The sequence below is a fragment of the Theropithecus gelada genome, chromosome 1, assembly GCF_003255815.1.
Source record: "Theropithecus gelada isolate Dixy chromosome 1, Tgel_1.0, whole genome shotgun sequence".
Taxonomy (NCBI): domain Eukaryota; kingdom Metazoa; phylum Chordata; class Mammalia; order Primates; family Cercopithecidae; genus Theropithecus; species Theropithecus gelada.
Genome location: NC_037668.1, coordinates 121,552,525 through 121,624,613, shown reverse-complemented (window position 1 = coordinate 121,624,613; position 72,089 = coordinate 121,552,525). Strand labels below are relative to the sequence as shown.

General features: G+C 38.6%; 1 protein-coding gene and 1 long non-coding RNA gene across 2 annotated transcripts; one reads left to right on the top strand and one right to left on the bottom strand.

Annotated features, from left to right (window-relative positions):
* Window positions 1-26,161: 26,161 nt before the first annotated feature.
* Window positions 26,162-43,147, bottom strand: DR1 (down-regulator of transcription 1). Its single transcript, XM_025353561.1, has 4 exons — window positions 42,906-43,147; window positions 42,226-42,775; window positions 35,028-35,191; window positions 26,162-28,272 (listed from the first exon to the last, which is right to left on the bottom strand). Exons 2-4 carry the CDS (start codon window positions 42,443-42,445, stop codon window positions 28,126-28,128), a joined length of 531 nt encoding a protein of 176 aa, XP_025209346.1. The 5' UTR covers window positions 42,446-42,775; window positions 42,906-43,147; the 3' UTR covers window positions 26,162-28,125.
* Window positions 43,148-55,078: 11,931 nt separating this feature from the next.
* Window positions 55,079-56,989, top strand: LOC112604449. Its single transcript, XR_003115233.1, has 2 exons — window positions 55,079-55,162; window positions 55,857-56,989. It is a non-coding gene; the product is annotated as an uncharacterized LOC112604449 (long non-coding RNA).
* The last annotated feature ends 15,100 nt before the right edge of the window (window positions 56,990-72,089 follow it).

Genomic DNA, 72,089 nt, shown 5'->3' with positions numbered 1-72,089 from the left:
TGTTGTCTATGCAGTTCCCTTACAAAGTCCCTGACCTTGAAGTAAGTAAAGAATCCCACTTTTGGACAGACCCAGGAACGTCAAGGTATTTTGAGAACCTTTAGAAGAAAGATATTCCCCTAAGTTTTTGTACAGGTATTAGAGTGTTTGGTTTGGCTCCTATGATTTTTTTTTTTTTTTTTTTTTTTTTGGTGTAGATGGGGTTTCACCATGTTGCCCAGGCTGATCTCTAGCTTCTGAGCTCCAGCAATTCACCCACCTCGGTCTCCCAAAGTGCTGGGATTACAGGCATGAATCATCACACTCAGCTCTGGCTTCTAAGCTTTTAAAAAGTCTAATCTGAGATTTTTTATGAAAATGTTCCAACAAACCAACTTAAAAGAGCCTATGTGATAAATCACTATTCTTACTGTACTTTATGCAAATAATCAGGCCAGGTAAAAGACTAAAACGTAATTTTACAAATAAATTGGACTTTCTATGACTTACGTCTGTTACAAGTGGGGAACTAAAGAAAGAAAAACTATGTTTCAGAAGAAAATTGTCATGTACCTGTTATTAAATTCCTAACCTTGTCCATTGTTTTGGGGTTTTTATTATTTTCCTTGCAGGAAATCCTGAATCCTGAATTCTTTCCTGGCTATAAGTCTCCAAACTAATGTTTCTAAATTTTTCTTCCATTTTTCTGACTTGGACTCACTAAAATTGAAACTCTCTTTCTCCTGAAGTTCTAGGAGCTGAAGTTCATGTATAAACAACCTTGTGACATACAAACTATAAACCATAAAAATCTGTCAGATTGCCACTGCCTGCCTGCTCCAACTAAAGATGTTTCAAACCCAAATCTCAACAGACTGCCCTCACAAAAAATACATTTTCCTTTTCATTTTAGATACTAACTTTAAAAGTAGACCTGTGACTTTGCTCTTTTTAGTGTACAAAAAATGAATCTAAGTATTTTAGAACTTTTATATCCACCATAGAATTACAGATCAGCTAGCTGTTTACCAAACCCACTTCCTCTTCTTCATGGATAAAAAGCATCCCTTGAAATTAGGTGTGGCTGTGTAGAATGAATTCAGGGCAATAGAATGTGAGTGAAAGTGATTTATGCTACTTCCTGTTCTGGCCCATAAAAACTACCCATGAACGATCTGCATGTTGCTCTCTCTCTCTCTTTCCCCTTCTACCAGCTAGATGTTGATTGACTACATTAAGCAAAGACAGTTTCCTCCAACCACTGCCTTCTAATCTCCCATTAACACCCATCTCCCTGATAGCCATTACATTTTTACATGAGTAAGAAATTTCTACTTAAGCCATTGAGATTTGATGGTTTATCTGCTTCAGTAGCTAATAGACCCTTAACTAAAATAACCATCATCCATTTAAAAAATACATAAACAAGCCCTTCTGAAACAAAGTAATTTTAGATTATTCCTTTTTCTCCAAGTTATATTCCCATCCCACTTCTCCCATAGTACATTATCGAAATATATTTTATGCTTGAATCTTTAATTGGCTACTGTATTGTACTTCTCTGCAACAAACATAAATTTATAACCTGACATTATGAAACCTATTTGTTTCTTCTGTTCATAAAGCTCTAAATGTTGGAAACATACTTTATATAGATTTATTATTACAATTATTAGTAAAGGGTACAAAACTGGAGCCTCAGGCCAGTTCACATAAGAGAGAATTCAGGCCAAGTGTGGTGGCTCACGCCTATAATCCCAGCACTTTGGGAGGCTGAGGCAGGCGGATCACCTGAGGTCAGGAGTTTGAGACCAGCCTGGCCAACATGGCAAAACCCTGTCTCTACTAAATTCACAAAAATTAGCCAGGCGTGGCGGGCGCCTGTAATCCCAGCTACTTGGGAGGCTGAGGCAGGAGAATCGCTTGAACTCAGGAGGCAGAGGTGGCAGTCACCCGAGATCGCACCACTGTACTGCAGCCTAGGCGAAAGAGCAACACTCCATCTCAAAGAAAAACAAAAGAGAGAGAGAGAGAGAGAGAGAGAAGGATTCATTATGCCACCAGTCCCCTGAACACCGTGTCAAAGACAGTCATCTTAGACACAACCCAGAGAAACACTGAGTCCACCCAGGACACCTACCCAAACAGCCAGGACCACACAAGAACAAGGTAAGAAGCTAGTTGGACTTCAGCAACTTGGTTTGGACAGCAGTACCTGCCTGCCCAGCATGACGTGGGACAAATTCATCCCAGTCCCTAAGCCATTCCAAAAACATGCAGTTTTTTCCAAGGTGGTAATGGGAGCCATGATTTATAGCCACTTGGTCAGAAGTATTGGTAACACCCCACTACTTGCAATTTGTGCCTGAAGTGGTAGAAGTCTTGTGGGACTGAGCCCTTAACCTGTGGAATCTGACACTATCTCCAGGTAGATAGTATCAGAATTGGATTGCATTAAAGGACATCCAGCTGGTGTCAGCTGCAGACTTGACTGGATGTGGGGAAATACCCCATACATCTGGTCACAAATGTGTTCTCTGTTAAGTGTGTCAGTAGAGAGAAAAAGCAGTTTGGTTTTTCCTCTTACAATGTATACTCTGAGAGTCTCAGGTATCACACAGTCCACCTGTGAGGTAGGCTACATGTCTATTTGGGGTAGTTGAGGGGCTCTGCTCCACATTGTGAAGACAAGTTGCATAAGCATGTTAGTCTATTTGGGCTACTATAACAAAATACCTGAGACTGGGTAATTTAGAAATAATAGGAAGGTATTTCTCACAGGTCTGGAGGCTGGAAAGTCCAAGATCAAGGCACCAGCAGATTTTGTGTCTCTTCTTCATAGATGGTATCTCTTAACGCACTGTCACATGGCAGAAGGGGTGGAACAGCTCGCTGCACCTGTTTTATAAAGTCACTAATCCTATTCATGAGGGCTCCACCCTCATGGCTTAATCACTCCTAAAAGCCTCCACATCTTGTTTTTTTTTTTTTCTTCAAGGCTAGTCAACTGCAGTAGTGAGAAGGGGGAAAGAGTAGAACAAGGAGTTCCATCTGTAACTGACTGTGAACAATCGAGATAACTGACTACCTTCGGATGAGCCAGCCTCCACTTCTTAAATATTATCTAATTGGCAATTAAGTTTCAACAATAAATTTTGGGGGGCACATTCAGACCATAGGAATAAGCAACAAATAAATCTTTATTGTTTCAAACTACTGAGAATTTAGGGCTGTTACTACAGCAAAATCTAGGTCATCCTCACTTAAGGTAGATATGGTTATCTAAAGTGCGGTGCTGCCATAACAAGAACATAAAACATTTAAGAGAGACAGCACGTAGCAAGAAAATTGTTTTCAGAGTTTCAGAGAGCAATCCATGTGATGCAGTAGTGAAACATTTAATAAAATTGTTATCTACAATAACTTGGAAGCTAGGTCATGTACTTAATAAATTTGTAGCTTAGTGGGAAGGCTGGAAAACAGAATGTTGTGTGTTATTTGCTATTGGCTGCATTTGGCAAGCTATTACAAGAAAAAGAGCTGAGAAAAAGAATTGACCATTTTGTAAGCAACGAAGGGAATCAAGAGTACACCACTTTGAGGACCTACTTGTAGAGTTGAAAGAGGCAACTACTTCTCAATCTCAAATAGTTAAAGACAAATTTGAGAAATGTTTGGAATGACAAAAGGTAACTAAAATTTAGCCTGGAGGCAATGTATCAATTTAAGACAGTGGTTGTTCTACCAAATTTTTTTTTTTTTTTTTTTTTTTTTGAGACGGAGTCTCACGCTGTCGCCCAGGCTGGAGTGCAGTGGCACGATCTCGGCTCACTGCAAGCTCCGCCTCCTGGGTTCACGCCATTCTCCTGCCTCAGCCTCCTAAGTAGCTGGGACTACAGGCGCCCGCCACCGCGCCCGGCTAATTTTTTGTATTTTTAGTAGAGACAGAGTTTCACTGTGGTCTCGATCTCCTGACCTTGTGATCCGCCCGCCTCGGCCTCCCAAAGTGCTGGGATTACAGGCGTGAGCCACCGCGCCCGGCCTGTTCTACCAATTTTTTAAAAATTCTGAGTGGATTAATAGGTCCCAGATGAAAGTCCCAACCAACTAAGGCTACTTGAAACATGTTACTTCACAAATTTCTCACTATCAGCATGGGCGTATTAACTTTTACCCAAAGCCCACATTGCAGCAGGACTTTACCACTTTACCAGACCGAGGCTTAGATCACATAGCAGAAAATGTTATTTCGATGCCAGGTCTCTGTGTGCAGCAGGGCTGGTATATGAAGAGCAGCAGCAAGTGATCTAGAATGAATGCTTTGGAAGAAGCTGATTGAACAAATGGTACACACTGATCCTCTATGGAAGGGACTTTCAGAAAGAAGGTGGGACAGCACCTGTTTAAAAACAGACCCATAGATGGCCCTCCCAATTCATTTTTTGGGTCATTATACCCAAAGATTATCCAGGTTATAGAGACTATGGAATCTAACTGGCAGTGTGGATGACACACCTTACAGAGGATTCAGTGCCACTCTGAAAATAGTAAAGGTGTCTATTGTTTACGGTATGATGATGAAAAATTATCAGTGGCCTACAAGATAATTTTATTAAGGTGAATGATTGAATTTTGTATGTATTATTTTTAGAATCATGGTTATGCATTAGAGACTAGTGTGATGATCTTTCCATTTACTCCAAATTGTTTTTTATCTCTTCTACTCAATCTTGGTAGCTCTCGGTGTAGTTCTAAAGAACTGGAGCCAAAGTATTTCCCTGTAACTAACACAAGACCCTGATTGTCTCACTTCTTATCCTTCTCTAAGCACATTCACATTCTATATTCTGTATTACATGTGAATAGAAAATATCCCAGAATCACAGGACTCTTGATTACTTTGCTAGCTGGTAAGAGTACTGCTAGTTTACAAATCAAAGCCACTACCTTTTATGGTTTCTGAGAAGGACTCAAATAAAATTACAGTAGAATGATAGAGTAACTTATATTGTTTTTGATAGTAGATAAACTGGATTATTTCTCCATTTTTAATCTGTTTGATGGCCGATCTGACGTGATTTTGTTTTACATTGTTTGTATTAGTAGCTTATTTCCTCATACTTAAGAAAATATTGTTTTTTTTAACTTTGTTAAAAAAAATTATAATTTACAAACAGGGAAGTTTGCTCTTTTGGTGTACAATTCTGAATTTTGATAAACACACAGAGATATATAACTGTAACAACACTCAAGATACAGAACAGTTCTCTCATTCCCCCCAATTCCTTTGTCCTGCCCCCTTCTTTTCCTGGGCTTTTCTGCCTCTTTCCTGTGCTTACCCATTTACCTATTGAAGGACATTTGTGTTATTTCCAGTTTCTCACAATTATGAATAAAGCCACTATAAATACATAAAATAGACTTCATGACTATCACAATGTCTAAGAAAGAATGTTAAATATACTCTTAAATTGGAAAGGAGATGACAATAAGGTGTTAAGAAGTAAAATAAGCTGCAAGGAAAAGAAAACAAAGTGTAACTGATTAAACTGTTGTAACTCATAAGCCAGCCTAGTAGTGAAAATGTTATAATCCTACTAAATTTCTTTGTTTTCTGCATTTATAAGCAAGACCTTAACTTTTAACTTCAGAATACTGACCCTATTTCTTTGGAGTCTGTTTCCCAGATGGCCATTCCCAGCTTTTCCCTTGAATAAACTCTTGGTGTTTTCGTTGTTGTTCTGAGACAGGGTCTTCCTCTGTCACCCAGGCTAGAGTGCAGTGGTGCAATCACGATTCATTGCAGACTTGACCTCTCAGGCTCAAGTGATCTTCCCACCTCAGCCTCCCGAGTAGTTGGGACTACAGGTGCATGCCACCATGCCTAGCTATTTTTTTTTTTTTTTTTTAGAGATGGGGTCTTGCTATGTTGTCCAGGTTGGTGAATAAACTATTTAAAACTGGATTTTAAAATTTTTATTATTTTTTTTTAGGGACAAGGTCTCACTCTGTTGCCCAGATGAGAGTGCAGTGGTATGATCACAGTTCACTATAGCCTCACCTTCCTGGGCTCAAGTGATCCTCCCACCCAACCTCCCAAGCAGGTAGGAGTACAGGCATGTGCTACTATACCTGGCTAAATTTTTAAATTTTTTGTAGAGATGGGGTCTTTCTATGTTGCCTAAAACAGGATTTTTGATTCTTTTGATTATTTCAGGCTGACACAGGACAGCTCCTCCAGTTCCATACTTCATATCCCTTACAAAACAGTAAACACAGCAGGGAGGAAACGGAAGAAAGTGACTCTCTATCAGGGAAGAAGACCTCTCCCTGAAGCGTCAGCATCTTCCCTCTGTGACTCATCATGCCCAACCCATATGGATCACTGGAAAAGAAGAAGGGGGATGCCATGACTGACTTAGATCTATCAAGAATCATGCCATAGGGTACATTGCTACAACAAAAGCTGGGTTTTGATAACCAAAGAGAAAGGAAGAATGGCTATTGGGTAGGCAACTAACATTTGCTAGAATTTCTAAATGTGTTTCCTGAAGATTATTAATGAAAAAAAAAGTATCAGCCCCTTTATCTACCATTTTACACTGATTCTTTCAACTAATATTTATAACATCTCCTATATGTTGGGTACTGTGATAGTAGCAGGAGCCTCAAAGATCATCAAGACATAGTTCCTGTCCTCAAGGTCAAATTAAGAGAAACATTCATCAATAATGCAGAACAGTATAGCAAATGCTGTTAGATAGCATGTGCATGGTATAGTGGGGCAACAGAATAGACTGCAGCATCTTGAAAGGTAATCCTTGAATTGAGTTTTAGAGGAGAAGCAATTAAACAGAGAAAATGTAGGGATGAGTAATGACGTTCTAGATAGAGAAAAGAGCAGGTAAAAAGATACTGATGATTGGAGACTACTACTACGCATTTGTGCAATTACAAACATTTTAATGTGGCTAGAGAACTGTGGGGAGCAGGAGGGCAGGTCAGATTGGTGAGGTGGGTGGGAGCTAGACGGAGAAGGGCTGTCTGTGCTGAAGTAAGAAACTGATACTTGATACCAAAATCCATGAGGAGCTATTAAAGTATTTCAATCCAAGGGATTAACAAATTAGATTGTTTTACAGAGTATTCTGGCTGTAGGTGGATGGTTCTGATTGTGTGACTGGGTAGATGGTGAAGGGCAAATAATAGTAGAGAAATGAGAATTGGGAAAAGTTATTGCATTCAGGTGTATATTTTGAAGTTTAAAATACCTGGCCCAAATGGGTCTCTCTCTCTCTTTCTCTCTCTCTTTTCCCTGAATAACTTCTAATATACACTCAACCTGTCACTTTTTTGTGGACTTTTAGGCCTCTATTTTTTTGCATTATTTCCATTTTTAAAAAGAGATGCCCTTGGATTAAGAAAGAGATATATCAAAATGTTATGGGGAACTGTGTGGTGAGATTACAGATGAGTTTTTAAAAAAATCTTTCTGTATTTCCCGAAGTGACCATTCTATACACACTTAAGAACCCCAAATTCCTCAACTGTAACTGCCCAAGATGTTTTTCATTCCAGAGTCAACTTTTTTTTTTTCTCCTAGACATGACATCTTCTTGGGTAATTTTAAGTAACCTCCAAGTTTCTTGTCACTTAAATTTTAAAATTTTACCGTTCAATATTTTTCTTGTGGTCATACTTTCAATTTATCAATATACTTATCACAATCTTATAATCATTTGCTTATCAGTCTTTCTCACTGGATTATGAGGACCTCGCAGAAATAAATCTGGTCTTAATTCATCTTGGTAGACCCAGTACCTAGTGGACAGATAATTAATAAACATTTACTGAATTGAGGTGTATAATTTGCATCTGTGTGTCCCTAGTTTCCAGCACAGTGCCAATGCCTAATAAACATTAATGAAGCTGTATTTCAACTTTCAGAATTCTACCAGTGTTCTACCAAAATCATAGAGTGATTGGTTGGCAAAAACAAACAAACAAATTCCATTTTCACAAACCACAGTATTCTTTTTGTCATACAATATACTATATATAGTGTGTGTAATTCACTTACACACACACCTATGTGTATGTGCACATACACACTTTACTCCTCTGTCAAATAGGCTCAAAGATATTTCTACTTTTGTACCTTTGAAAGACTGCCTTGTCAGGTACCTTTTCTAATTTTTTAAAATAATTTTTTAAAAGTCTCATTGCTTTAGCTAGTACTTCCACAACAATGCTGAAAAGGTGTAGTGAGAGGGAACATCCTTGCCTTCTTCCTGATCTCAGTGGGAAAGGATCAGGTTTCTTACCACTAGGCATGTTAGCTGTAGGTTTTTTGAAATGTTCTTTACCAAGTTGAGGAAGTTCCCTCCAGCTTTGCTAATTTATTCGTAAAAATATTAAGGCTGAAAGTTACCGAAGATCTTATTTATTGTGTGAAATATTTAAAAGCATTAGAGACAAATTTCTTTGTCTCTATATTTCTTTCATAAACTATATTTATAATGCTATGTTCCAGATATTGTGATGCGTTCAGCATCATCTCTGCCTACCCTTTTACTGTATTGCAGGGCCTAGGCAACATAGAAATTTCCTTAGACTCCCTTGCCAGCAGGGTTCCTGTTTTTATTTTGGTTTGTTTTTAATGTTTGCAGGTATATAGTAGGTGTATATATTTATGGGGTACATGAGATATTTTAATACAGGCATACAATATGTAATAATCACATCAGAGTAAATGGGTATCCATCATCTCAAGCATTTATCTTTTGTATCACAAACAATACAATTACACTCTTGTTTTTAAACGTACAATTATTGTTGACTGCAGTCACCCTGTTGGGCTATCAAATACTAGATCTTATTCATTCTATCTAACTATATTTTTGTATCCATTAACCACACCCACTTCCCCACTCCCTCTCCCACTACCCTCTCCAGTCTTTGGCAGTCATTATTCTACTCTCAATCTATGTGAGTTCAATTGTTTTAATTTTTAGCTCCCACAAATAAGTGAGAATATGTAAACTCTGTCTTTCTCCAACTGGCTTATTTCACTTGACATAATGACCACCAATTCCAACCATGTTGCTACAAATGACAGGATGTCATTCTTTTTTGTGGCTGAATACTACTCTATTTTGTATATATACCATATTCTTTATCCATTCATCTGCTGGTGGGCACTTTGGTTGCTTCCAAATCTTGGCTACTGTGAACAGTCCTGCAATAAACATGAGAGTGCCGAAATGTCTTTGATATACTGACTTCCTTTCTTTTGGGTATATACATAGCAATGGGATTGCTGGATCCTATGGAAGTTCCACTTTTAGTTTTTTGAAGAATCTCCAAACTGTTCTTCAAAATGGTTTTACTAATTTACACTCTCACCAACATTGTACAAGGGGTCCCTTTTCTCCACATCCTCTCCAGCACTTGTTATTGCCTGACTTTTGGAAAAAGGCCATTTTAACTGGTGAGATGACGTCTTATTATAGTTTTGATTTGCATTTCTTTGATGATCAATGATGTCAAGCACCTTTTCATATGCCTGTTTGCTATTTGTATGTCTTTTGAGAAATGTCTACTCAAATCTTTTGCCCATTTTTAAATTAGATTATTAGATTTTTTCCTATATGGATTTTGTCCATCCCGTTGACATGATGTATCACATTGATTGATCTGCATATGTTGAAATATCTTTGCATCCCTGGGATAAATCCCACTTGCTTATGATGCATGATCTTTTTAGTGTTTTGTTGAACTCAGTTTGCTTGTATTTCGTTGAGGATTTTTGCATCAATGTTCATCAGAGATATTCGCCTGTAGTTTCCTTTTTTTGAAGTGTCTTTGTCTGGTTTTGGTAACGGTAATATTGGCCTTTAGAATGAATTTGGATGTATTCCCTCCTCTATTTTTCAGAATGGCTTGAGTAGGATTGGTATTAGTTCTTCAAATGTTTGGCAGAATTCGGCAGTGAAGCCATTGGGTCCCATGTTTTTCTTTGCTGGGAAACTTTTAATTACAGCTGTGGTTTCATTACTTGTTATTGGTCTGTCCAGGTTTTGACTTTCTTTATGGTTCAATCTTGGTAGGTTATATATGTCTAGGAGTTTATCCATTTCTTCTAGGTTTTCCAAGTTATTGGCATATAGTTGGTCATAGTGGCCACTATTGTTTAATTTCCATGTGTTTGTATAACCATTTCCAAAATTTCTCTTGTTATTGATTTCTAGTTTTATTCCATTGTGATCAGAGAAGATGCTTGATATTATTTCAATATTTTTGAATTTCTTGGGACTTGTTTTGTGACCTAACATATGATGTGTCTTAAGAATGATCCATCTTCTGAGGAGAAGAATGTATTTTGCAGGCACTGGATGAAATGTTCTGTAAAATCTATTAGGTCCATAAGGTCTATAGTGCAGGTTAAGTCCAATAATTCTTTGTTGACTTTCTGTCAGATGATCCATCCAGTCCTGAAAGCGGGGGTGTTGACATGTCCAGGTATCATTTTATTGGGGTCTATCTCTCCTTTAGCTCTAATAATATTTGCTTTATATACCTAGCTGCTCCAGTGTTGGGTGCATATATAATTGTCATATCCTCTTGCTGAATCAACCCTTTTTTCATTATATAATGACCTCTTTGTCTCCTTTTATAGTTTTTGTCTGGAAATCTATTGTGTCTCATGGATGTATAGCTACTCCTGTGCTTTTTGGCTTCCATTTGCATGAAAAATCTTTCCCCATCCCTTTATTTTCACTCTATGTGTGTCTTTGTATTTTCAGCCTATGGTGTCTTTATTTTCAGTCTATGTGCATCCTTATTTTCATTCTATGTCCTTTTTGTAAGTAAAAGATTATTGGGTCTTATTTGCTTGTGTGTGTGTGTTGGGGGAGGGGCAGGCAGGGGTTGGTTCTTGAGACAGGATCTTGCTCTGTTTCCTAGATTGGAGTGCAGTGGTGTGATCACAGCTCGCTGCAGCCTTGACTTCCCATGCTCCAGTGATCCTCCCACTTCAGTCTCCCAAGTAGCTGGGACCACAGGCATGTGCCACCATGCCCAGCTAATTTTAACTTTTGTAGAGAGGAGGTGTCATTATGTTGTCCAGGCTAGTCTCAAACTCCTGCACTCCAGTGATTCTCTAGCCTTGGCCTCCCAAAGTGCTGGGATTCTAGGTGTGAGTCACAGTACCCAGCCTGGTCTTTTTTTTTAATCCATTAAGTTACTCTATGTCTTTTGATTGGAGGGTTTCATTCATTTACATTCAATATTATTATTGATAAGTAAGGCCATAGTCCTACCATTTTGTTATTTGTTTTCTGGTCTTCGTTCTTTTCTTCCTTCCTGTCTTCCTTTCAGTGAAGGTGATTTTCTTTGGTGGTTGTTTCAATTTCATTTTTTGTGTATCTTTTCCATATTTTAAAATTTGAGGTTACCATGAGGCTTGCAAATAATGTCTGATAACCCATTATTTTAAACTGATGACAAATTACACTGATTTCATAAACAAAGAGAAAACTAATAACTTTAACTCTGTACCCAAATTTTTAACTTTTTATTGTTTCTGTTTATCTTATTGTACTGTCTATGTCTTGAAAAGTTATTATTTTTTATTGGTTCATCTTTTTGTCTTTCTACTTAACATATGGGTAGTTTAAATACCACAGTTTACAGTGTTACTATATTCTGTGTTTGTCTGTGGACTACTATTACCAGTAAGTTTTGTACCTTCAGATGATTTTTTAAATTGTTCATTAATGTCATTTTATTTCAGATTGAGAAATTCCCTTTGGTATTTTTTGTAGGTGTTGATGTTGATGTAATCCCTCAGTTTTTGTCTGGGATTTTTTTTTTTTTTTTTTTTTTTTTTTTTTTTTTTGAGACAGTGTCTCACTCTGTCACCTAGGCTGGAGTATAGTGGCATGATCTTGGTTCACTGCAGCCTTCACCTCCAGGGTTCAAGCAATTCTCCTGCCTCAGCCTCCTGAGTAGCTGGGACTACAGGTACGCAACACCATGCCCAGCTAATTTTTGTATTTCTAGTGGAGATGGGGTTTCGCCATCTTGGCCAGACTGGTCTTGAACTCCTGACCTCAGGTAATCTGCCTGCTTCGGCCTCCCAAAATCCTTTGATTACAGGCATGAGCCACCACGCCGGCCAGGAATGTCTTTTCTTCCCTTTGCGTTTGAAGGACATTTTCGCTGGATATACTATTCTAGGCTAAAATATTTTTTTTCCTTCAGCACTTTAAATACGTCATGCCACTCTCTCCTGGGCTGTTAAGTTTCCACTAAAAAGTCTGCTGGAGACATACTAGAGCTGAGCTGTGTGTTATTAATATTTGTTTCTTTCCTCTGGCTGCTTTTATGATTCTTACTTTATCTCTGACCATTAGCAGTTTCATTTTTAAATGTCTTAAGGTAGTCAGGAGCCAATAATTCTTAAATTTGTCCTTTTGAGGGCAAATCTAGATCTTGCAGGTGTGCTTCATTCTTTCTTATTGTTTCCTTTTGTCTCCTCTGTGCATAGCTTGTCTTCAAGCTTACTAATTCTTTTGCTTGATAAATTCTGCTGTTAAGGCTGATACATTCTTCAATATATCAATCACATTTTTCAACTCCAGAATTTCTGCTTCTTTTTATTTCAACCTTTGTTTAGTTTATCTGATAGAATTCTGAATTCTTTCTCTGTGTTATCTTAAATTTTGTTGCATTTCCTCAAAACAGCTATTTTGAATTGTCTGTCTGAAAGATCACATTATCTTGTCTCTCTGTGATTGGTCACTGGTGCTTTATTTAGTTTGTTTGGTGAGGGCATGTTTTCTTGGAGGGTCTTGATGCTTGTGGAGGTCAGTGTTTGGGCATTGAAGAGTTTATTGTAGTGTTCACAGTTCTGACTTGTTTGTACCCCTATTTCAGGCCCTAGCTTTCAAACTTTCTTCTGGAGAAGGTTTTCCAAGTATTTGAAGGAACTTGGGTGTTATGATCTAAGTCTTTGGTCACTGTAGCCATATTTGCATTAAGGGGCACTCCAAGCCCAGTAACGTGGTGGTTTTAGATAAGTTCCAGAATTATCTGGATTACCAGGCAAAGACTCTTGTTCTCTTCCCTTAGTTTCTCCCAAACCAATGTAGTTTCTCTCTATGCTGAGCTACGTGGAGCCGGGGGAGGGGTGACACAAGCACCCCTGTGACTACCACCACTGGGACTGTGCTGGGTCAGACCTGCAGCCAGCACAGCACTGGTCCTTGCCCAAGGCCCACGATAACCACTGCCTAGCTACCACCTATGTTTGTTCAAGGCCCTGGGGCTCTACCATCAGCAGATGGCAAAGTCAGCCTTGTATCCTTCCCTTCGGGGCAGCAAGTTCTCTCCCCATCCCCCACCCCAACTCCTGGGCAGGTTCAGAGATGCCATCTGAGAACCAAGACCTGGATTTTGAAATCTTAGGAATCTACCTGGTGTTCTATGCTACTGCAGCTGAACTGGCATCCAAGCCACAAGACAAAGTTCTTCTCTCTTCCCTCTTTCTACAAGCAGAGGGGTCTTTTTCTATGGCCACCACTGCCCCAGACCCACAGGAAGTACCGCTTATCTACCTCCAATGTTCATTCAAGACCCAAGGGTTCTGCAGTCAACTTGTGGTGAATGCTGCCAGGCCTGGGACTCTCCCTTCAGGGCAGTGGACTCTCCTCTGGTCCAGGGCAGGTCCAGAAATGCCTTCCACAAGCCAAAGCCTGGAATCGGGGAACCCAAGAGGCTGCTTGGTGCTCTACCCCACTTTGGCCAAGCTGGTACCTAAAGCTGCAAGGCAAAGTCCTCTTTACTCTCCCACCTCCTTTTTTCAAGCAGGGATTCTTCCCTGTAGCCACCACAGCTGAGAATGTGCTGGCTAACATCTAAGGTCAGCATGTCTCTGAGTCTCATTCGAGGCCTATGGTGACTATTGCCTGGGTACCCGCTGCTTCCTTTTCACAGCCCAAGGGCTCCTTAGTCAGCAGGTGATGAATCCTGCCAGAACTCAGCCTTTCCCTTCAAGGCAGAGGGTTCCTTTCTGGTTCATGGTGTGTCTAGAAATGTCACCTAGGAGTTAGGGCTTAAAATGGGGTCTTCAGGAATCTGCCTTATGTCCTATTCTGTGGCTGAGGTGGTATCCAGGTTGCAAGACCAAGTCCTCTTTATTCTTTCCTCTCCTCTCAAGCGGAAGAAAGAAGCCTAGAGCTGCATTGCCTTGGGTTGGGGGAGGGATGGTGCAAGCATTCCCTTTGCTGCCCAGCTGGTGTCTCACTGGGTTGCATACCACCAAGCCTACTGGCTCCAAGTCCAGTACAGCATGCAGACTCACCCAGGAACTGCAGTCCTTGTGGCCTAAGCTGCCTTTCAAGTTTATTTAGAACCCCAGAGCCCTTTAGCTTGCAGTGGCAAGGCTTGCCAGAACACAGGTTCCAACCCCTGTGGTGGGCAATTCCCTTCAGACTGGGGTTCATGTAAATGCTCCCTCTGTGGGCACTGGCTGAATTCTGCCCAGTGTTGCTTTCTGCTGTGACGTGACTCTGCAACTCATTCAATGCAAAGTCCCGTAATCACTGTGCTGTCCCCTCTACAGCACACATATTCTCTCTCCACGCCATGTGGTGCTGACAGGCGATAGAGGAGGGGTTGACAACTCAGTCTAGGCCGCAAGGGCTGCAATTCTTGGGCAAGTCTTCATGCTGTACTGGGCTTGGAGTCAGTGAACTTCAAGAGCATGCAACCCAGTGAGATGCCAGCTGAGCAGTCAAGGGAATACTTGCACCACCCCTCCCCTAACCCAAGGCAGCACAGCTCCGGGAGACCCCTTCCTTCTGCTTGAGAAGAGACGAAAGAATAAAGAGGACTTTGTTTGGTCAGCCACAGTAGGACGGGACACCAGGAGGAGTCTTGAGGCCACCATTCCAGGCGCTAGCTCCCAGATGACATTTCTAGACACATCATGGGACAGAAAGGAATCTTTCCTACCCTCTTAAGTGCCTTTAAGTAATAAAAAGGTAAAGCCAGGTGTTGTGATCACTGACCTGATTTTTGGTTCTTATGAAGGTGCTTTTTTTGTGTGGATAGTTGTTCAATTTGGTGTTCCTGTGGGGAGGATGATTGGTGAGGAAGATTCAGTCATCTTGCTCTGCCTCACAGGGTTCCTGTTAGGGTTCTGTCAACTGTAGGCATTTGCAAAAGATTGAAAAGCTAAACAACATGGAAACAATCTTCTGGCTCAGGTAGCGGTGGTAGCAGCAGGCTGTGGTACCCAACTGTCATAAGAGTAGGCTCCTGTAGAACCTAGGTAGCAGCTGGACATTGGATCCTTATAGTGGCAGCATTGGCTGCATGAGGGACAGAGGAGCACAACTCTGTTAAAGTCATCGTGTAGTATGGGTTGTTGTATGAGTCAAATTCTGCAGATGACTACTGGCTCCAGAGGAAGAAGTAGCTTACTATACTTCCTCATTTCTGGGCAACACCACTTCTTTTTGCTCCACCAGCCCTTCTAACAATTTCATCATCTACTTTTGTCCATTAAATCCCTCCTTACTTAAAATATCACAGGTGACTTCCATTTTTCTCATCAATTATATGGCATAACATTTTATCTGGCATTCCTAGAATCAGAAAATGTGCTATGTCGGAAGAATTATTTTCCCAGGTAAGTTTAAACCTTTCAAGACTAAAATATCAATTTTCCTGAAATTTTTAATTAAATGTTTCCATATATGGTCCTTTCTTCCTAAACAGAGTATTTGAAATACATTTTTTTCTCCTTTTCCATTATCCCCACTGAATATTCACTATCTTTTGTGTTTTAAATGGCCTCAGGGTGAAGCTCTAGGAACAGATGGTATGGTACTCTAGGTGAAATTAGTACTGACCAGAAGCAGATACTTACAAGTTCAACTGCAAATACCTTCACTGTTGCAGTTACTAGAGACAGAGTTGGTGACAACACGGTTACTTTTCCCTGGACACTCTGACAGAAAAATATCTAAGCAAATAAATAAGGAATGATGGACATAAAAATAGAAATATATACAACAGGCACAGACTATAAGAGGAAAAGACTACTGACTGTAATCTGGAGATGACAGAAAAAGCTCTACATGGGTACTGAATTGTAAGTTGCATCTTGCAGTATGAATAAAGGTTTGCCAGGAAAAGAGCACTTCAGAGCAGGGAAGAACCTGTGCAGACAGGTGTGGTAGCTAGTCTCCCAAGATGGTTTCCAACATTTATCCCCATTCTATATGCTTATATCTTCTCCCCTTGAATCTGGACTGGCCCTGCAATTGTTCTGACCAACAGAATGTGATGGAGGAGCTGTTTTGGGACTTCTGAGCTCAGCACTTAGGAGGACTAGCAGTTTCTACTTCCTTCCCCCTAGGAACACTCTTGAGATGTTCATTCTTAGAATCCCACTAAGCTAAAGAAAGCTCAAGCCACATGGAGGAAAATCAGGGTGCTGCAATTGACCACCCCACCTGAGATCCCACCTGATAGTACCAGCTAACAGTCATACAAGTTAGCCATCTTGGACCTTTTAATTAATCCCTCAAATTAAATCATATATCATATGAAGAACTACTCAGCTGAGCTCATTCAATTATCAGAATCGTAAGAGATAATGATTGTTGTTTTAAGCTGCTAAATTTTGAGGTTTTTTTTTTGAGACAGGGTCTTGCTCTGTCACCCAGGATGGAGTGCAGTGGCATGATCTCAGCTTACTGCAGCCTCAAACTCCTGGGGTCAAGTGATTCTCCCACCTCAGCCTCCCAAGTAGCATGAAACTACAGGCACATGCCACAACGCCAACTACTTTTTGTATTTTTTGTAGAGACGGGATTTTGCCATGTTGCCCAGGCTGGTCTTGAACTCCTGGGCTCAAGCAATCCATCTGCCTTGGCCCTCCAAAGCACTGGGATTATAGGCGTAAGCCACTATGCCTGGCCAAGGTGATTTTTTATGCAGTGAAAAGGCTCTGTCTGGGTGCAGTGGGTCATGCCTATAATCCCAACAATTTGGGAGGCCAAGATGGGAGGATCGCTTGAGCCCAGGGGTTCGAGACCAGCCTGGGCAACATGGTGAAAGCCTATCTCTACTGAAAAAAATAGCCAGGCGTGGTGGCGCACACCCGTAGTCCCAGCTACTGGGGAAGAAGAGACTGCAGTGAGCTATGATCAAGCCACTGCACTTCAGCCTAAGTAACAGAGTGAGACGCTGTCTCAAAAAAAAAAAAAAAAAAAAAAGGTTCTGGCATGACTGAAAGTTACAGATGATCAAAGGAGTTCTCACAATTCCTCATATGCGGGCAATACTGCCTGCCTTACATTTTTTGCTCCTCCAGTTCTTCTTGTAATTTTGTTACCTAATCCCTATATTAAATCACTTTTTGCTTGAAGTATCTTTTTTTTTTGAGACAGAGTTTTGCTCTTGTTGCCCAAGCTGAAGTGCAATGGCACGATCTCAGCTCACTGCAACCTCCGCCTCCTGGGTTCAAGTGATTCTCCTGCCTCAGCCTCCTGAGTAGCTGGGATTACAGGCACCCGCCACCAAGCCCGGCTAATTTTTGTATTTTTAGTAGAAACAGGGTTTCACCATGTTAGCCAGGCTGGTCTCGAACTCCTGACCTCAGATGATCCGCCTGCCTCAGCCTCCCAAAGTGCTGGGATTACAGGCGTGAGCCACTGCGCCTGGCCTGCTTGAAATATCTTAAGGTGCTTCTGTTTCGCTAGCTACCCATGTGGAAAACATCTTGTTATCTTTTATTTCTAGAACTAGAGAATGCTATGCCAAAAAAAAAAAAAAAAATTTCTTCTGATAATTTCAACCTTTTCAATATTGAAATACTGTATTCCTGAGTTTTTCTTAAATGGTTTGTTCACGTACCTTTCTTTTCTTTTTTTAGAGACAGAGTCTCACTCTGTTATCTAGTTTAGAGTGTGGTACAATCATAGCTCACTGCAGCCTGAAGCTCCTGGGCTCAAGTGATCTTCCTGCCTCAGCCTTTCAAAGCACTGGTATTACATATGTAAACCACCATGCCTGGTCTAGACCTTTCTTCTTAAACACAGCATATGAAATGCAATTTTTTCTTCTTTTCCATTATCACCATCAAATATTTACCAAGTTCCTATTATGTATTGTATAGTAGTTCTAGGAACAAATGGTATGGAATATCAGGTGAACGGAGGGCTAACCACAAGCAGATACTTGTAATTTCAAGTGCAAAAACCTTTACTGTGTCAGTTGCTAGGATACTGAGAGGATAATTATATGGTCCCTGTCCTCTAGAAGCTCCCACTATAGTAGAAATAGATTTGTCAACAAATAAATTATAATATGCTAGGAAGAATTCAAAAATAGAAATATCTATCACACATGTAGATAATCAAAGAAAGAGTGATTACACACAAAAGCATCAGAGAAAACTTCATATAGGAGCTAAAATTTAAGGTGGGAATTTAAGGTGGGTCTTGAGGTATGGTCTGAAGTTTGCCAGGTAAAGATGGGAAAAGGTTACTCCAGAGTTGGGAGGAAGCATGCACAAAAGTAGTTCAAGTGATAGCATTATTTGGCCCAGATTTCATTATGATTAAGAGATTACAGAAAACAAAGTTGAGGTGTGCTGCGAAACATACTTTTTATGTAATACTTAAGAGTTTGGACTTTATACCATGATCACCAAGGGGTAGAGAAGCCTCATTTTCGCTTTTGTATTTCAGAAAAGTAATACTGGTGGCAATGTGAAGGACAGACTGGGACAAGGAAGGACTGGCAGCAAGGCAAGTTAGGAGGCTCCTCCAAGCTTCAGAAGAGAATCAATAAAGCTACAAAGTGAGGAATTGTAGTTGCCTAACTTCCAAGGCAGCATGACTAGAATTCTGTGTAAAATAATTCCTAAAATAGTTATTTCTCCAAGGGTTATCCTCATATATTGATAGCTGCTAACTCGTCAGTACCAATGAGATCATGATCCTTAATTTCAAATTATGAACATGGTCCTCAATTTCATTTATAGTAGCTACGGCTCATTTCAATCCTAAATAATGAGCCACAGCAACTAATTTATTTATTTTGCCATGTCCATTGCTAAAGTAGCTACTAGATGTTATTTCCTATTTGTACAACAGTAAGTTTGTTACTGGGATACGGAAAACAGGGACCTTGCAATTAGAAAAATGTAATTTGGCCTTGGTTTTATTTTATTTTTACTCACCACTGTACTAAAGGGGATGGGCTTGTTTTTAAGAGAAAGTTTACTCCAAAAGATTCCAAAATTCTGCAACATTTGGATAAGGATGAAACTAAAAACCTGACACCAGGTCACTTTTTCTATAAGCTTTCTTTAGTATTTTGACCAAAAGAAAAGACCTATATAAAGTCCACACCACAAATCAACTTTATAAAATAACTTCTCATATTCTGCATAACACTGAGTGAATCATTTAGACAACAGTGGACAGAAAAAGGGAGCTGAAAATAGTACCAGACATTACCTCTTGCTTCCTTAAAACGAGTTCTACAATTACCTTGCAAAAGCACACAATTTTGCTATCCTTGGGGCAGGCTTATAATTTTTTTGAAAGATCTTCAAATAAAGGTCATTTATTTTAGTGTCTATTCCAGTATTTCCAGAGTATTTTTGGGGAAAAAAGTTCTAGTAGAAGAAAAATAGTTTTCATAATTACTTATATTGGGGTTCAAATCCTTCACTTGTTAGATATTATATTATAGTCATCCCTTGTTATCCACCAGGGATTGGTTCCAGGATACCCCAAGGATACCAAAATCCAAAACCCAAGAATGCTAATTATCTCTAGATTATAATATCTAATATGATATAAAAAATATATAAATATTGTTATATTATTTTTTAAATTTATACTATTTCATTGTTGGGTTATTATTGTTTTTTCCCCAAATGTTTTCAATCCATCAACCCATGGTTGGTCAAATCTATGGATGTGGAACCCCAAGACACAGAGGGCCAACTGTACTTAATTTCTTGGAATCTTAGTTTCCTCACCACATGTTTATAATAAAGACACACCAAATTTTGTAAGGGCTACTAGTATATGTGTAAGGCAACTGCACATGAAAACCAACACTATTTGACTTAGAAAATATACTCTATCCTATGTAATATACCAAATAAGTGTTTCAGAAATAAATATCATTGTTCTTCATAGCTTAACCACACTACTACACCCTACTACATGGATTCTAGAAGTTTATTCATGACATAAATATGAAGTTAATGGCATCTTTTATAGGCACAACAAAAGAAACAAACGTATTAGAAGGTATTTGCAAAATCAGACCATTTTGAGCCTGGTATGTTTTCCCCAGTAATTGGAGGATCCTTAGATGTGTTAACAAGGACAGTTTCTCCATCCTTTGCTGCATACATACCTTCTAATACTATCTCTCTCCTTCCACTCCCAATTCCTAATAAAAATCTCTGATTCACATTAAAAACTTATTCTGGCAAGTCTCCCTCTTCCACCTCTACTACTTTCTATGTTAGAGACAAGTGCTATTCATATAAAATATACAAAGGCAAGAAACATACAATTAAAAGGAAACAGTATGTACTATTCTTCATACTCAATACATCATACATAAAATATGGAGTTTCATAAGTAAAACAAAATACTGCATACTATATGTCTATTCTTTTTAATGGTGTGCCTGTGTTACCAGTCTATGACTAGACTATCAATACTTACCCTCACAGAGGAAATAAACAAATGAAATAACATATGTAAAAAAACTATTACAAAAAGAGTTGATCCTCACTGTTCATATCACATATTGCAGGTCCTCAACTAATGTAATTTCTTTTTTTGTTTTTTGACAAGAAGTCTTGCTCTGTTGTCAGGCTGGAGTGCAGTGGTGCGACCTCAGCTCATTGCAACTTCCACCTTCCCGGTTCAAGCAAATCCCCTGCCTCAGCCTCCTAAGTAGCTGAGACTACAGGTGCACACCACCAAGCCTGGCTAATTTTTTGTATTTTAGCAGAGACGAGGTTTTACCATGTTGGCCAGGATGGTCTCGATCTCCTGACCTCGTGATCCGCCCGCCTCAGCCTCCCAAAGTGCTGGGATTACAGGCGTAAGCCACCACGCCCAGCCTGTAATTTCATTATAATGTTGATGAAAAACAATTATTTACAAACCAGGGCCACTGTCCGTGTGAATTTTGCATGTCCTCCACATATCTGCATGAGTTTTCTCTGGGTACTCTGGTTTCTTCTCAATTCCAAAGATGTACATGTTAGGTGAACTGGTACAGCTAAATGGTCCCAGTACCAGTGTGTGTGCTGTGAGAGTACAAACTGCGATGAAAAGGCATCCTGTCCAGGGCTGGCTCCCACCTTGCTCCCTGAGTTGCTGGGATAGGCTCTAGCTACTCAAGACACTGAACTAAGCAGACTGAAAAACAAATGAATACAAATTATTGTAAAACAAAAATTTGTAAAGTATATGATCATACAAATGCACAATAAATGATGCAATATGAAAGCACTCAGCCAGCTTTCTTATTTTTTGTTTTTGAACTGCATGGTAGTAGGAGGTGCTCCTTACAATTTTCACTTCCCAAACAGTTATTCCTTGATTTAACCCACTACCACTACAACCACTGTTACTCACTGATTTGCCAAATATTGGGTAAATAATTTTTACTTTTTTTTTGAGACAGGGTCTCATTCTGTCACCCAGGATGGAATGCAGTGGTACCATCACAGCTCACTACAGCACCAACTGTGGGATTGTTTAATGCAGGGTCTATCAATAACCACCCCATAAACATTTGGGGCTGGATAATACATATATTTTTTGAGATAGGATTTTGCTCTGTTGCCCAGACTGGAGTGCAGTAGCATGATCATGGCTCACTGCAGCCTCGACCTCCCAGGCTCAAGGGATCCTCCCACATCAGGCTCCCGAGTAGCTGGGACTACAGGTGCAAGCCACCACCTCTGGCTATTTTTTGTAATTTTGTAGAGATGGGGTTTCACCATATTATCCAGGCTGGTTCCGAACTCCTGAGGTCAAGCCATCTGCCCACCTCGACCTCCCAGTGTTGAGATTACTGGCGTAAGTCACCATGTCTGGCCAATTCTTACTTGTTTTTATCCTTTTTAAATGTATATAAAGTTCACATTAATCTCAGTGTTTAATTTTAGAAGTGTTTTGGGTCTTTATTAGAAATTTGGTAATGTTTTTGTGACCAGAAATATATGCCATAGGGACTTAACTCTTATTTATATCAATTCACCTATGGTAAAATTGGTTTCATTGTATGTTGTTTTTCTTAAACTCGCAGTTTCCAAGAACCTATCAACAACATTGAAGACTTATTGTATTATAAATTATTTTTATATGTATATAAAGACTTTCCCTATTTCAATTGCGAATATACAGATCTGTGCACTCAAAAATAACAAGCCTATTACGACTCAAACAGCTATTTGTATACCCATGTTCACAGAAGCATTATTCCCAAGAGCCAAAAAGCAGAAGCAATCCAGTGTCCATCAATGGATGAATGGATAAACAAAATATGATATATACATACAATGGCATATTCGGCCTTTAAGAGAAAAGAAATTGTAATACATGCTACAATATGAATGAACCTTGAAGACATTATGGTAAATGAAATAAGAATGAATCTATTTAGATATCTAGAGTAGTCAATTCATAGAGACTGAAAGGTGGTTACCAGAGGCTGAGGAGAGAGGAGGTAATGGGGGGTTATTGTTTAATGAATACAGAATTTCAGTTTGGGAAGATGAAGAGTTCTGTAGATGGATGGTGGTGGTGGTTGCAAAATAGTATGAAAATACTTAATGCCACAGAATTGAACACTTAAAACTGGTTAAAGTGGCAAATTTTATGATATGTATATTTAATCACAATAAAAATGCTTATTAAAAGATGTACTAGTTATGAGATAGCATACCTTATCTGTTTCAAACTGGGTGTGGCTAACAATGAGGTAGAAAAGCAGCAAGCAGGTAGAGAGATAATTTATAATAGCTGCTTTAGGTCCTATCGGGTGAAGGGATCAGCAGATGTGAAGTCAAGAGTCTCCTGTAAGATATGACTTTCTTGGAAACACATTTTAACCCTGGGCCTCTTCTTTCCAAATCACCTATTTCTTTTAGTCTTTTTGCAGTGATACTGTGTGTTGCTTCTAACACAGGTTCAGTTTCACAGCCTTTCCCTCAAGTGTCTTATCCTAAAAGTAAAACCTTGATGATCTAAGCTGGTGGTTTTCAACAGGGGGCAATTTTGCCTCCTATCCCCGCAACACCCAGAGACATTTGGCAATGTCTGGACACATTTTTGGGTCGTCACAACTGGAAGTAGGGTGGGGAGTGGTGCTAATGATACTGACTGGGTATAAGCGAATTCTGCTGCTAGAAATCCTACAATGCACAGGATAGGCTCCCACAACAAAGACTTAACCAACCCCAAATACTAACAATGCTTGGTTTGAGAAACCCTATTCTAAGGTTTTTCTAAGTTGCTTATTTATGGTAGAAACTGATCATAAGTTAAAAGTTTCCTCCTTTTGGATTGCTTGAGCCCAGGAGTTTGAGGCTATGGTGCATTATGATTATGCCTGTGAATAGATACTGGAATCTAGCCACTGCAATCTATGTTAAGAAACGTAGGCCAGGCGTGGTGGCTCACGCCTGTAATCTCAGCACTTTGGGAGGCCAAGGCAGGTGGATCACGAGGTCAGGAGATCGAGACCATCCTGGCTAACACAGTGAAACCCCTGTCTCTACTAAAAAAACACAAAAAAATGAGCCAGGCATCGTGGCGGGCACCTGGAGACCCAGCTACTTGGGAGGCTGAGGCAGGAGAATGGCGTGAACCCAAGAGGCGGAGCTTGCAGTGAGCCGAGATCGTGCCACTGCACTCCAGCCTGGGTGAGAGCGAGACTGTCTCAAAAAAAAAAAAAAAAAAAAAAAGAAAAGAAAAAAAAAAAAAAAAAAAAAAAGAAACCCTTTTTCTTTTAAAAAAAAAAAAAAAAAAAGTTTCTTCCTCTTATTCCTTACTTTCCCTTCTCATTTATTTTGAGGAAATAGGATAAGAACCAGTGGTAATACCTTAGGTTTGAAAGAAGGCTACTTATGTTATCATTCTCTTCACCCTGGCCGATCCTAACCATAACACTTTATATCCTGGGGCATGGTGAAAAACAGAGGAGGTGGGGTAGGACTTGCGGTCAAACTGCTGGGGACAGAGGAAAAAAAGAAGACAGCAACAAAAAAATACAAGTGAAGAAAGTGGAAGTCAGTGCCTATGCCATCTGAATTGGATAATTCTTCCTGATGGCCATTTGGACATAGGTGAGTTGGAGAAACATAATTTAGAAACCTATATAAGGAAATATGCATTTTAATGACGTTATAACCCCAAATTTAAAATTCAATTAAAAAATTATATCACAGATTTTCCCACAACATACTAATTCAACATATCACTTATAACTACTTAAAATTTGCATTTTTTCTAAGGTGCAATAACCTAATGAGTATGTAATACTAATGTGTCAGTTAATAAGGGCAATTACTTTTGCTCTTATTTTCCTCTTATACGAAATTAAATAACAACATACCTGCTGCAACATAACTTATTTGGTACAATTTAGGTGTTCTGAGAAATTCAACCCACTAAAATCATTAGGGTAATTCATTATTATGCTACACATTAAAAAGGTGCCTTTACAGTCATTTTGGAAAACTGTTTGACAGTAAATACTAAAACTGAAAATACACACACCATACAACCTAGCAATTCCATTCTTAGGTTTATACTCAATGGCAATGTATACACTCACCGAAAGACATGTATAAGAATGTTCTCCACAGTACCATTCATAACAGCTCAGAACTGAAAAATCCTCAAATGACTATCCATGGAAGAGTGAATAACTTTTGGATGTAATGAAAAATGGATAAATAAATGCAAGACTATACAGCAATAAGAATGAATGAGCTACAAATACATGCAACAGTAAGGATGGATCTCACTTTGGCAGGGTGAATAATGGCCTCCAAAGATAGCCAGCGTATGAATCCCTGGAACCTGTGAATGTCACTTATACGGCAAAAGAGATTTTGCAAATGTGATTAAATTAAGGATCTTGAGATAGGGGGATTATCCCTGCTTTATGCAGGTGAGCCCTAAACGTAGAGGCAGGGAAAGATCTGACTACAGAAGATGATACAATGACAAAAGCAAGCTTTGATCAAAGAGAAGAAGGGGTCACAAGCCCATAAATACAGGTCATCACTGGAAGCCAAAAAAGGGAAGAAAACATTCTCCCTCACAACCTCAAGAAAAAGCCAACCCTGCTGATACTTTGATTTAGGCCTAATGAAACTGACTTTTGGACTTCTGATCTCCAGGACTATAAAATGATGAATGAAAAAAAGTGTATTACGTATGATTGCATTTACATAAAATACAAAACAGGCAAAACTAATCCATGATTTTAGAATTCAGGATAGTAACTTTCAGCAAGAAAGAAGATAGTGTTAAGACAGGGCAAGAGGAAGGTTTCTGGGGTATACATAATGCTCTGTATTTTGATCTGAAGACTGGTATATGAGTTTGCTTAATTTGTGAAAACCTTTATTTGTGTACTGTTCTGTGTGTGTGTGGTATATGCAGTTTTAAAAACCGATGCCTTTTAAACACTTATTAATCTGATAATCTGCCGAAAAAGATATATAACATATATTCAAGGGGATGGAAAAATACTTACTGAACAATAACTTTATTTCTCGAGAATGCTAAAGATTTAGTTTCTCTCTTCAAGAGATTTAAAAAATTTTAACTGGCAAAACATAACAGTGACTCTCAAATGCTAAAAAAAAAAAAAAAATCTAAAAATAAAATATTGCATAAGTACCTTTGTTATGCCTCGATCTTACGACTGTAAATTACAAAAACACAAGTAAAACCACATTTTTTGAAATAACAGTAAACAAAAACAAAAGGCAGGTACTACATACCAAATGACCAAAATGTCTTCTGGGCCTAAGATTCTTGAAACTAGTAAAAATTGTAATAATAGAAATCTCTCTATAGATCATTAAATATAAAAACCATTTATAAAACACATCACAATTTTATTGCTTGAAGAATACAGCATATGAAATCACAAGAATGTCAAAATGAAAAGTCACTAGGCTTCAAACGTATAATACATTATCAGATGCAGTAAAATATTAATTAACCTGAACTCTGCATCAAAAAAAAAAAAGGTGTGGAAAATATCTAAGTTGTTTACTTAAGAAACAGATATACTTAAAATAGAAAGTATAAGGATGTTACAGTACAAATTAGAAAAGCCAACACGTATTAACTTATTATTGTTCTAGACTAGACTACCTTTGGTACTTAAACTTTTTAAAAAACAATTTCTTCTATCTCATCCAAATGCACTTCATGGGTATGACATCCATGAAGTAACTTCAACTTAAAACATTCAGCAAAATTAACCTTTTCACTTCATGGGGGAAGTATATTTAATAAATGTATAACAATATTTCCCTTTTACTAAAACTGCAAAATATGATCATTAAGAAACCTAATAGTTATAAAACTTTACTTACCTAGCTCTCCAATTAAAATTGAAATCCTGGGAGCCACAATCTATTTTTGGGCTTGGTGAATACATAAGTTTAAAAGATTTGGCAACTGACATAGGAATTTAATTACTTAATACTATCTTAAGTGACTTTTCCTTTCTGTTTCCAAAATATAGACACTATCCCATTTCTTCAACATCCTGGATTCCTATAATCACTACCATACTTTATTTTTTAGAACCAAATTAAAGCTTCTCTCTTTTAATAAGCACGTAGAAACTATTTATGTTCCATATAGGGCTGATCAGTTATAACACAACTTACGTTTCATATAGGGCTGATCAGTTAATTCATATAGGGCTGATCAGTTGTAACACAACTTCTTAAGCAAAACTAATCTTTTTTTTAAAGCTATCACTCAATTATGATGGAGACAATAATGTCATCTCAAAAGGTAATGTTGGACTCTAGGCCATCTAGTCGGGAAAATGTAAAAGTAATTCTAAAAACAATAAGTAAACTATAACTACAAGTTAAATTAAAAATCCCTCTCTCATAGCAAGCATGCTCATTAACTTTCGTTTCTTTCCCCCAGCAAAGGTTTGAATATTCATGAACCTCAGTTAAACCAAGGGAATCAATGCAATTGTTTCAAAAGTCCCACCTATATATTTGAATAATATGAGTATGGATGGACTAGGTAAGTAATACTATCAACAATTACTGAATTAGAGCGAAAGAGTATAAATCATGACAGACTTCCAAACTGGGCAGTCTTTGAAATGTCATAGTGGAGCTCAAAATGAATTATGTTGTAATAAAACTATAGTTTTTACCTCTACACAAAACAAAAACAAAATAAAAAAACATAACCACCAAATTTATACAACTACTATTAAACATACTCCTTCCTAGTTTTTTAATGTCTTGAAGTTTTTCTAAACAAGTATATTGATCTGAGCATATATATTTATTGCCTATATATGTTCTCATTTTAAAAGACAAATTCAGATACTACAGAACTGAACTCTTTCACCAACCCAATCCAATGTCTACTGATTCACACAGCACCCCCCCTTAATAATTTAAAATTCACAAGTTTTAGTTTAGTTAAAAGGGCAGAGGAAATGCAAATGCAGATTTAGAGCTTTGTAGAAATTTCACTGTATTTTTATAAACTTGAAGTTTTCTGTAACACTGTTTATTGATCAAATGAAGGACTTGCTGCTATCTAAAATTTCATAAACACCATTAAAAATTCAAAATTGATATTATACTGAACCTTAAATTTTCAATAGTTCAAAGAGACAGTTTTTATATGTATAGCACACAATAGATGAAACTTAATAGCAGACATCCCTAGAATACCAATGACAAGTCCACCAAGATGCATACAAAATTACAGATAAGCATTTCTTTCACTGTTTTTGTTGTGCAGGGAAAAACATTTATAGAAGAAATAGAAACTCAGCTGGTGAATTTCAGATATCATCATCATCTTCTTCATCCTGAGAAGATCCCGCCTGATTAGATGCACTGGCTGAGGCAGCAGCAAGCTGGGCTTGTTGGGCAGCTTGCTGCATTTGAAGCCATTCCTGTTGGGCCAATTCTGCTTGTTGCTGTCTAGCCTAAACAACCAAAACATTAAAAAAATGATAACAACAATTTTTTAAAAACCCATAATATATACACTTTCGTTAAATGTAGATTAGGCCAATTTCAGACAGTTATCATCATACATCTGGATATTGTCCAACTACTATGTAATTGTCACACACCTGGAGAACATAAACTCTATAGGTAAATATAATTAGAGATTGCTTTTTTCTAACTACACAGGTCTAAGAAATTTCTCAAACTTGGGTCTCTTATAAATGGCCCTCTTTTATTTCACGTAATTTATGACCTTTGGTTCAACTGAAGAAGTTGAAAAAGTTGACAAAACCCACAATATTCCCTCTAGCTCTTTCCCTGTATTTTTCCTTTCATTTCACTTGACTCTTCCGTACCCTCAAATTAAATTTTGATATAAACATTTTTCAATCTAAAATTTATATGGTTTAAAAGTTCTCTAGTATAGTACCTCTACCTCATATGAAGGAAGTACTATACATGTATGCAGTAGTTACCCCAATATTTCTTTCTGAGTTTCTATTACAATTCCCTAACCTATGATATGCCTATCTGTGTCCCTCATTCCCTCTCTGTAAGCACACACATTTGCATATACACACGTACACATACAAATATACATATCCTTTCCGTATACACACTAGTAAAAAGATACTACTTAAAATCCATTCATCTGATATATCCTCTATTAAAAACAACCACAGGATTTTAGAAACCAAGATGCATACAAATGAATTACATAAGAAACAGCTAAGGCTCCTTCACAATTTAATTTTATCTGTTTGTAGAAAAACCACACCAAGAAGGGAAAAAACGAACCTGTTCTTAAAAAGGTCTTACAATTTCCCATTAGACTCTGCCAAAACAATCCTTTTCTCCTTTTCTGTCTGTTCTGGGAATTGTTCTTTAAGTCCAGCTCATACCCTCCCCTTTATGCATAGGTAATTCCTAGTCATCATTTGAAATGCAAATCAGTTAGTCTTTCTTGACCTTTCCAGGCCATATTTTATGCTCTATTTCATATACCATAATTCCCTATGCATTCCCATATCCATCCACTTTGTTCTAGAATTATCTAAGTTTATATCTTTTTTTTCCACCACACTTGAGAACAGAGATTGTTTCCATATTCTTTGTTGCATTCCTAACACAAAGGCCTTCAGTATTTTCTGAATGAACATGCTACAGGAAAACAGTGATGGCCAGCATAACCAGTAACATTTAAGATTTTACCATATACAATCCTCATTCTTCTGAATAACCTGTCATGACTTTATTATCCAAACGTTTCTAGATATAAATTCTAATCAGGTCATTATTTCATTTTAAAAAAAAAAAAAATTTGTTATCAATCAAATCCAAATTTCCTAGCCTAGAGTTCAAAGTCCTCCAAATTAGTGTCTACCCCAACTTCTCTATAGTCTTTTCTTGTAACATGCACTTTGTGCTTCAAAAAAGCCTAGAATACAAAATGTTTCCCAAATTTACACCATACTTCCTCATCTTTGCTACTTTTACTCATGCTGACATTCATCCTATGTGAAATTTCCTGCCCCTTACTGAAATTTTACCCTTCCTTCAAGTCAAACTGAAATACTATTTTCTCCTCCTGGTATCAGTCAGTGTATAATCAAGAGAAAGAAGTCACACGAGTTACTGGAATGGAAAAAATTTAATATAAAGAACTGTTAAACAAGTATAAAGTTGTTTTTAGGCAGCTGAAAAGGCAGGAAGAGAACATTAAGATGTCATGAAAGTAGCTACAGGAAGCAGCCACCAACCCTAAAACTGGGGAAATAGAGGAAAATGCTGGAATTTTTAAAATTTAGACGCTTAACGAAACCACTTCATGGAACTGAAACTCAGACCTCGGAAGAATGGGCATAGATAAGCTAGTACTAATATATCCGTGCTTGGACGAGGGCCCCAAGGGTTGCGATCCACACCGCCAGAGTCGGGGGATGGAGTGCGGGTTCAGGCGGGTTGTGTATTAGAGAAAATACAAACAGGATTCAGTCTCTGCTACAGGAAAACTGATGTAACCAGGATGAAGAAGTGTTGCTGGTTTGTTCAAAGGAACTGAAAGACAAGAGAAAGTAAAAGGAGAAAACCCTTTCTCTTCCTCCATCCATGCAATCTCCCACGAGAACCCCATACTGGCAACAGAGTCTAATGGAGAGTCAGCTAGCAAAGAAACATGTGGCTTACAGAGCACTAGGTCCAGTCACAAAGCAGAGCACAGAAAGGTGGCATAGTTGGCATACTCCTGCACCCCCAAAAATTGATGTAATGTTTCCATACTTGAGATTTCTTTCTTTCTCTTTCCTTCTCCCTTTCTATTTTTGTAGAGATAGGATCTCACTATATTGCTCAGGCTGGTCTCGAACTCCTGGGCTCAAGTGATTCTCCCACCGGGGCCTCCCAAAGTGCTAGGATTACAGGTATGAGCCACTATGCCCAGCCAGAATATCTTTCTCATAAGTGGTTGGCCTCATTTTTTTTTTTTTTTGAGACGGAGTCTCGCTCTGTCACCCAGGCTGGAGTTCAATGGCACCATCTTGGCTCACTGCAAGCTCCGCCTCCTGGGTTCACACCATTCTCCTGCCTCAGCCTCCCAAGTAGCTGGGACTACAGGAGCCCGCCACCACGCTCGGCCAATTTTTTTGTATTTTTAGTAGAGACGGGGTTTCACTGTGTTAGCCAGGATGGTCTCGAGCTCCTGACCTCGTGATCCGCCCGCCTCAGCCTCCCAAAGTGCTGGGATTACAGGCTTGAGCCACCGCACCCAGCCCAGCTTCATATTATAGTTATCTTCTTCATCTAAGTAGTCAATCTCATAACAGCTGTTAGTGTGTCTGCATTATACCTCCCCTACTAGATACTAAGTTTCTTAAGAAGAATGATATAGTCTTCATTTTTGTACATCTACAGTACCACATATGTCTTGCAGACAGTAGGGACACGTTAATTTAATTCTGACTTGAAATTTGTTGACTGAAGGGCAGGAGTTGGGTGGTGCTGGTGTAGGTGGCAGTAGGGAAGTGGAAGAAGAAAAGCTATTACCTTGGGGGAAAGCTACCCACATAACCATAGTATCAGGGACTAATAAAGGAAGAGGTCTACATCAAATGTTATTTTTAAAAAAACAGATGAGTAAGAATTGAAAGGAAAAGAAATTACTGAATTTCGTGATTAAATGTCTCTGTGATAGGAAAGAAGTTAAATTTGAGGAATAAGTGATTGTATGTTTTCAAAAAATGGTAGCACTGATCATTACTTATTTATTTATTTATTTTAGAGACAGGGTCTCACTATGTTGTCCAGACTAAAGTTCAGTGGCTATTTACAGGCATAGTTGTTATGCATTGCAACCTTGAACTCCTAGCCTTAAGGGATTATCCTGCTTCGATCTCCTGAGTAACTGGGACTACAGGAAGGTGCCACCTTGCTTGGTGGGTAACACAGATCATTATAGCAAAAGATGAAAGGGTTTGGGGGATACAAGGAAATGCAGAAGACCCGTATATGGGTAAAGGCAAAGACAAAAAAATAAGTAAGGAAAAGACTATAGAGATGAGAAAAAACAAGGCTAAGACAATTTTTACAGTAAACAAAAACTTTATTTTGCTTAGGAAATTAGAAACCAGCCACTCTCCCTAACGATGATTGTCATCCATTTTTGTAAAGAAATAGGAAAAATAGTAGATTCTAACACACTAGCATATTTACTTTTATGGCAGGAATACCCAGAGTTCAAAACCAACTAACAGAGCTTCACTAAAAACATTTTAAGGCTGGGTGCGGTGGCTCATGCCTGCAATCCCAGCACTGTGGGAGGCCAAGGCGGGCAGATCGCCTGAGGTTGGGAGTTCGAGACTAGCCTGGCCAGCAGGGTGCAACCCTGTTTCTACTAAAAATACAAAAATTAGCTGGGCATGGTGGCGCATGCCTGTAATCCCAGCTACTTGGGAAGCTGAGGCAGGAGAATCGCTTGAACCTGGGAGGTGGAGGTTGCAATGAGCCAAGACAGCACCATTGCACTCCAGCCTGGGCAACAGAGCAAGACTCCATCTCAAAAAAAAAAAAATTCTAAGAGTTCATAAGAAAATTGCAGGGCAAATCAAATATGTAAATTTAACCAACTTAAGCATACCTATATTTTGTGGTCTAATCAATTACAAATTGGTATAATTTTGTGACATGGAAAAAATTCAAATAATTTCAAGTCTCTACAAAGGTTTTACTGCAAAGGTGCTTGATTTGGTAGTTTATTCAATGGTCTGCAAAGTTGTGTACTAGTTACAATTCAAATTTAATTGACTTTTAGATACCATGCCCCTGTATCAGCTCTGATACTTTTCTCTGAACATAAAAGCACTTCCATGCCTTTAAAACTAACTGTTGAACTGGACTCACTAGTGCACATCTATAGTCCCAGCTACTCGTGAGGCTGAGGTAGGAGGATCCCTTGAGCCCAGGAGTTCTAGGCTCAAGTGTGCCTGATAGAGCCTGTCAATAGCCACTGTACTCTAGCCTGGGCAACATGGTGAGATCCTGTCTCTTTAAAAAAAAAAAAAAAAGTTGATTGATAAAATTTTACTTGTATTCATTTCCACAAATTGAACGTTTTTCAGTGATATTTACTCTACTATATTTTTTTCTCTCTTGCCCCCTACTCAATCCATCCCAAGTATTTTTATTCTAAAATTGGGGAGTGAAAGACAGGTAAGCAGGCATATATTTCCTAATTCACTTTTCTTTTGGAGGTTTTCATTATGTTTTAAGATACTCACTCCCACATATTAAAATGACTCATTTGTAATTTAAAGTTAACTTTAATCTTGATGTATTAAAGGTTCCCTCCCTCCAAATATTTGCTGCTAGCTTCAAATGAGGCTGTCATTGTGTTAATATTTAAAGTCTAAAAGATGAAACAAAATGAAAGTGACAAAAAAGATATATTTACTTATCCATTCTTTCACATTTAGAGCTTCAGTGCTGTAGGGAAGAAGTACTAGGCAACTGCTATAATTTTACCTCTCCGCTGGTCATCCTCACAAAAGCAAAGAAATACTAGAGATCTTCATACATAAGCCAGGGTAAGAAACAAGGGAGATAAAAAAGAGGAATAAAAAACAGATAATTGGGATAGAGAGGTGAAGACAGATATAGCAGGCAGTCAATTATTTCTTTATAATTTGCCCTAACAAGGATAATACATATTCTATTTAAAAGCCCCACAATAAGTTTAAGAAGATAAAATGGAGGCTAGAGCATTAGCATGGTATTGTAGAAACAGTAGAGGCTTTTGGGCCAAAATACTTAAGTTTAAATACAGACTCCAACACTTCCTAACTTTCTGAACTTACTGTTTTATTTAAGTCAATCTTTCCCACTCAATCTTCCCCAGTTGACTAAGCTCTATAATGACAGGAACCCTGTCTCCTTGTTCACTCTTGTAAGCCTAGCACCTAGCACGATGCTTGGTAAATAGTAAGGACTTCAGTAAGTAACTGTAGAACAAATGACAAATAATTTCAAGCAAGATGTTCCACCTCTGAATCTATTTTTTAATATGTAAATGAATACAATAAAATTTATATTTCATAAAAACTCTGCCAAGTTTTTATGTATTCAAAGTATCCAGGAGAGCATCTTCTGTCACCAAATGTTTAATTTAGCATTCTCTAGGTGGTCTGCAATAGCATAAATCAATAAATGCCATTAATGTTTTTAAAACACCAACATCTCTTCTTTCGTACCTCATATTCATATGGATTATAACATTGCATGTACTCACGCCTGCTTCAAAGGCTTTTCCTCTTTAGTGCCTATGATAGGCTGTGAGGATTAAATGAGATAATGCAAGTAAATTACTTGGCAATGTGATTCACATGTGGTTAGAACTCAATAAATATAAGTTTTTCTTTTTACCTTAAGTTTAAATGGTACTTGGTGTCTAGTGACTAACCATACTTAAGACTCAAATGCAGTTTGATATAAACCAAACTGATTGTTATGGCTGCAGAGAGATCAGCTACAGGACTAATCTGGAAGAGTTTACCTAAAATGATACTTCCCAGTTCTAATGGTTACTACAACTTCTCTTCTATTCAATCCAAAGCTGCCTTATAATTTCAAATGAGAGGCCAGAACTTAGAAGGGAAAAAACAGCCTTGCCACCAATTCCCCTCCCTTTTCTTTTTGAAACAAAGGAATATTAGTATTTGATTCTAATTCTTCAGAGTCTAGATATTAGAATTATAATAAGCAAGGAAGAAAACATTTTCTCCCTTTGCTCTACTAGCTTTAAAATACTTTTTTAAGATTAAAATGCTTCAAAGGTGTACATTAAATACCTAATTTAACTACACAGTTGATATTAATCAGATTTTGCTTGTATGCCATGCATCATAAAATCTGATATAGAATTTTCTCATCAGCTCATCATTTTAAATCTTAAGAACATTTATGTATACTTTTCACGCCTTAAAATGGTCACTCCGTCTGAAAAAAATATCAAAGTGAAATTTCAATAGGTATTTAGAGTTGTTCTCTTTAGAAAACAGATTGCTGCAAATATTTACATTCACATAAACCAGAGTCAAATTGGTCAGCTCTGAACACTAGATTCTATAATCAACTACCTAGAAAAAGGGAATCTTCTGCGTATGTCTGTTAATTTAGGAAGCAATTTCAGTTAGCAATCAGGGTAGGATTCAGAGAAAAATAATTTAAATAAATTACTTACTTTTGCAAATAATTCTTGCTGCTGTCTCAATAACTCTTCTTCAGGAATGCCAAGGTTTTCCAAACGAGAACTGGCCTTTCTTCTTTTTAATGCTACTGTTTTACACTCTTGCAAGACTTCTTTTACTTCACTGATGTAGGAGCCAAATCCCAAACTTTCTAGTGCTAGAGAAATGAAAATATTAAAATGTGAAAGGGTGATAAAATATAGCTTTCCCCAACCTGTGGAACATAAAGTTTTTGTGGACTTTTCTTTAGGGGAGGGGAATGTTTTGCTGTTTTCTAATAATTTTACCTATTTTATAGTTGTACAACAATTGTCTGGGCAGCCAAGACAAATATTTTATCAATCTGCTAAAAATTAGGTGGCAAATCAGTTAAAACTTGAAGAACCAAGGCACATGCCTTCACTTTTCATTCTAATTTTTAAAAGACCAAAGCATTTCCTGTAAGCGAGGAGAAAAAAAAAGTCCATTATAAGAACATATGGTTTTAGTAAGAAAATACATTTTGTGTCATTTGACTTAGAAAAAGTAGGCTGGTAACACATTCTCTACTAAGTTCTGGTAGGACAGAATAAAAGAAGGGAAGTTTTTCTTTTGTCCAATATACCAACAGGAAGCTATTTTTAGCAGATACTCAAACTGCCAAGTTTAAAAAATACTGGTGGAAATGAAAGTCATGAAATTCAGCACTTAAGAGTCAGCCAACAGGTTTCTCTTGAAAACAAAACTTAACAGGAAAAATAAAAACATATTTAAATGATGTGGCAAAAAACTGAGATGAAAGAAGACTATAAGGAGACAAGAAGCATTAATAAAAAATTTTTCTCCCCTTTTCATATTTAGAAAGGAAATTTTATAAGGAAAAAAAAAGTGGGCTGGGCATGGTAGCTCATGCCTGTAATTCCAGCACTTTGGGAGGCCAAGGTGGGAGGATCTCTTTAGTCCAGAAGTTCAAGACCACCCTGGCAACATGGCAAGACCTCCTCTCTACAAAAAAAAAAAAAAAAATTAGTCAAGTGTGGTGGCTCGTGCCTATGGTTCCAGCTACTTAGGAGGTTGAGGTGAGAGGATTGCTTGAGTTCAGGAGATTGATGATGTCATGAGCCATGACTTTACTGTACTCCAGCCTGGATGACAGAGCAAGACCCTGTCTCAAAAAAAAAAAAAAAAAAAAATCACACACTCTAAATACCTTCTGTAATCCAGAAAAGACAAGGCATAAAATTTCCTTTTGGCTCACAGTATTTAAAATTATATCTTATAATTTTGGTACATTGACTAATGCCCCAAAGGCATATTTTGTATTGTGAACCAATGATGAAACATAGGTGGTGAAAAACACAGTAAATCAATTTAGGTCATCAGTTCTTGAAGTCTTTCAGGCATTACGTTGAACCAGACTCCTTTTAGTATATACGCTCTCACTTCTAACTTCAGGAATTTGCTCTTCTGGGACAATGTCAAATATACCTTTACAAATCGACATGCCCATGGAAACTGTGGTTTTTAAGACATTTTAAATGATTTACAACTTTAATTATTTCAAATGGTAAGCTGTTTTCATCAACCTTCTTTAGAAATAACCTGATGCCAAAAAGCATAGTACTGTCCTATAATTAACTCACCTCCCCTGACCTCCCTAAAAACTTCAGAAAGGCATTATTCTAAGTTCTGTATATCAAATTCGCCAACATGGCTGTGCACAGTGGCTCACGCTTATAATCCCAGCACTTTGGGAGGACGAGGCGGGCAGATCATTAGGTCAGGAAATTGAGACCATCCTGGCTAACACGGTGAAACCTTGTCTCTACTAAAAATACAAAAAATTAACTGGGCGTGGTGGTGGGTGCCTGTAGTCCCAGCTACTCGGGAGGCTGAGGTGGGAAGAGTTTGTGTTCAGGAGTTTGAGGCCACAGTGAACTATGACTGTGGCACTGCACTCCAACCTGGGTGAGAGAGCAAGACCCTGCCTCTTAATTAAAAATAAAACAATAAATATCACATTGTTATTAGTTTCAGGGTTGTGGGAATCAACAGGTAATTAATACAAGGCATTTAACAGTGTCTAGCACATAAGAATCACTTAACCAACTCAGACTACATATTTCTCATCTTTATTTTTTATTTTATTTTTTATCTTATTTTAAATGTAAAAGAGTACCCTCATAAGTGTACAGCTAAAAATGAAGGTATAGCTATACAGTATCATATTTAAATTCAAGCTCGACAAGTATATTTATAAAATACTACATTTATAAAATTAACAAATCAACACAATGGAGAGACAACCCTTCAAAATACCATAAATTACTACACCAGACATTAAGGAAATCCAAACCAGCCGGCCATGGTGGCTCATGCCTGTAATCCCCGCACTTTGGAAGGCCAAGGTGCAGGGATTATTTGAAGTCGGGAGTTAGAAGCCAGCCTGGCTCACATGGCAACACATTGTCTCTACAAAAAATACAAAAATGAGCCAGACGTGGTGGCACACGCCTGTAATCCCAGCTACTCAGGAGGCTAAGGCATGACGATCACTTGAACCTGGGAGGCAGAGTTTGTAGTGAGCCGAGATCACACCACTGCCCTCCAGCCTGACAGCGTGACTCTGTCTCAAAAAAAAGAAAAAAGAAAATCCAATCCAAGCTATTTTTTTTAACCATGGAGGGCTTGGATTAAAAAAAAATTTTAAATATATAACTACCTTTAAAAACATTTAAGGCTGAGAACACTGCTTTCAAGAAACTGGCAAGTAGGTCCAAGGTTAATATTTAATTTTATTCAAAGAATTGCCATATGTAAAAACTATACTCTCAATAAAATGGTTGAAAAGGAGCAGCCACAAATTTAATTTCAAAATTGCATTGACTTTAATTTTAAACACATTTGGCAAACAGATATCAATAACTAGACATAATACCTTCTAAATAGGGAGATATTTTACATCATTTGCTATCATGTATTAGTTATCATACACAGAGAGAATATTAAAGGATAAAGGAAATGGCTCCCAAGCAGGGCCACCATTTACGGTTATGTAGGTTATTCATACACAACATACTACAAGGCCATTCTTATTGTAAATATCATAAATTCGTATGTTTACTGTGATACTTTTTCTGGCAGACAGTAGGAATGCTTTTTAAGGAAGGAGTGCCTTTTTCTAATTTGTACAAAGGGACCTTATGGATTATTGATGGCTCTATTTCTAAGGATCTCATCTTTCTAAAACAGAAAAATTTTTTTAAAAAACTTGTGGGTAAAACTAACACACATCACTATCTGTCACCCTATGCCGTGCATCTTAAAACTACAACTAGAAAAGTCCATGGTGTATATTAGGGGAAAAAATACTTAGCACATTTTTCAGCTTAAGAGACAGATGTTAACAAGACAGCTATTCAAAAAAGAAAAAAAAAAGTAAAAATTTCTTCCAAGCAACAATAATCTTCATATAGGCTTATCTTATTTTACAAACTGATGTACTCCTGAAAGGTTCTGTCATAACATGAATTTATGTGAACTACTTCATACTTCATATGCATAAAACATGTTTTTCATTTTTAAAATTATGTGATATACAGTACCTTTTAAATACTATATAAATCAGCATTCTCTAATTTCTCCATTTTCTTTTGCTTGTGGGAAGGAAGGGACTAATGTATTTCACATAAAATACATTAAGAGGATGTAGGCCAAAGTGACTTCTTGGCTCATTAGCCTGGCAAAGGTTTCTGAAGACCCTTAAGAACCATGTCCTCCATGGTATCACTACTGGAAATGTTGGACAACAATGAGAGACTAATGGCAGGGAAGGAATTGAGTATCATTTATCTTAATATCCTTAGTAGCATCTAGCACAATGCCAAATACTTGATAGTATTCAGTAAGTAATTGTAGGGTGGCAGAAGGAAAACAGAAACAAAAGATACATTAATTTTAAGAAAAGTATTAATAAAATCCTAACTTGAAAAGCATTTGATTATGTGATAAATTTTGCAGTGCAAATTAGATGTGTCCCTTCGGAAAAAATATCTGTATGAATGATTATTTACTACTCATGTCCACTTTTCAACACAGACTGTGGTTTTAGGCTTTAAAGCAAAGGTTCTCAAAGTGTGGTCCATGGACTTATGCCGAACAGCTCCTAATGGTTAACATTAGTTAACCATGGAAATTCAATGCATTTAAGTACCTTCATTGCAATTTGACAAAATAATTGTATGTCTATTGAATCTAATAGTAAAAAGTTGAGTGTCGGTCTTTTCCTCATCTTTTCCAGTGATCCATTTTCATGTTATCTTACAAAGGTACCAGTGTGAGACGGACAGGAATTTTTAAAAAACTCCTTCAACATAAGACAGCTTGGAGCAACTCAGTGGCTGAAGATGTAAATTCTCAGATACTCTCAAACTTTTACTACTTTCAGTTACAATTCTCATAAATGGGAGGGGGATATTTCATGTAAGGTTCTCAACCCCTGACTAATTCTCAAAAATTACAAGTAATACCTGAAATCAAGTATTATTTATACATAAATAAGAAAACCTTAGTTAAAAGATTTGCCTAAGGTTAAAGAATTCTCAGTGCAGAACTTAAGCTGACTCTCAATGTCAATTCTTTCTATAAGGTAACAGAACATGTTAGAACTCATTCAAGAATACGTGTTCACAAAAAACTGCAATAAAATAGGAACACCTTTTATAGCTTAGAACTCCCTCTATTCACATATCTATGATCTTCAATACCAAGTCTACTTTCTTAAACTCAAAATAAGCAAAACAGAAAAAAAAATTTTTTTAACTAAGTTATTTCATAGATTTACTGGTGATCAAATTAGTTCAACTTTAACTTGCATTTTACAGAACTATCTCAGAATGCTTAATTTGTTCAGACAAGATAAAGCAAGGTGGGAAATGAACAAGTGAAATGCCCTAAAGCAAAGTCCAGTTCATTAAACTTATCACTAAAAACCCAAACTTCAACATGTGAGAATCATACCACTTTAAAGTGTACATTATTTATTCCACTTGGATATATTCTACATTCCTAATCAATGCTGACAGAAAAGTATAAAAATGTCCTATCTATTATGATTAGTGTACAGGAACACACTTCAAACACCTAAAACATATAAACCTTAAGAATTTCTTTAAAAATTTAACCTCTCAAAACAAAACTTCTTTGGAATAATTAAGCAATATGAGATTATAAATGTATAAAGTCTACAACCCCAATTAGGGAGAATTCTTGGGCGAAAATGTAGATTCTTATCCACCTAACAATAGCATAATACAAAAAAAAGAGGTAAAATTTTAAGACTATAACACGTCAATACATGATTTTCAAAAACAAATCATCTTCATTACACAATGGAAATGCTTTTTCACTATAGCTTTCTGACTCACACATTAAACTGAATTTAGCATATTCCAAAGTTGAATTATTTAGCATACTGCTTGCTACAGCTGCACTTCTATTCCATCATGTCAATCAGAAATCTAAATATATCCTAGAAAAGAATTAACTCTCCCCAAGAAGACAGACTGTAATGTGTTATTAGGTTTTTGGAACGATCCCCACTTCTGTAGTGTAAACAAATATTTAGGCAGACCCTGTTGAAATCTTTTGCAATTTTCATTAGAAAGGCAATGTTGATAAAAAGTTCTTTTTCCTTTTTATGAGTTGTAAAAAGAAATTACAGCTATCTGTGCTGGATAATCTTGTGAAAGACTTATGACAGCAATCACACATACAATGTAAAAATAAATACACAAGAGAAAAAACAGACAACTTGGCTTTCATTTTACTTGCTAGAGTATTCAGCACATCAAGTAGAAAAAAAAAAACAACTAGTACTAGTTTTAAGAATCAAACATGCTTTTTCCTAGGGATTTTTCTCCTTATGTACTGAAATGGCAGGATATATTTTAAAACTCCTTTCAAGACGTCATAAAGGATTAAAAATCAATCATTTAATCCTTTTGTCAATGCTGACAGTAAAATATTGGATATGGTCAACATAAGCAGATGTGTTCTCTACTTCAGTACAACAGGCAAGTCACATTTTAAAAAGTTAAAGTATAAAAATTAAGTGACAGACAACCACCTGCCTACCAAAATGATTAAAATTAACCATTTTTTCCCTGGTTTCACAAGCAATCAATACTTTTAATTAGATTATTACGAAAGGCAAGTTCTCACTTCAAATTGAGAACAACTCTTTCACAAGAGTACATGTAAAAATATCGCAAAAGGTACATTCCCGAAACATTATGACTAGTAAATATGTTTCTCCTCTCTCAAACCATTAGAATACAGTCCCCCAAATCCCTATTACGGGACCACATCCTTTTCAGGATAAAAGAAACTGTTGAAGCTTTCAGAAGTGCTGTTCAATAAAAGCCTAAGTGTATACATCCAAATAAGAATGACAGCAGGAAAGGACAGGGAAATTTTCCGTTAAAAAAAAAAAAACTTGCATAAACTTTCAATCAAAGATTTTAAAACTTATCTCCACAGAATAGAACAAAGCAAACGACATAAAGGCAAACAAAAAGAAAAAAACGAAAATTTAAAGTTCACCCTTTTCTTACAGAATGGACCAGGAGTGCTTTCGTAACTCATTCATGAACGTACCATCAAACCATTTTTAGAGCAGAAAACATACCTCCTTTTATTCAACAACGATAAACTTGACAACGTTGAACACATTGTATATTAAGAATTTTTTAACTCATGTGTTCAGAAAATAAATCTTTTCCTCTACATTGGTGAAAGGTCAGGTGGGGAAGGGGCGCTCTGTCTCCATCCATGCTTGAAGTTCCTCTGTCTGAATTTTTAATTTTCCAAGGGAGAACTTCTGCGTTCCTTAATTATTATCTAAGTTCAACTTCAGGCAAGCAATTCCTGTTGCTTCGGCTTACCTGGCTGTAAAGTGAGATCACTCTTTATGTTTTGGGGACGTTGACCTAAATGTTTGCACTCCTTACGTGTATTCGCTAGATGAAAAGTACTGCAAGAATGCTACAAAGGGATTGTTTTTAAAGCACGGGCTACCCACATGCCAGTCTGGCTTTTTCATTAAGTTACTTACCAGTGAAGAGGAATGAAGGCTTTGACATGAAAGCGTCACGCGATTAGCAGACTGCTCCCCTAGACCCTCATTCAAACCAATTTCCACACATGACTTACCTTGTATGACATGTTCTGGTGAGATGGTCTTCTTTTCCGATTTGTTACAAATCTCATTGGCTTCAGAAGATATAAGGTGAATGAATTCAGTGCAGCAGTTCACCACCAGCTCTCGAGCATCGTTGGCCACCCGGACATTAGGAAGAGTCTCTTTGATCATTTTATTGATAGCAGCTCTGGGGATAGTGAGATCATCATCGTTGCCAGACGAGGAAGCCATAGTACCTTCCTGTTTCTCGCGCCCCGGCTTTTAAAAACTCCCCGGCTCTGGTCCACTACTCCACGGAGATCTCTCAAAAAGCCGCCCTCGGAGAGTGATCCCGGGGGGTGCTTCGCGAAGAGGGTGCAGAAAATGAACGGAGGAGGAGCTGGCTTGAGGGCTGGGAACGCTCGCGTGTGTGAGAGATTTAGGATGAGTTTGGGAAGAAAGTGGGGGCCTGAGGATTCTAGAGAGAGCACAGCCCAGGCTGAGGGGAAAGCGCGGTGGTCCGGAAATTTGAGCGGCTGGGGAACCACCTTCGGGTCTCCTCAGAGGGGCGGGCACTGTCGCCTAACTGGTCCCCAGCGGCGTCGAAGCAGAGGCAAGATCCAGGGGCACTGGCCTCGCCGCGGTACCGGGCGGGTACCCAGCGGGCTCGGCTCTATAGAGCCCGAGACCCCGCTGCCGCTGCCGCTGCCGCCGCCACCAGCAGCCGTTGCCGCCGCCTCGGCCAAACCATCCTTCAGACACCCGCGCCGCCGCCTCACAACATGTCCGCCGCTGCCGCTGCTGGAACGGCGACGGCCGCCTGGGAACTAATATGGACAGAGCCAGGCACAGTGGGAGTCGCAGTGGCTGCCACCGTGGCCGCGTAACCCGAACGCAGATCGTGGAAGCCGAAGCGGCGGCAACGGTGGTCCCTCCAGAGGCCAGGGAAGATTTGCAGGAAGCCGCTCCCGACACCCTTTGCGCCGCCGGAAGCCTCGTTCCCTCAGATTTCCCCCTCCCTCCCGGACCGACTTCCGGATGTGGCTGCCGCCCTTCCCCCACCCACGCCGACGGGAGCCGCCCGTTCCCGCTGCCAGCAGCTTCCGCCTGCTGCGGTCCTGGCAAGCACCTCGGGATCCCATTCCTTCACAGGGGCCCTAGCCGGGCAAGCGCGCGCCTCACTGTACCGGAGAGCTCCGAGCACGCACTTGGTCAGGGGCCCGGACGCTAGATCTGGGAAGGGGTGGTGGCTGGCTAGATGGGCGAGGAAGGATCGTCTCTACCCTCTCTCCAGCAGCTGAGGCCTCCGAACCCTTCCCTAGCCGGATTTGGGGACAGAGGAGCGCTGGTATTGATAAAAGAACTCTCTTTGCTATTCTTTTAGGAGCCCAAATGAGGATTGAAAGTGAGAAGAATGGGGCCTGGGCTTGGGAGTGGGAGGTGGGGAAAGCACAGAATCCCGTGTGCCTGTTTCTGCGTCGTCTGGAGAGAAAGCTTTTGAAGATGTCTAATAGACCTTATTCGGGTAAAAGCTCTCTAAAGTCCTCCACCTTTTTTTTCTTTCTTTTTTTTTTTTTTTTTTTTTTTTTTTACTTCATGGAAAATGAAACAGAGAAGTTACTTGCCTAGAGGCGACTAAGTCGCCTAATAGATAAGTAGGAAAGTAGAAGTCAGTTCCAACGTAGTGGAAATGCATGGCGTACAATGAGCCATATTAGAAGGTTCCCATTTAGACAGTTTTCATGGTGTATTCCATGTTGGCTTCTACAGGGGAAAAAAAATGTTAGAGCATCTTAAACAACTGTTTTTGCGTCTTTCCATAGTGACTAGTAATATCAACGGGTGTCAAGATCTAAACAGGAATTGCATTTTAAAAAGTGTGTCAGCCGGGCGCTGTGGTTCATCATACCTGTAAACCCAACACTTTGGGAGGCTGAGGCAGGGAGCTCACATGAGCCCAGGAGTTCAGGACCACCCTGGGCAACATGTGAGACCCGTCCCTACAAATATGTGTGTGTGTGTGTGTGTGTGTGTGTGTGTATTCATTCCAACATCCCACTGTTTATAGTATAGCCTCTTCTCCCATATGACAGTATGACACTCTTACGAGTTTTTTTTTTCCACCGGGCTTGGTGGCAGGCACAGTAGTTCTGGCTACTCTGGAGGGTGAGGTGGGAGGATCGATTGAGCCCAGGGGGTCAAGGCTGCAGTGAGCTGCGACTGTGCCACTGCATTTGCAGCCTGGGTGACAGAGAAAGAGTCTTTGTCTCAAAAAACGTTAAAAAAAAAAAAAAAAAAGACAAAAAAACTAAGTTTGTCATACTGTCGTGTGGAAGAAGAGGCTATATAAATAGTGGGATGTTGGAATTTCTAAAAACAAGACACCGTTTAAATCCATTTTGTCACTTTGGTTCATCAGATTCATTACTCTTGATGACACCTGGCTTGTTGACAATGTTTTCTTAAAACGTTCTGTCTGAGCCCTGTATGCTGCTCTCAAGAAGACATTACAGTTTATTACTCTATTTTTTCATTTAGCATTTTCTCCAGGACCACTTACTGGTTCTTTAATTTCTGAAGTGTGGACACTTGTTTTTCAGTGCTACTAAATTTAGTCAAAACAAAATTTCTTTGATTAAAAACAGTATTTTAATTAAATTTTCTTCAGGCCGGGCATAGTGGCTCATACTTGTAATACCAGCACTTTTGAGAGGCCAAGGTAGGCGGATCACTTAAGCTCAGAAGTTGACCAGCCTGGCCAACGTGGTGAAACCCCACTTCTTCTAAAAATACAAAAACTAGCTGGGTGTGGTGGTGGGCACCTGTAATCCCAGTTACTTGGGAGGCTGAGGCAGGAGAATCGCTTGAACCCTGGAGGCAAAGGTTGTAGTGAGCCGAGATTGCACCACTACACTCCATCCTGGGCGATGGAGCAAGACTGTCTCAAAAAAAAAATCTTTATGAAGTGGTGGTTTTGTGTTTTTTTTTTTTTTGTCAGTTTACTGTTGATTTAAAGATTTATTATAGTGCCTAAATTTATCTTGACCTTATCAAGTTTATCAATCTGAAAAAGCTAGCTGGCAAAAAATGTCCTGAGTTGTCACAGTGTCACTGACCCATATCTTGTCTCTCCTGAAAAAACTATAATAACTTTGCTTTTTCATGTAACATTTATGTTCTTTATAGACTTGTGCTAAATAGATGAGTAGAGCACACATTATTTCAGTAATAGTTTATTGCTAGAGACTTCTGTGGTAGCATAAACAGAATTGAATGTGTAGTAAAGAGTTGTAGGTACCAATCCCAACTTTTTTTTACTTAGACAAGTCACTCTCCAAGCCTCATTTTCTTCAATTCAGATATAGAAATATTATGTAACACACAGGATTCAAAATCAAATGAGACTTGTGTGAAAGTACTTTTTGTAGTATGAAGTGTTATATAATGTTAGTGTCTATTATCTTTATCAGGCTTGGTCAGTCCAACTAGTAATAAACCATGTAACTAGTTTATTACATATGTGGCTGAGAGAAATTTAATTGGATGTAAATACCAGTGTGATATGTCATAAAATATGCTAATCTGTAGCTCATATTTAAATAGTTATTTATAGTATACTATATGTATCTGTATTATAAATAGACTTTTGAGGACAAAGAGAACATCTCCTTATTAAGCTTTAAGAGTTTCAGAGAGAGTGCATATATATGAAACATTATTTTTTCATGTTGTCTAGGTGCGGTAGTGCATACCTGTGAGCCTAGCTACTTGGGAACCTGAGGTGGGAGGATTACTTGAGCCCAGGAGGTTGAGGCTGCAGTGAGCCATGATCATGCTACTACACTCCAGCCTAGGTGACAGAGTGAGACCCTGTCTCAAGAAAAGGAAAAAAAAAAAAGTTTAGCTTCAGACTACGGTTAGGGGAGTGTCACTGTCAAAAATAGTGGAGTTGAAAGGGAGCTGTTTAGAGAAGACGTACTTGCTTTTGCATGTGTTTGGGCAGGCATGTATAGACGTGGTGTCCTATAGAAAGAGGAAAGAGAAGACAGCATCTGATTTCTACATTCATTCAATAACTGTCTAGTGTCCTGACTATGATGTAGGAGAAATAAAGATGAATATAACTCCCACCTTGTCCTTGAAGATCCTATAATCTGGTGGGAGAAGCAGAATGTAAACCAGATTGAAATAAATACTGTGATAAAACACACAGGCTAAGAATGTGCATGGGAAGAAGTGATTAACACACTAGTGAAGTACAAAGGGTTTTATGGAGGACTGAATATTTTAACTGCGGCTTGAAGATTGAGTACAATTTTGGTAGAGAAGGAAAGAGCATATAACTGAAGAAAAAACACAAAAGTATATTGTATGACTTGGGAAAATAAAGTAGTCTAGAGTGGCTCTGTTAATAGGGTTTGTAAAGAGGTGTATTGGTATATAATGCAGGAAAAGTAGGTTAGGGCAAAAAGAAAACAGATCAGTGCCTGATATGAATTATACACTGGGCCAAAAGTTTTCATATTTGCTATTTCATTTAATTTCTATATAGCCATGCAAAATAGGTGTTTTGACATGGGGGGAAAACAGTCTCAGAGAGTTTTACTAATTTGTTCAAAGTCTCACAGATAATAAGTAATGGAGCTGAAATTTCAAACCAGGTTGTTATTTAACTCCAAAGCTGAAGCTATTTGTAATTTGGTAACTATCTCTAAATTTAAAAAAAAAAAAAAAAAAAGGAAAAAAAGTTATATTCATTATAGGACTTTAAAAATATAAAGTACTTTCACACATATTTGGTCTTTATAACTAGTCATTAATCCCAGTTGATGGATGGGAAAATTGAAGCCCAGTGAGATTATTCAAGGTCATGGAGTGAACAAGTGGCAGATTGGAAATGCAACCCAAGCTTTCGGACTGCAAAGTTTTGAGCCTTTCCAACATCCTTTTAAGAAGTCTGGAGATCATTTTGTAAGCAGTGGAAAGAGTTAGTGAACATTTTTGAGAAGGGGATGACGTAAACAATAATGTTTAAAAAGATTAGTTTGAGTTCGCATAGAAGATGGTCTGGAATGCACAGAGACAAGAACGTTAATTATTAAGCTATTGTAAAAACACAGTAATGATGTAGACCTGAACAAAGAATGTTTGGTGATAAACATAGAAGAAACAAATTAGAGGCATTTGGAATCAGAATTTACAGGATTTAGCTTCTGACTGCATCTACCGTGAGATAGGAGGACCATGCCTAAATAATAATGGAGGTGGGGACAATGATAGCTAAGAAGAGGTAGATTTGGATGGAGAGAAATAGCCATCCAAATGGATGTGTCCTGTGAGAGCTGGACAGGGAGATGTGGGATCATATAGTAGGGCTATGTAACAAGTCCCTCTATAGTAGGGTTTGTTTAAGCTAAACTGTAAGTACACAGAGCCAGTGAGGGTCTGGTTTATTTCTGCATCCCCAGAGCCAGGACAGTTCTTGGCACTCAGTAAATATTTGTTAACTTTGAAACTGGATGAAGATCTTTAAGGATGGTAGAATTTTTTGAAAAATGTTCAAAGACAGAAAGCAAAAAGAAGAAAATATTTGAGGAAAGATTTGATAGAAACCAAGAAGCATTATGTAAAGGAAGTTGTGGAGAGAGAGTTACAAGAGTGTGAGATGCCACAGAGAGGCATTGTTGGAAGGGGATCAAAGATAGTGTTACTGAAGTAAAAGTTCAGGAAGAGAGATCGGAAGTCAAATTGCAAAGAACTGAAGAGGAATGAGGGGGAGAACTGGAACCAGGCAGCAGAGAGTACTTTTTCAAAAAGTTTGGTGGTAAAGGAAAAGGGAGCAATGAGAAAACACCTTAAGGAAGAAGCAGGGTCAAGGAGGAATTGCAAAGGCACGTGTAGCTCAAGGGAAAGGAGCCAGAGAAGAGAGGTAAATTGAAAATACAAGCAAAATGAAGCTCAAGGAAATGGAGGAAGATGAGATTGAAAAGACACAGATGGAGTGATCAGGATTAGATGCACAGATCTGAGCATGTTTCACAGAAAGGACAAGTTGAAGCCAAATTTTAGGTGAGTGATTATAGACAGTGATTGCAGAGGGAGAAGAGCAGAAGACTAAGGAAATCTTTAGAGAATGACCACAGGGAAGGGCAAAGGAGGGGTCAAAGAAACAGCAAGAGAAGTTGTGTAAATTCACTGTCAGAAAAACAGATACACAACCAACCAAGTTTGAGAAAAAGTAACAGGCCAAAGTGTCAAGTGTTGTAGAAGAGAATGAGAACTGGGAATAAATGGTATATATCAAGTGATATTTGTACAAGCAGTTCATGAACAAAAAACTTAGAATTCTTTTTTTTTTTTTTTTGGTCTGTTCAGTTAAAGCTGATACATTCCCATGCAACTAACTCAGATTTTGAGGTGAATAACAAATCTCTTTATCTATAGATGATGAGTTTAAATTGTGATGCCATTTTTCTTTCAGATGGTGTGAATGTTGAATCTAATTCAGTCCTGCTAATTTTCTTTAAAAGCATTTGAAGCAGATGGAACTAGAAAGCCTACTTCTGTAAATTCCATTTACTCATTCATGCATTGCTTTCATTCAAGAAATGTTTATTAGTGTCTACCATATACTTTGCTAGTTACTGGGGTTATGAGGGGATATGGCAGTAAACAAGAAAGACAATGTTTATTGCCTGAAAAAGTAATACCGAAAGAAGAAAAAACTTTGCTATATTGCTGCTAATAGAAAAAAATTAATTTAACTTTTAAAAACAATTGAAACAGATTAATTACAGTAAATCTATTTGAATAACTTACGTAGGCATGAAAATACTTATGAAGATTATATATGAATATGGTAATTTTCCTCTAATATTAAAACAAAATACAACATTGTTATGAGAACAACATGAAAATACATATGTACATGGAGAAAGGCTCAATAGAAATGCAAACGTGTGTGCTAAAATAAAGAAGTTATTGGTGGTCTTACTTTTGATTTTCCCTTAAATTTTTTTAAATTTTAAATTATTCTTTTTAAAAATGTCTTCTACTAATCTTAAAACAGTAAGTAGTGAGAAATATTATTTCTACTGATTTATAAATATATCCATTCTTCACATTCACAGTGGGATTTGTAAAAAGCAATCCTTGGATTTAAAACCTTTTTTTTTTTAGCAAACAAAGCTCTCAAGTTGGTGATCCTCAGGTAAAATCTAACCCACAGATATTCCACCAGTTATTTATTGCCACAAAAATGCTGCCTAAGAAGCCACCCAAAGGGCAGTGGGTTAAAACAATAACTATACCTTTTTTCTTAGGAGTCTCTGCATTAGTTGGACAGCTCCTCTGGAATTATCTTCTAAGTCAGCTGTGGGTTGGGTAGGTGGCTCTGCTGATTTTTTGCTGGACTTCCACATTTGGGACTTGCCATGATTTTGATATGACAGGCCCTAAGGGCACAGTGGAAGACCTTCCAAATAAAAGCAAGTAAGTATGGGTTGACAATGGTAAGTATCATAGTGGAAGTATTCTTGAACAAGGTTTCAGGAAGAAGAAGAAGGGAATTTCATGCAGGGAAACAACCAAAGCTCAGTGAGTCAAAATATCATAGCATTCTTGGTAAGCCCATTTTTTTTTTTAATTTTGCTATTTTGGTGGAGAGAAAGGAATACATAAAGGAATAACATGAGAGAAAGCTATTTGGGGAGTGTAGTAGTTAAGGTTCTGGTTGCAAACAACAACTCCAGCTAGTTAAGTTGACTTTAGTGGAAGGATGCTGGGGTATCTCATGGGATCCTGGGAACTGTTGAATAACCAGGGAAACTCTGGGGAACTCACTGGTAGGAATCCATAAACCGTCTTCCTGGTGAGCTGTAAACAACTCACCCTCTATGCATCTCACATCAAAATTCCAGTTTCTTGGGAAAACAAGTCTGTTTGCCCAATTTGGGTCATATTTCCACCTCCATGTTACGCAGGCATGACTCATCTGCAAGTTATGTGTATAGATATTTTGCTACTGTTCCACCCCTATGCTATGCTTGGGGGCGAGGTGTCACTGTGAGCTGTGTGGCTGCCTTAAGAGATATCTGTTGTGTCTTATTACTTGGTTGCCTTTCCCCACATGTACAATGACAAAAATGCCTTCAACCTATTCGATCCAGCCATTCCAGTACAACTCCTATACTTGCCATCTTTCTAAGCCCAAAGGCACATCCAGCTGATGGAAGGAGCATCTTGGGTTTAATAGTCTTTTAGTTATGGTATCTGAAAGTAAAATATCTATTCTTCTAATTCTGGCACAGTCTTATCTAGCTATAGTTCCTCATGGTCCTGCACTCCATGGACTAAATTGTAAGTGTAATTACTACCAATGCACTCTATAAATAACTGTTGGGGCCAGGGTGGCAATAGTTGCTACGGGAAAAAAAAAAAAAAAAAAGGAGAAAAAACCAGTGATAGTTCTTATTTTAAAAAGAAAAAAAGAGGTGGGAGGCTCTCTTGAGGCCAGGAGTTTAAGACCAGCCTAGGCAGCATTTCAAGACCCTGGCTCTAATAAAAAGTAAAAAAAAAAAAAATTTAGTCAGGCGTGGTGGCGTGCACCTGTAGTCCTAGCTACTCAGGAGGCTGAGGTGGGAGGATTGATTGAGCCCAGGAGTTCAAGGCTGCAGTGAGCAATCATCAGGCCATTGCACTCCAGCCTGGACATCAGAGCAAGACCTTGTCTTTTAGGAAAAAAAGGCGGGGAGGAGGAGTAGGTAATTTATCAGTCTTCAGACATTCCAGCAGTATATGTGGACTACTCATTCTCACTACAGCTTATAAGGCCATAGCTAGTATGTATGACTACCCATCCAGGTTTCCCTGCTTACAGTTAATATTCCAACTGATTGAGGGGCTTTGCCTAATAGAGTGATTTAAGCCTTCATTTTTAGACATCTAAGCCCTTGGTGATCATCAGCATAAAATGTGACAAATTAAACAAAAGCAAGACAGCAGATCAGAGAACAACTTTGAGGTGGAATGATTGGGAACCAGTGAATAGTTGTTCAATAAATGGTTTATATTTTACAGATGATGACACTGAAACACAAAAAATTTAGATTAACTCTTAGGTGACAAAGCCAGGATTGAAGCTCATGCGGTCAGGCTCCAGAACAACTCTTCTTCATAGTTATGTTATACTGCCCCTGCATTGTTGATATCGAAAGTAAGTGTAGGCCCTGGGCCTTCTATACCTGGGATTAAGTCACATATTCCTATTCCTCTTCAACTTTTACTAGCCTGGTGAGCAAGAAAAAGCTGCTGAATGTTTCTAAGCTCAGTCTTTTTCATTTATAAAATGGAGATATCCTTTGTGGGCCGGGCGCAGTGGCTCATGCCTGTAATCCCAGCACTTTGGGAGGCTGAGGTGGGCGGATCACGAGGTCAGGAGATACAGATCATCCTGACTAACACGGTGAAACCCTGTCTCTACTAAAAATACAAAACATTAGCCGGGTGTGGTGGGGGGTGCCTGTAGTCCCAGCTACTCGGGAGGCTGAGGCAGGAGAATGGCGTGAACCTGGGAGGCGGAGCTTGCAGTGAGCCGAGATCGCACCACTACACTCCAGCCTGGGCGGCAGAGCCAGACTCCAAAAGAAAAAAAGACAGAAAGAAAGAAAAATAGAGATACCTTTTGTGGTGGCATGATGCTTATCATGTGATAAGCACATTTATAAAAATAGTGGTGGCTTGAAGCCTAGCACATAAAGTTGAGATTTTACAAGAAAAGTAGAGATAATTGATCAAAAGATTTTTGTGACAGAACAGGAAGTTAGAAGAAGGCGAAAGGAGAAAGATCTGTGAGAGACTTGAAGAGATGAAGAGTAGATATTCTCAATACACTGTAGAAGGCATGATTAAGGGGAAGGAAGTGAGAAACATTTTTTAAAAATCATCCTCGAGCTAATTTGGAGAACAGCCACACTTTGCAATATGAGCCAAGAGATAAAATCAAATTTGTCTCTCGGGAGGGGAAAATAAGCCTCTTTTCAAGCTAAATTTCCCTGCCACCTGGTTTGTTTTCTTCATTGTAAATGAGTGCTGGGAAAAGAACGGCTTTAGAGATTCTGCCCAAGCAATTTGCAGACCATTTTCTTGGTAACCACATTGTAGCTCTTTTTTCAGTCAGGATCACACAGGATTTAATGCTGTTTTTTGACAGCAAGTATTATTTTTAACATCTATCAAATGCACCAAAATAAGCCTGAAATGTCTTATTGGAATGTATATAGGGGAAGAAAAGTGGGTTACATATATCTTTGAAATGACCTAATATAAAATTCTGCAGATGCACCTTTATAAGCTTGGTTATGTAACTTGACCTAATTCATTGTTTTGGTTAAAACCCATTTATGCCTAATGTTCCATTATTGGAACGCTAAGCTTGTGGGAGTTATTTATATCCTATGCTCAAGGTCATTGTCTGACTTTTCACAAAAAAAATTTGCGACCTCCAGCATAAATGGGTTAAGGCCAACATTTACCACAATGAGCTAGTACACTGATTAAGTGATCAATTGTAGTATTTTCAGGAGCATTTAGTGGTAAGTGGCATGTGGCTAAATTACAGGCAAAGTGATTGAGAAAGTCACTGTTCCCGAATAAATACCAGTTTACCATGATGGCATTCACCATCAAACCTATCATCTTTATTAAAGCTAAAATTAGGGTTACTGTTTACATTCAGAACAGAAATATGTATCTTTGTGATTTTCATGTATTTGGGAGAAAGGAACAACTTAAGCACAACTGAAACCTACACAGATGCTTTTCTATGTAGTGGCAGCTTAAATTTAAAGGATAACAAAATCGATTTCTATTTTTTTGGTGTAATTATATTGATTATATTGGAAAAACATGAACCAATACATTTGGCTTTAAGATTGATCTACAAACTGGTCACATACAGGTACTCATGTATACAAAATGTGTTTGATCGTTGTTTTGTTTTTTTTTTAAGATGGAGTCTCACTCTGTCACCCAGGCTGGAGTGCAGTGGTGCAATCTAGGCTCACTGCAACCTCCACTTCCCGGGTTCAGACAATTCTCCTGCCTCAGTCTCCTGAGTAGCTGGGATTACAGGTGTGCGCCACCATGCCCGGCTAATTTTTGTATTTTTAGTAGAGACGGGTTTCATTATGTTGGTAAGGCTGGTCTCAAACTCCTGACCTCGTGATCCGCCTGCCTTGGCCTCCCAAAGGGCTGGGATTACAGGTGTGAGCCACTGCGCCTGGCCTTGATCATTTTAAATTCACAAATAATACTTTGCCCCTGAGTAATAATAATAAATACATAATTTATGCATATATCACCCATAGTTAATTAGGAACATTTTATTGGCTTAATGAGCAAAATATGATCATAAAATATATGCCATCATAGCCCAGATGTATTTCAATAAAAAAGCTTAGATTATAATATCTCATAATATAAGCAAAATATCATAAAATATATGCCATCATAGCCCAGATGTATAGCAATAAAAAAGCTTAGATTATAATATCTCACAAGTCTGCATTAGCAATGACACTGTTACAAAATATAACACTTTCTGATTTAATTTTAAAGAGCTAGAGATTCATTCAGTATCTTTTTGGCATTTGAAATGAAACCTCATTTACCCTCCACACAATAGCTGATTAAAAACAGCTCTTGAAGAGGTCCCAGGCAACACACACAGAGGGGAAATGGTTAGATATGTGGGTTTATATTTTCACATTAAAATTCAATGTTATTCAGACCCACGTAGATAAATAATAAAAGTGGCATTCAAGTTGGGAATGGTAGCACAAGCCTGTAGTCTCAGCTACTCAGGAGGCTGAAATGGGAGGATCACTTGAGCACAGGAGTTTGAGGTTTTAGTGCACTGTGATTGCACCTGTGAATGGCCACTGCACTTCAGCCTGAGTAACATAGCAAGACCCCATCTCTTTTTTTAAAATGTTAAATTTATAATCAGTGAGGAAAATATAAACCATGCAATAAATGAAGGGGTCATTGGCCAAGTGTTGGAGGGAAAAAATACACCATGTTCCAAAATAAATTTCTAGTGATTTATTGTGATTTTCATGAATTTGGATGATTTGAAAGATTTTAATATAAAAATGAAACCATAGCCTTACTAGAAGAAAATATAAAGAAAAACTTATATAGTATTGGGAGGGGGGATTATATTACATGAAACATTAAGTAAAATATTTATTTTTTAAATGTTAAATAACTAAAAACTGCTTTAGAAGTCACCAGAAAATTAAAGGGCAGGCTGAGCATGGTGGATCACACCTGTAATCCCAGCTTTGGGAAGCTGAAATGGGAGGATCACTTGAGGCACGGAAGTTCGAGACCAGCCTGTGCAATATAGCAAGACCCCCATCTCTCCAAAAAAAAAAAAAAGCCAGGCATAATGGCATGTGCCTATAGTACTAGCTGCTCGGGAGGCTGAGGTGGAATGGTTGCTTAAGCCCAGGCATTTGAGGCTGCAGTAAACTATGATTGCACCATTGCACTCTAGCCTGGGTAACAGAGTGAGAACGAGACCCTGTCTTAGAAAAAAGAAAAAAAGAAAAAGGGCAAGTGCTAAATGGAAAGAGGAAAAAAAGGGACTAAGAATTAGGAAGTCTTCCATATCGGTAAGGAAAAGATAAATAGCCAAACAGAAAAATGGGCAAAGGACTTCCACTGGTAAATCAGAAAAGAAGAAATGAAAAGGATCAGCAAAGATAATTTTTTTCATTTCCATCAATAATAAAAAATGCAAATCAAAGCAACATTAAAATACCATTTTGCCTATCTAATTGGTAAGGATTATTATTATTCTTTATTTTTATTTTTATTTTATTTTTTTGAGACGGCGTCTCACTCTGTCGCCCAGGCTGGAGTACAATGGCGTGATCTCGGCTCACTGCAACCTCTGCCTCCCAGGTTCAAGCGATTCTCCTGCCTCAGCCTCCTGAGTAGCTGGGACTGCAGGCGCCCACCACCATGCCCAGCTAATTTTTATATTTTTAATAGAGACGGGGTTTTACCATGTTGGCCAGCATGGTCTCGATCTCTTGACCTCGTGATCTGCCCACCTTGGCCTCCCGGTAAGGATTATTTTTAAAGATAATACTCAGTATTAGAGAAGATACTACATCTGTTCTGGAGAGCTCTTTGATAAAATGTCTGACAAGTACATACCTTTTAACTAGCAATTCCACTTCAAAATAAAACTAAGGAAATATATGCTAAGGAAACAATTAATGATGTGTACCACAAGATGTTCATTGCAGTGTCCTTCCTTCCTCCCTCCTTTCTTTTCTTCCTCTCTCTTTCCCTTCTTTGCTCTCTCTTTTTTCTTTATCTTTTTTTGGTATATGTTTGATATTGGTGAAAAATTGAAAAAATGAAAATGAGCAACAAAAAGAGGACTGGTTAACTAAAGTATGGTAAATTCCTTCAACCAAACATCAACACTATTCAAGCAATAAAAATGACACTACAGTTAATGTATTTGAAAAGATATTCATAATATATGAATGTTGTTTTGTTTTGTTTTCTTAGACAGAGTCTTGCTGTGTCGCCAGGCTGGAGTGCAGTGGTGCTATCTCAGCTCACTGCAACCTCCACCTCCCAGGTTCAAGCGATTCTCCTGCCTCAGCCTCCCAAGTAGCTAGACCTATAGGCATGTACCACCACACCCAGCTAATTTTTGTATTTTCAGTAGAGACAGGATTTCACCATGTTGGCCAGGATGGTCTCAATCTCTTGACCTCGTTGTCTGTATTCCCTCCCAAAGTGCTGGGATTACAGGCGTGAGCCACTGCGCCTGGCATATATGAAGTTTTAAAAAATCAGAATACAGAAGAAAATGTATTGGGAGATGAGCTTCTTTCTTTCTCCAATATCACCGCCACATCACCTTCACGTATACACACACTGAAAAGATACTGAAAAGACATAATAATCATGGGAAATGGAGATTATTAGATTGTTAAATGTTCTTTTCACCTGTCTTTATTCTCTAACTTTACTATAATGAACAAATTATTTTTTGATGAGCAAAAAATATTTTAAATTTAAACATATAAAGTAACTTAGTAGTTGCCTTTTCAAAATATGTAAGAATCATTAGTTCACTAGTTGGTTAAATATGTTTTTAATCCCAACATCTTGATAATTGTCGCAAAATTGAGGGAACATTTTTTGAACTCTAAAATGCTATAGAATTGACAGATCATTTTTCAGTTCATAAGTTATTACTTATAATCAGTATTTTTTTATTGTTACTATGGCAATATTTTATACACAAGAATGGCTGAGATTAGGAATTTGTGCCCTGAAAATCATATCAACATATCAAATATGAAGTAAATAACAATTTCTTGCTTTAAATATAACAGAGATGTGGGAAGAAGTGGTAGGCAAGAGGCTCTGTGTTACCATGGGAACGATTAAGTTTTCCATGGTGCAAACCAATCTCATTCCAGCTTCAGGGTCAATGACTCACTAGCTCAGAGGGAAATGAATAAATATTTAGGTACATACCTACTATCTATACAGAGTGACTTTCATTACCCAGAGAACTGCTGTAAAATATTATTTCTTCACAAATTACACAAAACCAATCTAAATTAGTACTTTTATACATTCTATTTGGGGAGTACTTAAGGTGTATGAGCAAACAAATTGTTATCCAGGTCACTCCAGAACTGCTGTATACAGATTAAGAATTGATGTGGATACTAATTAAAATCATTAAAGAAAAATAAACACTTTGGCTAGCATTTCAATTATTTTTTAAACAGCATTTCTTAAAAGGATCCCCAAAGTAGTCTTGTAATTTGTTCATTTTAAGGATCTCTGTTACTCTGAGGCCAATCAAGGGGCTAACAGTCTAGTTGGGGAGCCGAGATAGCCATTCATCAGTAAAACATATTGAGAACCTACTATGTACCAAGCAATGTGCTGGGCACTAAGCATTAAAGAATACCTGAAACATGGCACCTGACCTCAAAAGGCTTAAAATTAGGAGACATAGATGACATGTAAGTAAATAACTGCTATAGGCAAATCTCAGCAACTGCCACATCTGCTTGCTCCTTCTAGCAGAACTCTGGCCATACTCTTCACATAGTGACCAATTCACCTGTTTTCCCTATCTACTTTACTTGCTATAGCTGAGAAAAAAAGCCGTGGCCCAAAAGTTTCTCCCCTGAGAGGAACAGGATCAGATTGTCTCTTAAGGAGTTCCCATGTGCAATACAGAGCTGAAGTTGAAGCTGAAAGGATTCATAGAAAAAGACCCAGTATAGGCCCGGTGCAGTGGCTCACGCCTGTAATCCCAGCACTATGGGAGGCCAAGGCGGGGGGATCACGAGGTCAGGAGATCGAGACCATCCTGGCTAACACAGTGATGTAACACAGTGTATTTTAGTCTCTACTAAAAATACAAACGAAATTAGCCAGGTGTGGTGGCGGGCGCTTGTAGTCCCAGCTACTCGGGAGGCTGCGGCAGGAGAATGGCATGAACCTGGGAGGCGGAGCTTGCAGTGAGCCGAGTTCCCGCCACTGCACTCCAGCCTGGGCGAGAGAGCGAGACTCCATCTCAAAAAAAAAAAAAAAAAAAAAAGACCACTATAAATCTTCAGTGTACCAAAGTTATGAGAAAGGAGAAAGCTTGCAATGCATATATAGAGGAAGTGCTGAGGAGTTGGTGGTAGCAGCAGACAAGAGAGGAGAATGGATAGAATCATGGTTACTGTCATGGTGGAGGATCCATGAACTGCAACTGAAGATCAGGGCTAGTGACATGACCCAGTTCTTAGGGCTGTCTCTATTCCTGAATATTTATTTAATATAAGATAATTCTTATATAGCATTAGGGCAAGGAAAAAAAAAGGATTCAAAGTTTCCAAGAGACTTCTGTTTCATCCATAACAGAATAATGAATTTACCTTCCCTCAATAAATAGCCATAAAATTAAATAAAGTAAATAGAACCAACTGTTTTCAGACATTGGACAATAGAAAGCAGAGAACTCTATGATCCTTGACAGAAGGGGAACAAAGAAGGTGTTAATCACAAAGCAATTTAATTTACATAACAAGGAATATATTAGACATCTATTTAGAAATCATTTGCATGAATGTTCAATATTCACTTTATTTCTAGAGTCATCCATGTGTAATCTGGGTTACATAGAGGCTGTCACATGTAAGCCAACGTTAATGTATAATGAAAGCTCATCAGTGTAATATAAGCATCTACAAGTGACCATACGGGAGAAGCGGTTAACATCAAGCTTGCCGCAATACTAAGGGAGTTACTTTTGTAAAAATTAGGCTATAGTCTCCATGATGTATTATACAACTAATTTAACTCTCTGGAAATATACCTATAATCCTACAAAATATTTGCAGATAATCAACTGCAAGTTCAGACTTAGAAATAAACAAAAGAACTACCCAGTGTTTGCTTAAATCCACTTAGGTCACTGATATACCTGAAATTCAGTAGCTTGCTGTCAGGAAGATGCCGTGCATTAACACTGAAGGAACTGTTGTGGAGAGGAAGCAGGGAATGATTAGCACTGAAACCACTGAACTTTTATAAGGAAGGAAAATTTTCTTTGTGCAGGTATGAATAATACTAACATGAAATACTGGAACATGTAGGTGGAGGATACATCATTTTGTCTATTACGGATGATGTCAAGTCATACCTAACCTGCTCATTGTATAAAACTAGTACTCCAAAGTGCCTTACTGTAAGTAATAAAAGATGTATTGACCCTCCCTATGCTATTAAGATACAGACTGAGATTCTGTAGCAAAGAGCCATCTTATGTCAGAGGTGAGAGGTCAGAGGTCAGTGCTTCAGGCTTCAGCAGGGTTCTGTTCCATGTAATCATTCAGGGTCCTAAGATCCTTCAGTCTTTTTGTTTTGCCATTCCCTAAGGTGTTGTCCTCATTTACATGGTCTTAGTTGGGTTTGAGTTCCAATCTGTGGGAAGGAAGAAAGAGAGGCCCTGAAGGGCTGGCAATTTCCCTTTAAAAAGAAACATCACAGCTGGGCATAGTGGCTTATGCCTGTAATCCCAGCACTTCGGGAGGTTGAGGCTGGAGGATCTCTTGAGGCCAGGAGTTTGACACCAGCCTGGGCAACATAGCAAGACACTGTCACTATGAAAAATACAAAAATTAGCCAGGGTGTGATGGCGTGTGCCTATAGTTCCAGCTACTCAGGAGGCTGAGGCAGGATGATTGCTTGAGCCCAGGGGGTGGAGGCTGCAGTGAGCTATGATCATGCCACTGCACTCCAGCCTGGATGACAGAGTGAGACCCTGTCTCAAAAAAAAAAAAAAAAAAAGTAAATATCATTTAGTTTAAGAAAGTGGTGTGCACATCTCATAATTCAATGGTAAGAACTTAAGTTTTGTGGTTACACTTAGTGGCAAGGGAAGCTGGGAAATGTCAGCCTGGGCAACTACGTATCCATCTAAAACTCAGCTGTTATGGAACAAAGGGAGAAAGGATTTGCGGGACAACTGGCCATCCGCTACACTGATGTTAGGCATACACTGCTCGTGGAGGTAACTAAGTTCAATTTTTTGGAAGGAATTTTGTCAATAGGTATCAAAAGCCAGAATAATGTACCTGACCTTTGATTTAAGAGAAGTTTATCCTAAGAAAATAAAATATGTGGCTGGGTGCGGTGGCTCATGCCTGTAATCCCAGCACTTTGGGAGGCCAAGATGGGTGGATCATGTGAGGTCAGGAGTTCAAGACCAGCCTGGCCAACATGGTGAAACTGCATCTCTACAAAAATACAAAAAAAAAATAGCCAGGCGTGGTGGTGGGCCCCTCTATCCCAGCTACTCAGGAGGCTGAGGCAAGAGAATCGCTTGAACCTGGGAGGCAGAGGTTGCAGTGAGCCGAGATTGTGCCACTGTACTCCAACCTGGGTGACAGAGTGAGACTCCGGCTCAAAAAAAAAAAAAAAAACCACACAAAAATGTGCATGAAGATTTAGTTACAAGGTTGTTCACTGCAGAATTATGTTAATAGCAGAAAAACTGAAAACTGTCTAAATATTTATCTCATTGCTTCCTGTGGAAGAGAGCCTTAAATGTGTCCATGGATACCAAGTGACAATAGCATTACAGTTACTGCTCCAAGAACCATAATCTCTGAGTGTTTGTTTGTAGGTGATCATTCCATGCTGTATCTACAGCCATCAGATGTTGAGTACCTACTATGTGCCTTATCCTGTTCTAGAATTTTGACATATATTATTTCATTTAATCAATCCTGCAAGGTGGATGTGAATATGTAAATAAGCAGAGGCTCAGTGAGCTTAAGGAACTTGTTTAAGGTCAAACAGCAAATAAGTAATATGGTTAGCTTTCAACTCAGTTGTGTCCAGTTCTTCCCACGCTGCTTCATGCAGAGTGGAACACGTTGCTAAGGAGAGAGCAGTGTGCACATCACAGGTGACTCTTGATAAACAACTGCCTCACCAGAGAGATTGGTGGAGACAATGCCTAGCCCTCAGGATTCATCAGGGTGTTTGTTTATCAAGAGTAGAAACCAACTTTGAACTATTTTAGGTAGAAAAGGGGACACATAAGAAAATAGCAGCATCTCACAAAGCTAAGGCAGGAATGCAAGCAGCCAGGCATCAAAAGAGCTGACACTGAAATGGAAATATCAGCAGGAACTCAGAGAGAGAGCTTACTTTATTTCTCACTTCATTTTTTTCTGCAGCATCTGGGTTTCTCAGTTATTTAAGCCATATGGCAGCTGGCAGATGGCAGCAACAGCTTTCATATTTACTTTTTACAGTTCCAACCACATGGAAAGACACATTCTCTCTCTGCTCCTATCCCCACTTCCAGATTCCTTGGGAAGGGACTCTGCTCAGCTTGAGTCAGCATCCTATTTCCAGTCCAGTCACTGGCCAGAGGGAGGATGGGGGACACTGTACACGGCTCTGCCATAGCTGAGGGGACCAGTTAATGGGTTCTTTGTGAGCCATCAAGATATTCCAAAAAGTGTCTAGAAGATACTTTTCCATGTGACTCTGGACTGACCTAGTTCTCCCCTCCACCACCATTTCTTGATTGTAGTTCTCAAGAATAATTTAAAAATATGCTGGGAATGCACTATCATTAGAGAGGAACTGCCTGAAACAGCCTGGGCCTTGTGCTGGGCCAGTCAGGGATGTGATTTTCTGCAGTTACACAGATATACTTTCTTGATGTATCTCTTGACCTTGAAACTCAGACTAAAAGGGAATTGAGAGAAGTATTATTTTTTTGTTTTTGTCTGTGACAATTGTTACTACAAAAATAAGCAATTATCTTTCTCTACAAGTAACAATGACGAAGTTTGTCCAAAAGAATTTATTTCACCCCCTTAACATCTTGCTCAACTGATTTGATGGTAACAAATTTAAATGCTAATAAATGGACTGATTCAAATAATCTATCACTAAAAAATATAGATGTATATTCTGATATTTGTAGTACTGCTTATTGACAAGTAGCAAGGGTTTGTTTGTTTGTTTGTTGTTTTCCCCAGAAACATCTGGCTTGCTTGTAATGCACATTAGCCATAGATTGCACTGGAAGAAAGGCAGAGAAGGATAGAAAACACTCAGGCAGGGACAAACCTGGGATAGCATTTCCAGTATATCAAAATAAGGCCAGTTCTTTTTATTAAATCTCAAAAGTACTCTATTTGGAGCATATACAAAAATAATTCATTTGGAAAATTACACCAACAATTAATAGCTTGTGTGGCCTCAACTAGCATGACATAAAGTAATACAATCTTAAAACCTTGAGCTACTGTAATCTGGAAGGATACTTAATAATGTTACACAGGAAGTTATGTGGCAACTATTTTCTGTCCAATGGGGAGAAGGAGTTTACAGCTTAGATTCTATAGACAGTCCTCGATTTAAGATGGTTTGATTAAGTTTTTGAATTTACAATGTTGCAAAAGCAAAATGCAATCAGTAGAAGCCATGCTTCTAGTAATCATACAATCATTTTGTTTTTCACTTTTAGTGTAAAATTAAATAAATTACATGAGATATTCAAAACTTTATTATAAAATAGGCTTTGTGTTAGATGATTTTGCCCAAATGTAGGCAATGTAAGTGTTCTGAGCATGTCTAAGGTAGTCTAGGCTAAGCTGTGATGTTTGGTAGGTTAGTTGTATTAAATACACTTTCGACTTACGGACATTTTCAACTTATTTTGGGTTTATTGGGACTTCTCCCTATCATAAGTTGAGAAGCATCTGTAATTTGTAAATTATTCTTTTATATAAAAAGATTTAAAAGATCTTTCTCCTCTTCACATTATGGAAAGAACACTTTGGAGAGAGAGAGACAAAGGCCATGCCCCAGTAATGAGCAGAAGGCATTTGCAGAAATAATTAAATTCTAGTTAGAAATGCCATTGATAAGAAATTGGCACATAAGGTAAAATTTAGGTTTCAGTTTAAATGTCCCTTCCTCCAGGAAGCCTTTTATTATCTTCTTGGACTAGCTTTGAAGCTCCTGCTCTGAACTTTCATAGAGTTTCCAGATTGTATGGGACGTATTTATAGTAATTAATAGATTATACATTATTTATTTGAAATTCAAATTTGACTGAGCATCCTATATTTTATCTAACAATCCTACCTATATTTCATCTTTTCTTTTTAAGCACCTACTAAATTTCATTGTGATTGCTTATTTAAGAGAGTAAGCTCTGTAAGGTCAGGGTCTATGTCTATCTGGCTTACATTTGTATTTCTTTCTTTTTTTTTTTTTTGAGATAGAGTCTCCCTTTGTCTCCCAAGCTGGGGTGCAGTGGTACCATCTCGGCTCACTGCAACCTCTGCCTCCCGGGTTCAAGCAATTCTCTTGCCTCAGCATCCTGAGTAGCTGGGACTACAGGCGTGTGCCACCACACCTGGCTAATTTTTTTTTTGTATTTTTAGTGGAGATGGGGTTTCACGGTGTTAGCCAGGATGGTCTCGATCTCCTGACCTCGTGATCTGCCCACCTCAGCCTCCCAAAGTTCTGGGATTACAGGCGTGAGCCACCGCGACCGGCCTGTCAGATTTTTAAAAATATATTTATACATCATGTAATTTCAAGTACTCAAACTTTGTTTATGCTCTTCTCTTTCCCTAAATAGAATTTCCTTTCATCTCTGGTAAAAGTCAACTCTCTAACTACTACATCTCCCAGCCGAACAGGTAACCATGTTCACTGGACCTGCTTTAAATATATATTCCTTAATGCTGCCCATAGCCAGACTATGCTTCCTTAGTCCATTCACTCTTCCACTACCTCTTGCCTTTTCTTTCCTCAAGCTTTCAAGAACTCCTCCCTCATCCTCATTCTCAGCAGATGATCTTGTTTCCTATTTCACTGTAAAAGGAGAAGCCATGGGCTGGCCGCGGTGGCTCATTCCTAAAATCCCAGCACTTTGGGAGGCTGAGGCGGGCAGATCACCTGAGGCTGGGAGTTTGAGACCAGCCTGACCAACATAGAGAAACCCCGTTGCTACTAAAAATATAAAATTAGCCAGGCATGTTGGCGGGTGCCTGCAATCCCAGCTACTCAGGAGGCTGAGGCAGGAGAATTGAAACCAGGAGGAAGAGGTTGCGGTGAGCCGAGATCACACCATTACACTCCAGCCTGGGCAACAAGAGCGAAACTCTGTCTCTAAAAAAAAAAACAACAACAAAAAAAGCCATAAGAAGGAAATTGGCACAAAAAGGACAGCCCATCATGTTCTTTTTGGGCCTAATTCTCTTCACCCATTTCCCCTGTTCCCCAACTCTTACTAGACCCCAGGCCATTTTGTTGCTAATCTGTTGGGCCAAAGGAAAAAAGTAATGGAGAACTAATGAAAATAATAATATGTTTGTTGTATTTGTAATGTATTTCAAATAACTGATATCGTGCTTCCAGAAGATTTTTCTAACAGTGTTTGCAAGCTATAAAATAGTGTTTTCACTTAGAAAAGGCCAGATATAGTGGTTCATGCCTGTAATCCCAGCACTTTGAGAGGCCGAGGTGAGTGAATCACTTGAGGTCAGGAGTTTGAGACCAACCTGGCCAACACGGCCAAACCCTGCTTATACTAAAAATACGAAAATTAGCCAGGCATGCTGGTACATGCCTGTAATCCCAGCTACTTGGGAGGCTGAGGCAGGAGAATTGCTTGAACCTGGGAGGCAGAGGTTGCAGTGAGCCAAGATCCTGCCATTGCACTCCAGCCTGGGCAACTCCATCTCAAAAAAAAAAAAAAAAAAAAAAGGCAGAATTACCATTCTCATCCAGCTTAATCTGTAATAGCCTCAAAACCCTAAGAGTGCTCTGAGGTCTACCCAAATCCTCTCCTAGGCCTACCAAATAGTCTCCTTTCTAAGATAAGATACTATATTAATGCTCATTTAAGCAGTGGCTTTCACACTTTTGTTGTTTATTTCCCACAATAAGAAATATATTTTACATCAAGACAGTTCAAACACATACAGTCACATTTATGACTGAAACAAAAGTTCACGAGACCATAGTTATCTTTATGATATGCAATGATAAGTCAAAGCTCCTAGTTTGGAAGATACTACATTAAAGAATAATTAGAGGAAGCATAGGCTAAGCTAGGCGCGGTGGCTCATGCCTCTAATAGACAAAATCTTTAAGATTCCACATATAGCTAGATGAACATTAGTTTGGAACCTCCTCAACTATAACTCCCCACCCTCCACATACACACAAAAAGGAGTGTCCACATGCATGATGAAGCTGCTTGACTATGAATAAATGACTCATATGACTATTTGTCTAAGTGGTAAAAAGCAAAGTTAATGTAGGAACAAGTAAGGTAAAATCAAGTAGGGGAAGGGAACAGCTCCTCCCTGCTGTTCTTTTTTGTTCTCTACCAGCATAAACACTGCTATCCAAGTAGCCTCTGCATTACAGAGGGCTGAAAATTAAGTCCTGAATTGGGGAAAGGGACTAGATGGATTCGATGGTTTCTAAGTTACTTTTAAATCTTAAAACTTTATTCTCTCAATATATATTTACTGATTGCTTAAAACATACCAGGCACCATGCCAGGAGATAAGGATCCAATAGTGAATAAGAGAAACAGTGCTGATGCTTTTGGAAAGCTCATATTCAAGCTGGGGAGACAAACAACATACAAGTAAGTAAATACAATGAAATTAATGATGTGAAGGAAGTAACAAAGTCCAATGGTAGAGAATAATAGGGGTAATCTACTACTATTCTTATCTATTATTATTAATTACTACCATTACTATTATGGTAGGAGTTTGACTGTATGCTGTGTCAAATGGGCAGCCATCAAAAGTATTTAAACAAGGAAGTGACATGATATGGTTTTAAAAGAACACTATATTGTGTGGAGAATGTTTGGAGGTGGAAAGAATAAAAGTAGGAAAATTATTTTAGAAGTCTAGGCAAGACATGATAGGGATTGGATTATGGTGGTGACAAACTAAAATCCTGTTTTGTTTGCAATTAATAGACAATGAAAAAGTATTTCTGAATATTGACTTGAAAATCTTGCTTATTTTGCCTCCAAAGCATACATTTTTTCCCCATATTTGCTAAATCATTTAAATCCAAGGGTTCCAAACTTTTTTTTTTTTTTTTTTTTTGCACACAGTATGCTAGTGGTGGTTGCTTTTAATATCCCAGAGCTCCGTAGTCAAGAGAGTGTAGGAGTTGGTTGGGGTGGAAGGACTGGCATAAGTTGAGACTAGTGGAAAGAAGCTGGTGCCAAGTTGTTGTGCAGAATAGGGCATAGGTGCATACTATAGCTCCCTGGGAATTCTGTGAAGCTTGGGACAGTGTTAAATATTCTGTATGGACAAGGCCCACCTTAGTCAAACAGGGGAAAAGAAAGATATATAATCTACAAGTTCACTCTGGAAAGTCATAGGTATCAGGGTAAGAGAGCATTATTTGCATGAGGGTCTCAAAGCTTCTTGGAAGAAATGATACAAGAATTTGGAGTGATGATTATTACCCTAGGATACCATGATTGTATATCCTAAACCAAATAAGAGGAGACTTTTTCTAGCCATATTGGGTGAAAGTGAATGGGGCTGCCTGGGAGGGCAGGAAATTCATCTTAAGGTTGCAGAAAACTAAGATATGTGGCTAGTGTTAGGACAGCAGCTGTCTGCATGTGATGAATTATTTGTTATGATACAGATTAATGTTTCTCTGGCCTAGTCTCTGAGAAAACTTAAGTCTTTAACAAAGAACTGAAGAAAAGTTTAAAGAAAAAGACTGCCTCTTGGAGGATTAAATTGAGTTAGCCTAAGGGCCAACTTTCAGCTAAGAGAGCTGTTATAATCAGCAGAAGGAAGGAGGTAGGAATCCCTCTCCCTACCCCACCCCTATCAACTTTGAGTAGAGCCCCAGCAGGAGCAGGGGGAGAACTGGTGCAGAGTCCTGGCTGGAGCCTTGGCAGAAGGCTGAGAACGCTCCCAGGGCTGGGAGGCCACTTGGGACCCATGAAAATGGAAGAAACCTCACATGTTGGTTGTCCTTATAAAGAACGGACAGGGTGGGAACTTGTTATCCATGTACTCAAAATCCCCAAGTGTGGCCTCGGAAAGTAAAGGTTACATTGGGTGGGTTGGTGTAACAATTGCTGTATCCCAAAACAAGCTGTAGAATCTTTGGAGATTCACAAGAATTAATTAAACCGATGTTAGTCTAGAAATGGTTTATATCCAGATTCTGCTTGGATCCAAGAAAACAGTTTCCCTTAACTTCCAGCCCCCAGTTTGCAAGAGAACAGTCACAGACACACATTCGAAGTGATACTGTGTTCTTTCCTCCTACACATGTAGTTGAACAAATGTGGACAACTCTAAAAATAAGTTATCTAATCAAGATTCCAGATCGGGAGCAGGTTAAAAGAGGTCTAAGCAATGTTTTCATTTCTTAATGCTCTTGATGGGTTCTTGGTGAGAGGCTTATTCTTAAAAAGCCCATTTGTAGGCTAGGAGCAAAGAAGCTACAGGAATTTACCTGCTTGCTGACCAGTTACTGATGCATGTCCATGTCCATTCTGGTTCTTAAGCCACACTTGTAAACAGCATATAGCTTTTGTAAAAAGGCAAGTCAAAAGCTTTCATGAAGATATTGACATGCTGTATCATGTATAAACATATTTGGCTCTTTGAAATGTCTCAGGAATGAATCATACATGTTGCTTTCCACTTTTGGAATATACTGAAACTGGTTCAGCATGTCCAGCAGGTTGGTCTGGCTTCCAAAACTTGTTTGGTTATGTGTTTGGCTAATGCAAAAGTAATTGTGGTTTTTACCATTACTTTCAATGCCATTACTTTTGCACCAACCTGATATATTTGTGCATTTCTTTAAGGAAAAATAATTAACCATGCTCTTACCTGTCAGAAGTAGTTCTTAGCTTAATTGCTATTTTCATCACCTTCATAAATTCACATCTAGTTCACAGCAACATTCTAGAGGAGTGGTATATGTGAGCCAGTAGAAACCACCTCATTAGAAAGTGTTAAAAAAAGTAATTTTAAGAAACACCATTCAAAATTTGAGTAAGAAAATTAATTTTGCAGCACAGATATACCTTGAGTAGAACTTATTGTTCAAATATAAAAAATGACCAATACATATAAGAAAAATATACTTATTTAATTCTTGCAAAACACATAGATTTTGCTGATAGGAAAAAGAGAAGCATGGATATATAAGGGCATAAATTGCATGCTTTCAGAACACACAGGCTCTATTGATGAGAAACAGAGATGTGTGGATATGGATGCGCGAAGGGATTTACTAAGGCTATAATGAAGGGCCGTGAGGAAAGAAAGCGTTGACATTTGTGCTTTCCTGGTCCTTGACCCTGTGTTATCAAGACCAGATATAGCAGATCTTATAAGGAGGGTGGGAAACAAAACCAGTGGATTGAGATAATTCAATTCCAGGCCAAGAATGTAAAAGACGTGAGACTGGTGTTTTTGAAAGCCAGTGCTACCTAAAAGGGTAAAAATTCAAACTGTTTGTTCCATAAAATTACTTTTTAAGAAATGATAATTAGAATTGAAACAACAAAACTCCCAACTACTGGTATTTTACAAGTACAACTTTTAAAGGAAGAGTCTAGAATAATTCATTACTCTTCTTAAAACCCTGTCCCACCTGTTTCTCATTATCAGCCACTTTATGTCCCAAATCACAGAGAAAAGGGGCTCTTCCTTCTTTTTCCCACCTTCTTTTTTTTTTTTTTTTTTTTTTTTTTTATTGAGACGGAGTCTTGCTCTAACGCCTAGTCTGGAGTGCAGTGGCGCGATCTTGGCTCACTACAACCTCCACCTCCTGGGTTCAAGAGATTCTCCTACCTCAGCCTCCTGAGTAGCTGGGCTTACAGGCGTGCACCACCACGCCTGGCTAATTTTTGCATTTTTAGTTGAGATGGAGTTTCACCATATTGGCCAGGCTGGTCTCCAACTCCTGACCTGAAGTGATCCTTCTGCCTCAGCCTCCTAAAGTGCTGGGATTATGGGCGTGAGCCACCGTGCCCTGCCTTTCCCACCTTCTTTTAACCTCCTTCCAGAAGAAAGAAATAGCCAATTTAAACAAACATCTATTATATGTCACTTTTGTTGTCTATGATGTTCAGAGTACTGGAGAATGAGCTGTAAATAAGACAGACAGCAATTGCGCCCCCCCAGGAGTTGATGTTCTAATGAGGGATGACAGCCAATAAACATATAGAAAAAAAATGAATAAGAACTTCAGGTGCTGATCAACATTATGAAGCTATAATAGGGTATTGTGAGAAAAGTGACTCAGGGAGATGGGATACTGCATTAGCTGTGATAGTCAGGAAAGGCCTGAGAAAATGACATCTCATTCACTTTGTATCACCTAAATCAGGAGTCCTCAACCCCCAGGCCACAGACCCATACAAGTCTGTTGCCTGTTAGGAACGGGGCTGCACAGCAGGAGGTGAGCAGCATGTGAACGCAAAGTTTCATCTGTATTTACAGCCATTCCCCACCACTTGCATTACTACCTGAGCTCTGCCTCCTGTCAGATCAGCAGTGGCGTTACATTCTCATAGGAGGGCAAACCCTGTTGTGAAATGTGCATTCAAGGGATCTAGGTTGCACGATCCTTATGAGAATCCAATGCCTGATGATCTGTCACTGTCTACCATCACTCCCAGATGGGACTTTCTAGTTGCAACAGGTTTAGGGTTTCCACTGATTCTATATTATGGTGGGTTGTATAATTATTTCATTATATATTACAATGCAATAATAATATACATAAAGTGCACAATAAATGTAATATGCTTGAATCATCCCAAAACCATCCCCCACAACCCTAGTCCATGGAAAAATTGCCTTCCATGAAGCCGTTTCCTCATGCCGAAAAGGTTGGGGACTGCTGATCCAAGTGATAAAAAGAAGGAAGCACATGAGATCCAGGGGAGCTCTCCAAGCAGAATGAGCAATAGGTGGGATGGCCTGAAACATGAACAAATTTGGTGTATTCATGGGACAGAGTATCAGAGTGGTTGGAGCTCAATAAACAAGGGGAAGAGTGGAGAGAGATGAAGTCAGAGACCCAGATGGTGCAAGATTTGGAGAGCCTCATAGACTCTGATGAGAAGTTTGTTGAATATTCTGATGCAATGGGAAATCTTTAGATAATTTTAAGCAGGGAAATTATGTTCTTTGATTTATACTTTAGAAAGATGACTCTGGCTGCTATGTTGATAGAGGAAGGGCAATGAGGAATGAAGAGTGCAGCCACAGAGACCAGTGAGAAGTGATGATGGCACTGACCTAGATTGGAAGAGTAGAGATGGAAAGAAGTGGTTAGGTTCAGGATATATTTTGGAAGTTGGAGCTAATGGAACCTATTGATGAATTGGAAGTAGATACTGATGGATTGAATGTGCTGTGTGAGGAAAAGAGAAGGGACAAATAGGGCTCCTAGGTATTTGTCCTGAGCAACTGAGTATATACTTTACTAGGACCAGAAAGGCTCAGGGGAAGCAGACTTGGGGTGTAATAGAAATCCGATAGCTTGGTTTTGGCCATGTTAAATTTGAGTTGCTTATTAGACATCCAAGTGATATGCTGAGTAGATAGTTGGATATACAAGTTCTGGAGCTCAGGCAAGTGCTTGGGTCTAGAGATACACACTTGAAAGGTATCAGTATATAAAGTTCTTTGAAGCAATGGGTCTAGACGAGATCACCTAGGGACACAATATAGAAGGGATATCCAATCTTTTGACTTCCCTGGGCCATGTTGGAAGAAGAAGAATTGTCTTGGGTCACACGTAAAATACACTAACACTAACAATAGCTGATGAGCTACACACACACACACACACACACATATACACACACAATATCTCATAATGTTTTAGGAAAGTTTACAAATTTGTTTTGGGCTACATTCAAAGCCATCCTGGGCTGCATAGCATTCCCTGCACTTGGATAGAAAGAGAGGAGCTGAGGACCAGAGTTCTGCATACTCCAACATTTAGCAGTATTCTCTCTTCATGTCCAAGGCAAATCTTTTATTATATTCTCTGATCTTATCCAATTCACCCTTTCTGTAGCAGATTAAAAATGACTGTAAATTCTTTGACACACCTACCAAGAGGTGGGGTCTAATTCCCTTTTCCTTGAATATAGGCTGAGTCAGTAAGGCCAGTCAGTGACTTGACCAATGGAATTAATCAGAAGTGACATTCTGGGACTCAAGAGATGAGGTCATAAGAAGACTTATACTAGTAGTTTCTGCCCAGGAAATTTGGAATATCCTCTCTGGAAGCCAGAACCATCATGTAAGAAGGCCAGTCACCCTAAGAATACCCTGGAAAGACCATCTGTAGGTGCTCTTGTTGACATTCTTAGTTGAGCCCAACCTTCCAGTCACTCCTGCCAAGACATCAGACATGTGAATGAAGCAATCTTGGAATTTTCAGACTAACCCATCTACCAGCAAACCTGGCAAGTAACCACATAGGATATCATGTGGGGTAGAGATATTGCCCAGCTGAGCCCTGCTGAAATGTCTGGCACCTCAAATCATGAGATATAATAAAATGGGTAAGTTTGGGATAATTTGTTATATAGCAGTAGAAAACTGAAAACACCTTCCCTCTTTCTCTGGGAGCTTATTTTATAATCAATTCTCATCCCTTCTGGTTTATGCTACCTTCTCAACACACACATTATTTTATTAATAACTTTTCCTTCCTTCCTGGTTCTTTTTTCTCCACCTGCAAGCATGCTCAGTCTTTTCTACCTTGTTAAAAACTTTCTTTAAACTTCAGCTCCCATTCATTCTTAAACCTACTGCAAAATCTTTTTCCTTTAACACACCCCTAAATTGATCTCACTGAGTTTACCAATATCTAATTGACAAAACCATCAGATATTTTTCTGTCCTTATATTTAACTGTATCTGGTTTCAGAAGTTCTCATCATGATACTTTAAGGATGAGGAGAGCTGATGTGGCTGGCCTGAGAAATAAGGTAAGAACCAGAACTAATCTGCACAGTCAGGGACTTCGTTTTTTTTAGGCCTGAGTTTCTTTAGCTGAGACTTGAGAAGCACCTCAAAAGCAGAGTTCCTGAAGACAAGGTGGATACAGAGTGAATGAAACAGGTAGAACAGAGCCGGATAGGGGAGAGGAAAATACTAACCATGAGAAATTCCTTGATAGAGAATTTTGGTCCAGCATTTGAGGAACAGCAGGATCAAACTCCTGAAAATAGAGTAATAGACTATCAAAAAGA

Bases quoted from the DNA above. Each gene is read 5' to 3' on its own strand.
- DR1 (XM_025353561.1), bottom strand. From the start codon at position 42,445: ATGGCTTCCTCGTCTGGCAACGATGATGATCTCACTATCCCCAGAGCT. The intron at 35,192-42,225 runs GTAAGTCATGTG...TCATTTCTCTAG, and splicing joins ACCAGAACATGTCATACAAG to CACTAGAAAGTTTGGGATTT. The intron at 28,273-35,027 runs GTAAGTAATTTA...TTGGTTGTTTAG, and splicing joins AGCAAGAATTATTTGCAAAA to GCTAGACAGCAACAAGCAGA.